This window comes from Equus przewalskii, chromosome 28, assembly GCF_037783145.1.
Source record: "Equus przewalskii isolate Varuska chromosome 28, EquPr2, whole genome shotgun sequence".
Taxonomy (NCBI): domain Eukaryota; kingdom Metazoa; phylum Chordata; class Mammalia; order Perissodactyla; family Equidae; genus Equus; species Equus przewalskii.
In genome coordinates this window covers 4,729,385-4,801,473 of record NC_091858.1, presented here as the reverse complement: position 1 = coordinate 4,801,473, position 72,089 = coordinate 4,729,385, and the positions used below count along the sequence as shown (strand labels likewise).

The 72,089-nt window shown below is 36.2% G+C and overlaps 1 protein-coding gene and 1 pseudogene across 1 annotated transcript; both read left to right on the top strand.

Annotated features, from left to right (window-relative positions):
• Nucleotides 1-52,556: 52,556 nt before the first annotated feature.
• On the top strand, nucleotides 52,557-66,743 carry IDO1 (indoleamine 2,3-dioxygenase 1). The gene is given in 11 exon segments (XM_070598089.1): nucleotides 52,557-52,784; nucleotides 56,264-56,359; nucleotides 56,473-56,592; nucleotides 59,906-60,024; nucleotides 60,954-60,968; nucleotides 62,510-62,609; nucleotides 63,167-63,284; nucleotides 64,300-64,351; nucleotides 64,797-64,820; nucleotides 64,822-64,943; nucleotides 65,999-66,743. Coding segments are annotated over 11 exon segments (1,221 nt in total). The 5' UTR covers nucleotides 52,557-52,685; the 3' UTR covers nucleotides 66,355-66,743.
• Nucleotides 66,744-69,756: 3,013 nt separating this feature from the next.
• On the top strand, nucleotides 69,757-71,442 carry LOC103554302 (serine/threonine-protein kinase PLK4-like; annotated as a pseudogene).
• The last annotated feature ends 647 nt before the right edge of the window (nucleotides 71,443-72,089 follow it).

Here is a 72,089-nt window from a genome sequence, read left to right as displayed (position 1 = left end):
AAAAACCATTTTAGGTCATCCTTGACTCTGTAGCAAACTGGCCCCCCACTTAGTATGTGTGGATATGATAAAGTAGAAGGAGCATACATGTATTCCCCAAACAAAACTGCTTTGCTGAATCTTCTTCTAAATGGTGAAAACCCAGGGCCTTGTGAGCATCAGATCCAGCCAGATAGCAGATACAGTGGGATTTTTTTATGCTCTAAGGAAGAAAATGTGGTTACAAAGGAACATGTTAATCTCAGTATCCACCATGCGATGCGTGGGTCGAAAGAACAAATCTTAATGTTCTTTAAACCAGACCTCTAATAAGTTTTTTCCTATTGGCATCATGAATTTTTTAACAATTCACAATTGACAAGCTTTCCTCTCTGCATGAAATTAAAAAAAAAATCTAGAAATTCTGCACCCTCTATCTTGAGACCTAACTACCAGCATATACAAGTGTTATTTAAATCCTCTGCAAATAAAAGGAAGCTGTATAAAATCATACAGATAAATCCCCAACAAACTCATGAGAGATGTTTAGATTTATTAAATCAAAATTCATGATAATACTCCTTATGATGAAGGTTTTGGAAATACTTACTCTCACTCTTACTAATAAATCTTCCTGTCATCATATTTATCCCCATCCCTGTTATCAGCTAGTTCCAAACCCCGATGAACATTCCCTTCACCATTCCCAGAGTTCTCACCCAAAGAATAGATTTCAAGTAGCTCTATCATTGAAGATACATGCTTCTGAGTGTGAAAGACTACCTCACTGTATCTTAGGAAGACTGGGGTGATGCGGATGGTTCGTGATATATCCATATGAAGGATGGAAGAGCAGGCATGAGATTCTTTACAGGGTCTCAAGGGTCATAGGTGGTGGTAGGGCAGCACTAGATCCTCTGAACGGTTGGAGATGATGGATATGTCAGCCACTTCAGGAGGCTCAACATAATCAGAGGTTCACTTGGCAACATAATGTTGAATGTTATCTTCTTCATCATGAATGGTACCAGAGTAACTTCTCATTTTGAGCCTATAAACAGCTAAATATTTTTCCTTCAGCCTTAAATAGCTTGGCCATTTCAAACTGTGGTCTTTTATTAGCTTTTCGTGTATGGATATCACAACTGCAATCTAAAAGATATATTGTTACATCTATTTATAGATATGGCTAAAGATATAGACATAGATATAAGTATGTTATTAATTTCAAAATTAATAACATTGTTACAAAACCCAGAAAAACTTACACAGGCCAAAAAGATACAACAAATGGTGTCTAGGTCTGTCTAGAGCAGCGTTTTCATCACTGCTTTCTTCATGCCAGATAGTAATTTCCATTTTATAGAATGTGTATCGATGATAGATAGATAGATAGATAGATAGATAGATAGATAGATAAATAGATAGATAAAGTAGACAGGAAGATAGATGATAGATAAGTAGACAGGTAGATAGATGATAGATAGATATGTATATGTTCACACACATGTATGTATGTGTGTGCATGTGTCTTGTAATGGACAAACTTTTTCTCTAAAACAAGTCAAAAGTACTCATTTTTTACATAAAAATTTAATTATTTTCAACATAATATATACCTGTCCATTGAGGAAAGAAGTTAAAATGAAAATAAAACAAAATTTTAAAATATTAAAGACTGTGGGGTAATTTTATGCAGAGGGGCTCTGCAGGACACACCAAGCAAACCTCGTATACTTTCCCATCATATAAGATGCAAAATGGTTAAAAATAAAATCTGTCCATCATCCTACCGAAAATTGCCACTTTAGTATGACTAGAAGATGGGATTCAAACATTATTTGCGGGATCTTAATAGAAATACTAAATCTGACCATATGCATAGTATTGAAATCAGGTGCTTAGAATATTAGAACACCAAAAATAAAAATGTAAATAATACACACCTCTCTCTTTTTCTCTGTTAAACCATATAGTTACAATAAGACCTCAATGTTTTATCACACGTTTTGGAAAAATTAGGAAATATCTCCTCTTTATTGTCTGGTATATAGTTTAAAAACTTTTCAGTGTCCCTATAAACTAAAAATATACCCCATAATATACACACATATACAGACTAAACAAATTTATTAAAATATTTAAAAGCCTCACAATTATTAGAGACCTTTCATAGTCTGATTCTGGCATTTAAGTATAGAACCTATTAAATGAAATGCGTAATAGACATTATACTTAAACGGTAAATCAGAGTACTCTCACCACCACCACCACCAGCGCCAGCTCAGGTAGGCGCTCTCCTAGTAGGATATCGATATGTTTATGAACTCAATTTCAATTTTAGTATATTGACTTTCTTGCAAATTTGATTTACTCTTCCTTGATCTTGGTGAGCTTTTATTGTTAGCAAAAGAAGAAAATAAAATGAAACCCCGATGAATACAATGCTAAGTCAGGATCCCCCAGGAATAGTCACCTTACCTTTACCCCGTTAAAAGACTGGTTAAATTCATATGATCAACCTCAAATTTAAAAGCATGTAATTTCTCTCTGACCAGGACTTGTTCAGACAAGTGGGGCAAGATAACTTTATTGTCCGCAGCAGTGTTCCTGTGAGTGCTGCAGTTCTGTAAGGTGTTATGAAATTTGGTTGCAGACTCAGATTTCAGCACGTCCAGATCTCTGTCTGTGACCCACTGCATGCAACATGCACTCTCAGATTCACACAGAGGATTTAGGAGTGTTATTGAGCCCTTGGAAAATTGCTTTTTGAAGACTAAAGATTTGAGGGGTAAATTTTGTTTTGTCTGTGGCTTCCACCAGGGCCTAAATTGTTGAAGCTCACGCACAATGCCTTCGGTTGCTGAAATTCAATCGTTTCAGGAGCAAACAATTTTCCTGCCCAGTCCTGGGTGGAGTGGCTCCACCATCCTCTGAACTGATGACTGGTAGGAGGATTCTGAGATTCTGGTGAGGTTGCTGAGTATTCCAGGACTAGGTAGGAAAGTCATCAGGACACAAAATATTGTCAAAAATAAAGAACGATTTATTTTCAAACCCACTCCCCTAAATTAATAGGAGCAGGAGAAATGCATATTATATTAGGTAATAGAGAGCAAAACCCTTTTGTTAAATTATCCTACAATTTCCATGCCATGGCAATTAAAAAAATTGTACAGTCTAGCTCTAGAAGAGAAGGGAGCCTGATTCTGGAACATATTAGAATATTTGGTGAGCAGACTCAGAAAGCCAGTGGAGTTTATGCAACAGGCCACAAACTTCTCACTCTCACCTAAACCTCAGGTCTTGGTTCCCTCCAATAAAAATGATTAGAATACTTAATCAAAGGCATAAAATTTTCCACTAAGTGGAAGAAACTTCTTTGAAACATCTTTCTGAAGAGCACGCATTTCCTGGACAAGGGGAAGGTGTAAAGACATCTATGTTAATTGGGCCTGGCCTAGTAGCATAGTGGTTATGTTTGCACGCTCTCCCTTTGTGGCCCAGGATTCGTGGGCCTGGATCCTGGGTGCGGACCTACACACTGCTCATAAGGCCATGCTGTGGCAGTGTCCCACATACAAAACGGAGGATTGGCACGGATTGTTAGCTCAGGGTTGGTCTTCCTCAAGCAAAAAGAGGAGGATTGGCAACAAATGTTAGCTCAGGGCCAATCCTCCTCACCAAAAAAAAGACTTCTATGTTAAAAGTAAACTATTACAAAGTCTATTTCAGAAAGATTTTGATCATCAAGATGGCTGAAGTGACAGTACATTCCAAAATATTAAACTAATATGCACTTACAATTAAATTGTGGTTTAAATATTGTATTTTTAACTCCAGCAATGATTGTTTTTTTTTTACAAGGAAAGTCATGTCTTCTTAGGCTGAAGGTAACAGTAAACAAAATGTAAAATAGGACAGACTCAAATAGCATAATCTCCATATGTTATTAGTCTGAAGAAAGGGAGTGAAGATAAAGAGGAGAAGTAATAATGAGCTACTTTAAAAATTCTGTCTTCATGTGATAGCTACTTTGATCTATTCCTTTAGGAAGAGAAAGGCCATAAATTTGGGGATTTTCAATATAGCTTTGTAAATTTGGAAACTTCTAAAGTAACAATATTCAATTTAAATCATAACGTAAAATGTTTACTATCTTAAAATGGTACAAATTTCTAAGATTCTGGATTTTTTTACCTTACATGCTATTTGAAGTGGAAAAGAAGAAAAGTATTGGAAAAATTAATAGTTTGTGGGCTTAATTTTTTGGAGGTGATAATGTTTCATCCATGCTTACTGAGTAGTTACTATAGGATGCAAAATGTCGGTGTGGAGATGAGTGGAGTACAGGGCACTTAGGGCCTTTTTTAATCTTTTCCAAAATTTGGATATTTGCAATAAAGATCAAGTCGCTAAATTTCTAAGCTCTATAACTTTCTAACTTACAATCAAATATATATGAGGGAGAAGCCTCCACAATTATGTGGATTGGCATGTGTAAACAGGACTGGCTTTATGGACATGCAACCTGTCGCACAGGATGCTGCATTCAGAAAAGCCCACACTGGTTTACTTCTGTGTCATCACTGTCTTGAAATTCTTGATCATTTCTAAGAGTTCTTGCATTTTTATTTTGCACTGGGCCCTGTAAATTATATAATCAGTCTTGTATGTGGGTAGCAAGTAGAGGAATTTTTTGACGTAATTTTAATTTTAATATTCCATAATCAGAAAATAGTTATACCTCTCATGACTTAAGAAAATCCAAACAATATTATAAAGATTAGATTAATTCATGAAAAGTTATCAAGATGAACATTTTAATAACTCTTTTTTACTCTTTTCCAAATTATAAATAATTTCAAGTTAGAAATAAGAATAGTATAGATAGAATATCATAAATAGAATGTTATATTTTCTTTAGATGTATTTTTAAGAAATGAAACATTACAAATGTTTTACAGGACATTGCAGACCTATATTTTAAGAAATAATCATTAGAGATACAGCTGAAACCCCATGTATACACCACTTGATCCCTTCCCCCTCGCTCCATAGAAGAAAGCCTTATTGTGACTTCAGTGTGTCTCTGCCCATGCGTAATACACAAGTATGGATCCATAAAAAACACGTAATATTGTCTTTCAGATTTCATCATTTTTAGATGTGTTTTTCATTGAGCATTGTATTCCAAAATGCATTTATCTTCCTATGCCCATCTATGACAGCATCCCTGTGGAAGTGTTTTCCAAACTGTGAATTGTGAGAGTTGAAACACATTAATAAATCATAAAATCCATACAGTGTGTTGGGACCAACTTTTTTTAAAGAATGAATAGAATAAAATAGAACACAAAATTTCAAGGTATACATACATATAAGATTAACTATAGTTTAATAAAACTTTTGCTTTGTGTGTGTGTGTATGTGGGCTGGGTCTCATTTAAAATATTTTTATTTACTATGGCTGTGGTCAAAAAGCATGAAAAAACACCTCAGTAGCTTACTTACATAAAAGGGGAAATCCTGGCTTTAGATATGAATATATTCAGCTTTACCAGACAATTCTGAATCACTTTCTATATTCATTATGTATATTCACTCTCCTGCCATCATTTTGAGAACATTTCCATTTCTCCACATTAACATTTTTATATTTTCAAACATTTCAAAATCATTTTTCTTAGAGTAGAATATACATACAGAAAAGTACACCTATTGTAATGTACAACTCAGTGTTTTTATTGAAATATATTTAATATACAACATTGTGCAAAATTTAAGGTGTATAATGTGTTAATTTCACACATCTATAGTGATATGATTGCCACAGTGGCAATAATTAGCACCTTTATCACGTTAGATAATTATCCTTTCTTTGTAGTGACTGCAGTCATTAGGTTCTAGTCTCTTGACAAGTTTGATGATTATAATACAATGCTTTTGTCTGTATTCACTGTACTATGCATTTGATCTCTAAGGTTTATTTACTACTCTTTGCAAGTTTAACACTTAAACAACGTCTGTCCTGTTCTCCCAGCCCCAACCACGGTGACCACCAGTTTGCTCTGTTTTTTACGTTCGACGTTTTTAGATTTCACCTATAAGTGTTGTCACACAGTACTTGTCTTTCTCTGACATCTCACTTAGCATAAAGATGCTCAAGTTCCATCCATGTTGTCACCAATGGCAAGATGTCCTTCTTTCTCATAGCTAAATAATATTCCATTGTATTTATATACCACATCTTTATCCATTGATTATTTGATGGGCACTTAAGTTGTTTCCATGTCTTGGCTATTGTGAACAAGGCTGCAATAAACACGGGAGTGCAGACATCTCTTCAAGATCCTGTTTTCATGTCCTTTAGGTATATACCCAGAGTGGAATTACTGGGTCATATGGTAGTTCTATTTTTAATTTTTTGAGGAACCTCCATACTGTCTTCCATAGTGGCTGCACCAATTTACATTCCCACCAACTGTGCACAAGGGTTCCCTTTCTCCATTTTCTTGCCAACACTTGTTATTTCTTCTCCTTTTGATAATAGCTGTTCTTACAGGTGTGAGGTGCTGTCTCATTATAGTTTTGATTTGCATCTTCCTGATGATTAGTGATGCTGAGCACCTTTACATCTACCTGTTGGGCATCTTCATGCCTTTTTGGGAAAAATGTCTATTTAGTTCCTCTGCCCATTTTTTAATTGAATTGTTGGAGGTTTTTGCTATTGAGTTGTATGAGTTCTTTATATATTTTGGACTTTAACCCCTTATCTGATATACAGTTTGGGAAAATTTTCTCTCATTCTGTAGGTTGACTTCATTTTGTTGTTTCTTTTGCTGTGTATAAGCTTTCAAGTTTGATGCAGTTCCATTTGTTGAGTTTTGCTTTTGTTGTTTGTGCGTTTGTTGTCAGATCCAGAAAATAATTGCCAAGACGAATGTTGAGGAGCTTCTTCCCTATGTTTTCTTCTAGGAGTTTTATGATATTTGTTTTTGTGTTTAAGTCTTTGATCCATTTTGAGTTGATTTTTGTGAATGGTGTGAGACGGGAATCCAATTTCATTGTTCTTCATGTGTTTATCCAGTTTCCCACAACCATTTGTTGAAGAGACTATCCTTTGCCTGTTGGCTGTTCTTGACTCCTTTGTCAAATATTAGTTGATTGTATATTGGGGCTCTCTACTGTGCTTCATTGGCCAATGTATCTATTTTTATGCCAGTACCATACTGTTTTTTATTACTATAGCTTTGTAGTATAGTTTGAAAACACGATGTGTGATACTTCTGGCTTTGTTCTTTTTCCTCAGGATTGGTTTGGCTATTTGCAGTCTTTTGTGGTTCCATACAAATTTCAGGATTGTGTTTTCTATTTCTGTGAAGAATACTATTGTATTTTGATGATGATTGAATGTAATTTAGAGATGGCTTTGGTACTGTGGACATTAAAACAATATTAATTCTTCTGACCTATGAACATGGAATGTCTTTCTATTTTTTTGTGTCTTCAAATTCTTTCAGGAAAGTCTTGTGCTTTTTGTTTTACAGATCTTTCACTTCCTTGGTTAAATTTGTTCTAAGGTATTTTATTGTTTTTTGGGTTTTTTTTTAAAGATTGGCACCTGAGCTAACATATGTTGCTAACCTTTTCTTCTTTTTCTCCCCAAAACCCCCTAGTGCATAGTTATATATTCTAATCGTAGGTCCTTCTGGTTGTGCTATGTGGGATGCCGCCTCAGCATGGCTTGATGAGCAGTGCCATGTCTGTGCCCAGGATCCTAACCAGTGAAACCCTGGGCCACAGAAGTGGAGCACACAAACTTGACCACGGGGCCAGCCCCTATTTTATTGCTTTTAATGCTAAATGTGAATGGGGTAGTTTTCTCTATTTCTTTTTCATATGTTTCATTATTTGAAATGCAACAGATTTCTTTATGTTGATTTTATATCCTGTAACTTTACTGAAATAACTGATTAATTCCAACAGTTTTTCGGTTGAATCTTTGGGATTTTCTATATGCAAATTCATATCATCAGCAAATAGTAAGGATTTTGCTGCTTCTTTTCTGATTTGAATGCCTTTTATGTCTTTGTCTTGCCTAATTGCTCAAGCTAAGACTTCCAGTACTATGTTGAATAAGAGTGAGGAGAGTAGGCGTCTTTGTCTTCTTCCTGATCTTAGAAGAAAAACTTTCAATTTCTCTCCATTGAGTGCAAAGTTAGCTGTGGGTTTGTCATATACGGACTTTATGATGTTCAGATATTCTCTTTCTATACCCAATCTGTCAAGTTTTTTATAATGAAAGGATGCTGTATTTTTTCAAATGCTTTTTCTATATCTATTGAGATGATCACACGATTTTTATCTTTCATTCTGTTAATGTGGTGTATTGCATTTATTGATTTGTGCATCGAGGATGTTGAATCATTCTTGCATTCCAGGAATAAATCTTACTTGGTTATGGTGTATAATCCTTTTAAAGTATTCTTGAATTCAGTTAGCAAATATTTTGTTGACAGTTTTGGCAGTTATATTTATCAAGGATATTAGTTTATAGTTTTCTTTTCTTGTAGTGTCCTTATTTGGCTTTGGTATCAGGGTAATGCTGGCCTGGTAGAGTGAGTTTGTAAGTGTTCCTGCCTCTGCAAATCTTTGGAAGATTTTGAAAAGGATTTGCATTAATCCAATGTTTGGTAGAATTCATCAAGGAAGCTGTCTGATCCTGGAGTTTTCTGTGTTGTGAGGCTTTTGTTTACTGATTTAATCTCTTTACTTAATATCAGTCTGTTCAGATTTTCTATTTCTTCCTGATTCAGTCTTGGAGGCTGAGTGTTTTTAGAAATGTACCCATTTCCTCTAGGTTATCTAATTTGTTGTTATATAATTGTTCATAGCAGTCTCCTATTAGCCAATGTATTTCTGTAGTATCAGTTGTAATGTCTACTCGCATTTCTAATTTTATTTATTTGTGTCTTCTCTCTTTTTCCTTAGTCTAGCTAAAGGTTTGTCAATTTTTCTTATCCTTTTGAAAAATCAGCTCCTAGTTTTGTTGATCCTTTCTATTATATTTCTGGTCTTTATTTCATTTATTTACACTCTGATCTCTATTATTTCCTTCTTTCTGCTAGCTTGGGGCTTAATTTGTTCTTATTTTTCTATTTCTTGCAGTATAAATTTAGATTTTTTTGTGATCTTTCTACTTTCTTAATATAGTGTTTATGCTATACACTTTCCTCTCAAAACTGCTTTTGCTGCATTTCATAAGTTTTGATATGTTATATATCCATATTCATTTCAAGATGATTTTTTATTTCCTTTTTGAATTTTTTGACCCATTGGTTGTTCATAAATGTGTTGTTTGATTTCCACATATTTGTAAATAATTTAGCTCTCCTCTTGTTGATTTCTAGTTTCATACCATTGTGGTTAGGAAAGATAGTTGGTATGATTTTAGTCTTCTTAAATTTAATATTTGTTTTGTGTCCTATCATATGATGTATCCTGGAGAATTTTCCATGTGCACATGAGAAGAATGTGTATTCTGCTGCTCTTGGATGGAATGTTCTATATATGTGTGTTAAGTCCACTTGGTGTAAATATGGTTCAATTCCAACATTTCCATGTTGATTTTCTGTCTGGATGATCTATCCATTCATGGCAGTGGGACACTGAAATCCCCTACTATTATTGTATTGTTGTCTATTTCTCCCTTCAGATCTGTTAGCATTTGCCTAATATATTTAGGTTCTTGCACCTTGAGTGTGTACATAGTTATGATTGTTAAATCTTCTTGATGTATTAACCCCTTTATTATTATATAATGATGTTCTTTGTCTCATTAAAATTTCGAAGTCAATTGTGTCTGATATAAGTGTGGCTACTCCCACTTTCTTTTGGGTTCCACTTGCATGGAATATCTTCACTCCCTTCACTTTAAGTCTATGTGCATCTTTAGAGCTGAAATGAGACTCCTGTAAGCAGCATATACCTGGGTCTTACTATTTTTTATCCATCCAGCCACTCTATGGCTTTTGATTAGTGAAGTCAACCCATTTACATTTAGAATGATTATTTACCCATAAGGACTTAACTACTGCCAGCTTATTTTTACCTTCTACTTGTTTTGTATCTCCATTGTTATTTTTCCTTCTGTTTCTGCCTACCTCTGTAGGTTGGTGGTTTCCCATGGTGATGTGCTGTTTCCTACTTTTTTGCTTTGTGTTTACCATGACACTTACATAAAACATCTCATAGATAAGATAGTCCATTTTATGCTGATAGCAATTTATCTTTATTCACCTACGAAGGCTCCACCCTTTTACTTCTCCCCTTTTAGATTTTTGATGTCACAATTTACCTCTTTTGATGATGTGAATTCTTTAACAAATTGTACTAGCTATCTTTATCTTTAATTCTCTTTTTCTTTAACCCTTACACTGCAGTTAAGTGGTTAACACACCATTCGAATATAGAGTTACAGTTTTCTAATTATGCTGCTTGTTGTTTACCTTTACCAGAGTGTTGTGTACTTTCAAATCTTTTTATGTCATTGATTAGCATCTTTTTATTTCAGCTTGAAGAGCTCCTTTCAGCATTTCTTGCATGGCAGGTCTGGAGGTGGTGAACTCCTTCAGCTTTAGTTTGTCTGGGAAAGCTTTTATTTCTTTTTCATATCTGAAAGATAACTTTTCCAGATAAAGTATTCTTGGCTGGCAATTTTTATTTTTCAACCCTTTTAGTATGTCATTCTACTCTCTCCTTGTCTGTAGAGTTTCTGCTGAGAAATCCACAGATAGCCTAATGGGGCTTCCTTTTTTCATTCCCTGGATGCCTTTAAGATTCTTTATTATTGATTTTTAACAGTTTCACTATAGTGTGTCTTGGAGAAAGTCTTTTGCATTGAGATAATAGTGTGTTCTATTGGCTTGTGGACTTGTATGTCCAATTCCTATCCCACATTTGGGAAGTTCCTAGCTATCGTTTCTTTAAATAGACTCTGCCCCCTGCTTCCTCTCTGCTCCTTCTGGTGCACCGGTTATTCCTGTATTTGCCTTTCTCATTGAATCCAGTAGTTCTCACAGAGCTTCTTCACTTTTTAAAATCTCAGTTCACTATCCTCTTCTAACTGAATTATTCTCCAAGTCCCTTATCCTGTCTTCCATCTGGTCTGCTGTGTTACCTATTCTGTCTATTGCATTCTTCTTCCTGTTCATTGAATTCTTCAGCTCCAGAATATCTGTTTGGTCCTTTTTATAATTTCAGTCTCTTTGGTAAATAGCTCCTTTTGATCATTACTTTTGCTCTGAGCTTATTGAATTCCTTTCCTGAATTTTTTTATATTCATTAAATTTCTTCATAAGAGCTATTTTGAATCTTTATCATTTAGATTGCAATATTCTATGCTTTTGAGTTTGGTTGCTGGACAATTATTATTTTGTTATTGTGATACCATATTTCCTTGATTTTTCATAATGTTTGGTGACATGTGCTTCTGCTTTTGCATTTGAAGTAGAAGACACCTTCCTTAGTTAAGAATTTTTGTTTACTTTGGTTCTTTCAATTCAATACACTGGCAATTAGAAATCTTTCTTTTGTATTCCAGGAGGTGGTGCTATAATTCAAGTTTGTGTTTGCTCCTGCTGAAGCTAGCTCTTGGGGATGCACTCAGGAGCCTGCACACAGAGGTGGCATCAGAATGGGAGGAAGTTTGGGCTTAGAACCTGAGGCTTTGAAGATGCCCATGGGCCTGGTTGGAGGATCCCTGATTGGGGCATTCTCAGAGGTCCATGGGTGGACTCCTGCTGAAATCTCAAAGAATACAGCAGAGCATCTGTTCCTTCAATGCACATTGATATTGTTGTCTGCCTCTTTCCCTTTCCTCTCCTTCTCCCCAGTCATGGAGGTTCCTCCTCAAAAATCTGGGTGCTGCTGGAGAGAAATAATCTCTCCAGCTGCAATTCCCACCACCAGGTAGCTGGGGGCTATCTCACTACTTTTGCCTTCCATCTCCTCTGCCAGAAGAAGTTGCCTCTGATTCCATCAAAAGCCCAGTGCCTTGCACTATCACGCTGAGGAGGAGTCCAACTTGGTGAATTCATCCATCTCTTCTGCCTTAAAATTCGTCTTTATCCCACTTTAATGGCATGCCACCTTCCCATTAGGCAGGCTCGACCTCCACACATTCTCTATTGGCTGTGAATATTTGCCCAGTTTTGCACTCTGTGGGTTCCTTTTCTCCTGATTTTGGTGAGTGGGATTGGGGCAGGCTCACCAAGTGCCTTGGATCCACAGCACCAACTGAGGTCCTCTCTGCCCACTTTTGTAAACACAGGTAGGTAGAAACCTCCTGGATGTCTTGGTGTGATGTGCAGAGGCCCTTAGGTTTGGTTATGGGTGTCCAATTAAATCAAAGGGGAGAGAAAAAAGGAATGGCTCACTCTGCCATGATGCTGACATCGCTATCAGTTAGATGGTTTTGTTTTTCATTTGAGGGAGATTATCCCTGAGCTAACATCTGTGCTCATCTTCTAATTTATATGGGGGACACCTGCCACAGCATGGCTTGATAAGCAGTGGGTAGGTCCGTGCCCCAGATCTGAACTGGCAAACCCCAGGCCGCCTCAGCAGAGAACATGAACTTAATCAGTACACCACCAGGCTGGCCCCATCAGTTAGTTTTTAAAAGCATAATTTCATTGTAAAAATAGAACACAGAGGAAGAAATGGAAAATCACCATCCTCCCTAGAATCCCACTGTGATGCTCATTTCTCTTCATTACCCAAAGAAGTAACCATTAGTTGACTTCTATCGCTATATTTTCATTTGCCTAATGTTGTTACATTCATAATGTGATGATAATGTATCTATCCTTTTGTATCTGACATCTTTTGCTCAACATTTATTTATCAATTTACCTATTTATGGACATTTGGGTAGTTTCCTATGGAGAGCTTCCAATGGAGAGCTAACACAAATAGTGACACTATGAACATTCTAATTCATGTCTTCTGGTGAATATTTACACATGCATTTCTGTTGAGAATATACAAAGGTATTAAGTTGATGAGTGAAAGGGTATGTATCAGCTAGTACAACAACAATAATGCAAAACAGACACAAACTCAGAAACACTCAACAATGTTTTATTTCTAGTTTCTGTGACTGTGGGTTGGTTGGGATGGATCTAATTCAGGCTGTAGACCTGTGGCTCAGCCAGGGCAGCTTTGTGCCTGATGCCTTGTGTCATTAGGGTTTTAAAACTGGAGACTTAGTGCCCAAGTTAGATTCATCTCATGGAGATAGAAAAAGTGTAAGAGGCTCAACTATGAAAGCACAGTTTAAAACTTTGACAATGCCACAACAGTAACATCCCAATAGTCAAAGCAAGTTTCATGTCAGAACCCAAATTCAAAGAGCAAGAAAATAGACTCGAACCACTCTGAGACCATAGAAAAGGGCAGGGTAGATTTTGGGATAATAATTTTATCTAAAACAATATGTATTTCATAGAGTGATATCAGTGAGATGGCAGAATAGAAGTTTTCTACCATCATCCTCACAGAACATCAATTTTGACAATCATCCAGTTAAGTGGACCTTTGTGGGAGTCCAAGAGTTCAGCAGAAAATCTTAGATGCACTGTTGGTACAATAAAATCTGAGACTAGATGCATAGAAGAGACTAAGAAAAACAGTTTCATTTCATGCATATGACCCCTTCCCCAAGGTGGCACACTCAGTGACGAGAGAGAACCCCTGGGCCTATGATTTCTCCCATGAAAGACAGTGAGAGTGTGTGAGAATCTGGATTCCCCAGCCACACAGAATACTGCCTAAGAGGCCCACTACTTTTTTGCCCCTCCCAGAGTACTGAGGTGATCTGCATGGCTGAGAGGTTGGGAGAAGCTGAGAGAAGTCACACAAACTTTAGCATTTCAGGGCACTAGCCTGGGGAAAACAAACAAGAGGCTCTCAGCACGCTGCCTTACTTTACAGTATTGACAGAAAGCATACAATCTTAAGAATTCCTCCTCCAGAGGGAAAAAAAAGTGTGGAACAGGAACATCTATAGAAAAGAAAGGCACGTCAGACTGACCAGTGAAGGTATTTCTCCCCTGAAGCCAGTCAGTAAAGACTGAAGGAGGTGACTTCTTCTTCAAATGCAAAAACAGCAATGCAAGACTTCGAGAAACATGAAAAATCAAGGAAATTTGTAGGAACTCAATAATTTTCCAGTAACTGTTCCAAAAGAAATGGAATCTACAAATTGCCTGACAAAGGATTCAAAATTGTTTTAAGGAAGCTCAGTGAACTCAATGAAATCTAGAAAACAGTATGTGAATAAGTGAGCAGTTCAACAGAGAGATAGAAATCATAAAAAAACACCAAACTTAAATTCTGGAGCTGAAGGATACAATGAATGAAATGAAAAAAGAACATAGAGAGTATCAACAGCAGACTTTATCACACAGAGAAACTAATCTGTGACATTATCCAGTCAGAGGAGAAAAAAAAAAAAGAATGTAAAATGACGCCTACATGAATTATAGGATATCAGCAATCAAAAAATATATGCATTATAGGAGTTGCAGAATGAGAAGAGAGAAAGAGGCAGTAAGCTGCTTTAGAATATAATGGCTGAAAATGTTCCAAATCTAGGGACAGCTAAGGACATCCAGGTACAGGAATCTTGTAGAACTCCAAACAGATTCAACTCAAAGAGGACTTCACTGAGAGACATTGTAATAAAACTGTCAAAAAATCAGACAAAGAATTTGAAAGCAAGAGAAAAGAAACTCATCACATAAAAGGAACCCCCCCATAAGGCTATCAGCAGATCTTTTAGCAGAAACCTTGCAAGACAGGTGAGAGTGGGATGATGTATTCAAAGGGCTGAAAGAAAAAAACTGCCAACCGAGAATACTTTACTTGACAAAGCTGTCCTTTATAAATAAAAGAGTCATAGACATTTTCACAGAAAAACAAAAGCTGAGGGAGTTTATTACCACTAGACCTAACTTACAAACTGATATGAAAAGAAAATTAGTAAAATTAAAACATATGAAAGTATAAAACTCACTTGTAAAGGTAAGTGTGTAGTCAAATTCAGAATACTCAGATACTGTAATGGTGGTGTGTATATCACTTAACACTAGAATAAAGGGTAAAAGACAAAGTATTAAAAGTAACTTGTTTTTTTAAAAAAATTTTATTTTTCCTTTTTCTCCCCAAAGCCCCCCGGTACATAGTTGTATATTTTTAGTTGTAGGACCTTCCAGTTGTGGCACGTGGGACACCACCTCGGCATGACTTGATGAGCGGTGTGATGTCTGCACCCAGGATCTGAACCGGCAAAACTGTGGGCCACCAAAGCAGAGCGCATGAACCTAACCACTCAGCCACAGGGCTGGCCCCAAAAGTAACTTTTTAATACTTAATAATTTAATGGACATACAATATACAGAGATGTAAAGTGTGACATCAAAAATATAAACTGAGGGTAGATGTGTTGTATGCAATTGAAGTTAAGTTGTAATCAGGTTAAAATAGTCTGTTATTACTGTAAGATATTTTATGCAAGCTTCATGGTAACCACAAAGCAAAGAACTATATTATGCACAAAAGATAAAGAAAAAGGAATCAAAGCATACACTGCAAAAAATCATCATATGACAAAGTAAGACCATAAGGGAAGAAGAAAAGAACAAGGAACTACAAAAGAGCCAGAAAACAATTAATAAGATCACATTAGAAAGTCCTCACCTATCAACAATTACTTTAAATGTAAATGGATTAAATTCTCCATTCAAAACAGTGGCTGAAGGGATAAAAGAAGAAAACAAGACACAAGTATATGCAGCCTAAAAGAGACTCACTTTAGCTTTAAGGACACACATACTAAAAGTGAAGAGATGGAAAAAGATATTCAATGCATATGGAAACCAAAAGAGAGCAGAGGTTAATGTGATGTGTCACATTGATTTACAGACGTTGAATCATCCTGTATCCCACAGATAAATCCTGCTTGATCATGTTCTGTGATAACACTTTATGTTCTCTTTGATTTAGTTTGCTTGCATATTGTTGAGGATTTTTACACCTATGTTCATCAAGGATATTGGCCTGTAATTTTCTTTTCTTGTGGTGTCCTTGCCTGGCTTTGGTATCAGGGTAATGCTGGCCTTGTAGAATGAGTTTGGAAGTATTCCACTTTGTTTAATTTTTTTGGAAGAATTTAAGAAGGATTAGTATTAATTCTTCTTTAAATGTTTGGTAGAATTCACCAGTGAAGCCATCAGGTCCTGAGCTTTTTTGGGGGGGTGGTTTTTCATTACTAATTCAATCTCCTTACTAGTGATTGGTCTCTTCAGATTTTGTATTTCTTCCTGCTTCAGCCTTGGTAGGTTGCATGTTTCTAGGTTGTCAAATTCGTTGGCATATTATTGCTCATAGTAGTCTCAGGATCCTTTGCATTTCTGTGGTATCATTTGTAGTATCTCCTCTTTATTTTCTGATTTTATGTATTTGAGTCCCTCTCTTTTTTTCTTGGTGAGTCTAGCTAAAAGTTTGTCCTTTTTGTTTATCTTTTCAAAGAACTAGCTCTTCTTTCATTATTCTTTTCTATTGTCTTTTTAGTCTCTATTTCATTTATTTCTGCTCTAATCTTTGTTACTTTCTTCATTCTACTAACTTTGGGCTTTATTTGTTCTTCTTTGTCTAGTTCCTTGAAATGTAAAGTTAGGTTGTTTATTTGAGATTTTTCTTGTTTCATGATGTAGGCATTTATCTCAATGACCTTTCTTTTTAGAACTGCTTTTGCTGCATCTCATAAATTTCGGTATGTTACATTTCCATTTTCATTTATCTCAAGGCTTTCTTGATTTCTCTTTTGATATTCTCTTTGATCCATTTTTTGCTCAGTATCATGTATTTGTTTTATACCGTACATTGTAATTTTGCATTTGGTTCATATTTTTAGTTTCTCTGCTGGGAATGTTTATCTTTTCATTTATTTTAAGAATGTTCACATATACATAATGGATGATGATTATAATGTGCATCCTATCAGGATTGGCATCAGCTGATTGTCTTTTCTGTTAAACTTTGGTCAGATTTTCCTGGCCCTTTGAATGTTGTGAAATTTTAGATTATATCTTTAACATTTTTAATATTATGATGTGAGGCTCTACATCCTGTTAAAATCCTCTGGAGACTACTGATTTTTTGATCATTTGTTTGTTTTAGCAGGCAATCACAACCACAAGTTCTCTCTTATATTCTCTGTAGAGTAGTTTCAAAGTCAGATGAAAGTGTTTTCTATGCTATTTGGGTCTGCTTAATAGATATACCACTCAAGTTTTACTCTAGAATTTTGACAGTCATTTATAGCATAGCTCAGTTCTTGAAATGTTTGCTATACTTTGGATCTATACTGTGTGTGCATAGCACAGGGTAGAGTCCAGAACTTACATCATTTCATACCAGAATTAGGGGATGCCATTTTTTATCTGTCTTCTCTTTGTGATTTCTTCCACACTCTGGGATGCTGGGTCATTTTTTCCAATTTCGTTATTCAGAGAGATGGTATTAAATCAGAGTTTTAGCCCTCTGTACTGTAGTTGTTCAATTCAGCATAACTGTAGTTGTGTTTAGAGTGAAGTGGTGAGAGAAAAGAGAGACAAAAATAGTGGATATTCTTCCCAAACTCTTCAGACACTTGAGGCCTATGTTCCTAGTGCCTCTGACCATAAGTCCTTCTTTCAAGGTTTAGGCACCTGTGCTACTACCTTGTGCCAGTGCTATTCCACAACTAAGCCTAGCTTCAAAATAGGCAGAGAAAGAAAATAAAGAAAAAAGAAAAATAGAGATTCCCCTTGACACACAAAATTTCCAACAAGCAAGAATACCTTTGGCACTCCTTTTACTAGAAAGATGGCCTTTTTACTTGGCTCTTGATGCATTGTTCTGGAATTCAGACCAGTTTGGGGTCAACACCAGGAGAAAGGGAAGAAGAAGTAAAATTGAAAACTTCTCCCTCCTACACATTACTATTTAGATTTTGACTTTTGTCTTCAATCCACCTGATATTGTTTATTTTAAGAATTTTCAGTTGTTCACTTTTGTATTCTGTTCAGAGTGTTTAATTGTGATCAATAGAAAAATAGAATATAGGCAGTTTACTCCATCTCAGCTTCATCGTGCAAATATTAAATGAAAAGTAAATAAATAGCAAAAAAATTAATTCCAGTATATCCCTCCATCTCATGGAGACTCTCTTTTAAAAGTCATATGAACTACTATGTTTTATAACAGCACACTTTACTAAGGTTGTCAAGGACAGTTTCACCAAAGATGTAATTATTAAAATGTCGGGTGTCTGTTTCTTGTGTATAAACCCAATTGATCATTTAGAATGCAATATGAGGTCATATCTTTTTGACCTTGGTTAGCATTACCAGAAATAAAAATAAAAAATTACTGAAAATCCTTAAAACATTAAAAAGCTAAAAGAAGGAATAATTAAGCAATCCTTGAGTCAAAAATAAATCACAAGGGAAATTAGAAATCACATTGAAACAAATAAGAACAAAAACACAATATACCCAAAGTTATGAAATACAGGGAAAGCACAGCTGAGAGGGAAATTTATACCTGTAAATGCTTAGATCAACAAAAAAAAGATCTCAAATCAACAATTTAACTTTATATAATAAGGAGCTAGAAAAAGAAGAAGAAAGTCCAAAGATAGCAGGAGGAAGAAAGTAATAAAGATTAGAGTGGAAATAGGTAAAATTCAGAATAGAAAAATGGATAGATTAATAAAACCAAAAGTTGGTTCTTTGAAAACATCAAAAAAATTAACAAACCTTTAGTGAGACTGACTAAAGAAAAACAAGTCAAATTATTAAAATCAAAAATGAAAGTGGGAACATTACTGCTAATATTATAGGAGTAAAAACGATAGAGTTATTCTATGCTAACAAATTGAATAACCTAAATGACATGAACAAATTCCTACAAAAAACACACAATCTACTAATTTATGAAGAACTAGAAAATCTGAATAGACCTATAAGAAGTAAAGAGATTGAATCAGTAATCAAAAACTTCCCCAAAGAGAAGAGCCCTGGACCAGAAGCCTTCACTGGTGAATAATACCAAACATTTAAAGAAGAATTAACACCAAATTTTATTAAACTCTTCCAAAAAGTTGAAGACAAGGGAACACTTCCAAATGTGTTCTGTGAGGCCAGCATTACCCTAATACCAAAACCAAAGATACTACAAAGACAGAAGACTATAAACCAAAATCCATAATGACTATTGATACAAAAGTCCTCAACAAAATACTAGCAAACTAAATCCAACAGCATACTAAAAGGATTATACACCATGACCAACTGGAATTTATTCCTGATATGCAAACATGTTTCAAAATACAAAAGTCAACCGATGTAGCACATCATATTAAAAGACTGAAGGGGAAAAAAACATGGTCCTCTAAATTGATGCAGAAAAAGTATATGACAAAATTCAAGAGACGTTCAATATAAAAACACTGAACAAGCTAGGAGCAGAGGAACACTATGTCCATGCTACACAGGGCCTAGTGGAAAAACTCACATACCCAATAATGAAAGATTGAAAGCCTTTCCTCTTAAGATTAGGAACAAGACAAGGATGCCTGCTTTCACGAGTTCTATTCAACATAGTACCAGAAGTCTGAGCCAGAGAAAATAGGCAAGGAAAAGAAATAGAAAGTGTCTAAATCAGGAAAGAAGAAGTAAGACTATTTCTGTTCATGGATGACATGATCTTATATGTAAAAAACCTTAAAGGTTACACACACACCAAAAAAAACTATTAGAACTAACAAACAAATTCATTAAAGTTGCAGGATACAAAATCAACAGGCAAACATAAGTTTCATGTCAAGCAGAAGAAATGGAGCAGAGAAAGAAGTCAGAGAGATTTTAAGTGTGAGAAAGATAAGACCTGTCTTTCTTGGTTCTGAGGTGTGGAGTTTTCAAGGACTGGAAAAAGGCTTCTAGGAATTGAGTGGCCCCACAATTGACACCCAGTAAGAAAATGGTAACCACTATCCTAGAACCAACTGGATTTGGCCAACAACCCGAATGAGCTTAGAAGCAATTCATCCCTGTACCTCCAGAAAGGAACACGAGTCTGTCGCACCTTGAGCTCAGCCTTCTGAAACTTTAAGGATAAGACTCAGGTTTAAGTCTTAGATTAAAAATTTTCAGGGAGTTTGGAAGATGGCAGCATAGGAGGATCCTGAACTTTCTTATTCCCATGGACACAACAAAATTACAACTACTTGTGGAACAATTTCCTCTGAGAGAGATCTTGAAACTGGTTAAAAAGAACCTCACAATAAGGAACAGCACAGGCACAGGTAGAAGAAGCAGAAAGCAGCCCTGCTGAGAAAAATAACACACCCTAGCCACGCTGCCTCACAGCTGGGAGTGATCAAAAAGGTACAGAGCTTCTCTTGGGAGAGTGGGGGTTTTGAGCTCCATATTAGTCACCTCATCCCTTACATCCAGCACAAGAGAGATGAAACCCCACGATACCTGGCTTTGTTGACTTTGAAAGCCAGCAGGGGAATATACCCAGGAAAACTACAGAATTCCAGAGAAAGAAAAACTTGCTCTTAAAGGGCCCACCCACAGACTCGCTTGACCAGAAACCAACACAAAAACACCAAACAGAAAATGCAAAGTCCATTGGCAAAAGAGACTCATTTACTAAGATTAGAATGCATCCTGGGCAGGCAAGAGGTGACTGGGCTTACCCCTGAGGGACTGAGACACTAGAGTTAGTCATGATTGTGATCTGGTTCGGTTGTGCTGACACAGAAGCTGCTCAATCCGTCTAGTCCCTCTAGCCTGATTGTTCAGGGGTCTACCCTGCCCACTAGAAAATCTAAGGCAATCAACAAATCCAGGCAGCAGAGAACTTGCTGCAGAGAACAGCATCACCTACCAGCAGGCCCTCAGCAGCCATGTGTACCCACAGTAGCCTTGTGGGCTCACGGCCAACTTGTGCTGCTGGCCATTGCAAACAGCCACATAGGGGGATCTGTCCCACTTTTCAATGTTTAAAATGGTTGTGCACTGCAATGCCTGGTCTTGCCAGCGGCCTGCTCCACCCAAAAGCTAGCTGAAAATAGCCACAGGTGCTGCACAGCAAGCCTCACCTGAAGCCTGGCCCACCCTCTACCCACCAAAATAGAGATAGCAGAGGACTGCAGGGAGCCACACTAGGGGCTGCAGCATTTGTGTGCCCTAGGGCCGAGCAACTAGCCACACTGGTGTCCTCACTCACTTACCAGCAAAATTACAGCAGTTGTGTGCTACTGAACTCACAGCAAGCCATGCCAAGGGCTTGCCACACCCAATAAAGTCCCTGTAGCAGCCACATCTGGTTGAGCCACACAACCAGCCAGCCCCGGGGGCCAGCCTAGCCTACACATATGTCTGCATCAATAGCAATTCTGCCACAAGAGAAGGGCACACATAGCTCACACAAGGGACACCCCTGGAGCATTTGGAACAGGTGGTGACAGGGTAAGAAACTGCTGGGCCCCATAAGGCAATTCTTATATAAGGCCACATTTCCAAGTTTGGGAGATGTAGCTTATACATAGAAATAAACACAGACAAGTAGGCACAATGAGATAAAAGAAGATGTTCCAAATAATAGAATAGGACAAATCCTCAGAAAAAGAGCTAAACAAAACAGAGATAAACAATCTGCTGGATAAAGAGGACAAATTAATAGTCATAGGATGCTCACTGATCTGGGGAGAAGAACAATTAAATAGAGTGAAAACTTCAACAAAGAATTAGAAAAATCAAAAGAACCAATCAGAGGTGAAGAATACAATAATCGAAATGTAAAATTCAGTAGAAGGAATCAACAGCAGAGTAGATGACACAGAAAAACAGATCAGTGAGCTGGATAAAAGAGTGGAGGAAATCAACAGGCTGAACAGAAGAAAGAATAAACAATTAAAAAGAATGAATACAGTCAAAGGGACCTTTAGGACAACATCATGCATACTAACATCCACATTATAGGTGTCCCAGAAGGTAAAGAGAGATATAAAGGGACAGAGAACTTGTTTGAAGAAATAATAGCTGGAAACTTCCCTAACCTAGGGAAGGCAACAGACATCCAGGTACAGGAAGCACAGAGAGAACAAGATGACCCAAAGAGGTCTAGACCAAGAGAGATTATAATTAAAATGTCAAGAATTAAAGATAGAGAATCCTAAAAGCTGCAGGGGAAAAGCAACAAGTTACATACAAAAGAAACTTCATAAGGCTATGAGCTGACTTTTTAGGAGAAACTTCACAGGCTAGAAGGCAGTGGCACAATACACACAAAAAGATTAAAGGAAAAAACCTACAACAAGAATACTCTACCTGGAAATATTTTCATTAAGAATGGGAGGAAGGATAAAGAGCTTTCCAAACAAGCAGAAACTAAAGGACTTCATCACTACTAAACCAGACTTACAAGAAATTTTAAAGGGACTTATTTAAGTGGAAAAGAAAAGACCACAAATAGGAATGAGAAAATTATCAAAGAAAAAATATCACTGGTAAAGGCAAATATACAAGTAAGGTAGAGGATCAACCACCTATAAAGCTAGTAAGATGGCCAAAAGACAAAAGTACTAAAATCATCTATGTCTATGATAAGAGGTAAAGGGATATACAAAAGTAAAATGGGTAAAATATAATATCTAAAACATAAAAGTTAGGGAGGGAGAATAAATTTGTAGGGCTTTTAGTAAGAGGTCAAACTTAAGAGCTCATCGACTTAATATAGACTGTTATTTACACAGATTGTTTTATATGAACCCCAGTGGTAACCACAAACCAAAAACCTATACTGAATACACAAAAAATAAAGAGGAAGGAACCCAAACATAACAGTAAAGATAGCTATCAAACTGCAAGGGAAGAGAGCAAAAGAAGAAGAAAGGAATAGAGAACTACAAAAACATCCAGAAAAAAGTAACAAAATGACAATAAGTACATAGTTATCAATAGTCACTTTAAATGTAAATACACTAAATACTCTAATAGAAAGACATCAGGTGGCTGAATGGATAAAAAAAAAAAAAGCCTACCTATGTATATGCTGCATACAACAGGCACAATTCAGACCTAAAGACACTCCTGAATTGAACATGAAGGAATGGAAAAAGATACTCCATGCAAATGGAAATCAGAAAAGAAGCTAGAGTAGGAATACTTCTATCAGACAAAATAGACTTTAAAATAAACACTGTAACCAGAGACAAAGGGCATTATATAGTGATAATGGGAACACTCTAACAAGGTGATATAACATTTTTAAATATCTATGCACCCAACATAGGAACACCTAAATGTATACAGCAAATATTAACAGACATAAAAGGAGAAATTGATGGTAACGTGATGATAGTAGGGGACTTTAACACTCCATTTACATCAATGGATAGATCATCTAGGCAGAATATCAACAAGGAAATATTGGCCATAAATGACAAATTAGACCAGATATACTTAATAGACATATACAGAACATTCCATTGAAAAAGTGCAGAATACACATTCTTTTCAAATGCACGTGGAACATTCTCTAGGATAGATCACATATTAGACCACAAAACAAGTCTCAGTAACTTCAAGAAGATTAAAATAATACCAAGCATCTTTTCTGAGCATAACAATATGAAACTGGAAATCAACTACAAGAATAAAACTGGAAAAGTCACAAATATGTGGAGATTAAGCAAAATGCTACCAAACAACTATTGGGTAAATGAAGAAATCAAAGGAGAAGTCAAATAATACCAGGAGACAAATGAAAATGAAAATACAGCATACCAAAATTTATAGGAAACACCAAAAGTGGTACCAAGAGGGAAGTTTGTAGTAATACAGGCCTGCTGAAGAAACAAGAAAAATCTCAAATGAGAATCTAACAATACACCTATAGGAACCAGAAAAAGAAGAACAAAGACCAAAATTAGTAGAAAGAAAGAAATAATAAAAATCAGAGCAGAAATAAATGAAATAGAGACTAAAAAGATAATTGAAAGGATCGATGAAACTAACAGCTTGTTCTTTGAAAAGATAAACAAAATTGACGAACATTTAACTAAGCTCACCAAGAAAAAAGAGAGAAGTCTCAAAGAAATAAAATCAGAAATGAAAGAGGAGAAATTACAACAGACACCATGGAAATACAAATTATAAAAGAATAATATGAAAAATAATACACCAACAAATTGTATAATCAAGAAGAAACGGATACATTCTTAGAATCATACCACCTTCCAAAACTGAATCAACAAGAACTAAATAATTTGAATAGTCTGATCACTAGTAAGGATATTGAAACAGTAATCAAAAACCTCCCAAAAAACAAAAGTCCAGAACTGGACAGCTTCCCCAGTGAATTCTACCAAACATTCAAATAAGTTTTAATACCTATCTTTCTCAAACTCTTCCAAAAAACTGAAGAGGTGGGGATGCTTCCAAATTCATTCTATGAGGACAACGTTACCCTGAAAAACTGAAAGCTATCACTCTAAGATCAGGAACAAATGAAGGATGCCCAGTTTCGTGACTTTTATTTAACACAGTATTGAAAGTCCTAGCCAGAGCAATCAGGCAAGAAAAAGAAATAAGAGGGATCCAAATTGGAAAGGAAGAAATAAAACTGTCACTATTTGCAGATGACACGATTTTATATATAGAAAACCCTAAAGAAAACACAAAAAACTATCAGAAATAATAAACAAGTGCAATAAAGTTGCAGGGTACAAAACTGACATACAAAAATCAGTTGAGTTTTTATACACTAACAATGAAATAGAAGAAAGAGAAATTAAGAATACAATCCCATTTACAATCACAACATAAGGAATAAAATACCTAGGCATAAATTTAACCAAAGAAGTGAAAGACTTGTATGCTGAAAACTATAAAACATTGTTGAAAGAAATTGAAGAAGACAAAGAAATGGAAAGATAATCTGTGCTCATTGATTAAAAAGAATTAACATAAAAAGTCCACACTTCCTAAACAATCTACAGATTCAATGCAATCCTTATCAAAGTCCCAACAACATTCTTCATGTTAACAGAACAAAAAATCCTAAAATTTATATGGAATAATAAAAGACCCTGAATAGCCAAAAGAATCCTGAGAAGAAAGAGCAAAGCTTGATGTATCATACTACCTGATTTCAAAATACACTATGAAGCTATAGTAATCAAAACAGCGCAGTACTAGCACAAAAACAGACACAGATCAGTGGAACAGAATTGAGAGCCCAGAAATAAACCCACATATCTATGGACAGTTAATTTTCAACAAAGAAGCCAAGAACATACAATGGAGAAAGGAAAATCTCTTCAAAAAATGGTGCTGGGAAAACTGGACGGCTACATACAAAAGAAGGAAAGTAGACCATTATCTTACACCATATAAAAAAATTGTCATAATGGATTAAATACTTGAATGTAAGATCTGAAAGCATGAAACTCCTAGAAGAAAACATAGGCATCTTTGACATCAGCCTTAGCAGTATATTTTTGAATATCATGTCTCCTCAGACAAGGGAAATAAATGAAAAAATTTTAAAATGGGACTACATCAAACTAAAAAGCTTCTGCATAGCAAAGGAAACCATCAACCAAATGAAAAGACAACCTAACAATTGGAGAAGATATTTGAAAATTATATATCCAATAAGGGATTAATATCCAAAATATATAAAGAACCCATATATCTCAACAACAAAAAATGAATAACTCAATTAAAAAATGGGCAGAGGATCTGAACATTTTTCCAAAAAAAATATGCAGATGGCCAACAGGCACAGGCAAAGATGTTCAACATCACTAATTATTAGGGATATGCAAATCAAAACCACAGTGAGATATCACCTCATGCCTGTCAGAATAGCTATTATTAAAAATACAAGAAATAACAAGTGTTGGAGAGCATGTGGAGAAAAGGCAAGCCTCATACACTGGATGGTGGGAATGCAAATTGGTGCAGCCACTATGGAAAACATTATGGAGATTTCTCAAAAAATTAAGAATAGAACACAATACGATCCAGCTATACCATTTTGGGGTATTTATCCAAAGAACATGAAAACACTAATTCAAAAATTTACAAGCACTCCTATGTTCATTGCAGCATTATTCACAAGAACCAAGACTTGGAAACAACCTAAATGCCCATCAATGGATGAATGGGTAAAGAAGATGAAGTGTATATATATATATGTGCAGTGGAATACTATTTGGCCATTAAAAGATGAAATCGTACCATTTGCAACAATATAGGTGGACCTTGAGGGCATTATGCTAAGCAAAGTAAGTTAGATGGAGAAATTCAAATACCATATGATTTCACTCATATGTGGAAGATAAAACACAACAACAAACAAACACATAGATGAGACAATAGATTGGTTGTTACCAGAGGAGAAGGGAGAGAGGGCAAAAGGAGTAAAAAGGCACATATGTATGGTGAGGAATGGCAATTAGACTTTGAGTGGTGAACATGATGTAGTCTTCACAGAAATTGAAATATAATAATGTACACCTAAAATTTAAATAATGTTATAAACCGATGTTAGTTGAATAAAATAATTCAGTTGCATGTGTACACACTAACAGTGAATAATTCGAAAAGGAAATAAACAAAACAATTCCATCAACAATAATAAAATAATTAGCAATAAAATTAACCAAGGAAGTGAAAAACTTGTACACTGAAAACCACAAAACATTGCTGAAGAAATTTTAAAAGACTAAACAAATGGAAAGACATCAGTGTTCATGGATTTGAAGTTTAAATATTAATTAAGATGTCAATTCAATGCAATCCCTATCAAAATCCAAATAGTATTTTTTGCAGAAATAGAAAACACATCCTAAAATACATATGGAATCTCAAGGGATCCTGGATAGAGAAAACAATCTAGAGAAAGAACAAATTTGGAGGATTCACAAATCTTGATTTCAAAATTTTCTACAAAGCTATAGTAATCAAAATAGTATGGTCCTGGCATAAAGATAGACATACTGACCAATGCAATAGAATAGACAGCACAGAAATAAACCCTTGCATATATGCTCAAATGATTTTTGACAAGGGTGTCAAGAACATTCAATGGGGAAAGGACAGTCTTTTCAACAAATGGTGCTGGGAAAATTGGATATTCACATGCAAAAGAATGTATTGGGCTCTTACACCATAGACAAAAGTTAACTCAAAATGGAAAAAAGACCTAAATGTAAGACCTGAAACTATAATATTTTTAGAAGAAAACATATAGAAAAGAGCTTCATAACATTGGATTTGGCAATGATTTCTTGGAAATGACACCAAACACACAAGCAACAAAACAAAAATAGCTAAGTGGGAATACATCAAACTAAAATGTTTCTGCACAGCAAAGGTAAAAATCAACAGATTGAAAGGCAACCTATGAAATGGGAGAATATATTTGCCTATTGTATATCTGATAAGGAGTTAATATCCAAAACGTATAAAGAACTCCTACAACTCAATAGAAAAGAAACAAATAACCTGATTTAAAAATGAGCAAATGACTTGAATAGACATTTCTCCAAAGAAGTCAAACAAATGGACAACACGTATATGAAAACATGTTAATCATCACTATTCATCAGGGTAATGCAAATCAAAGCCACAATGAGATATCACCTCACAGCTGTTAGGATAGCTATTATCAACATGAATAGATGGCTAGATAGATAAATAGATGATACATAGATAGACAGATAGATAGATAGATAATGATAGATAACAAGATATAACAAGCATTGGCAAAGATGACAAGAAATTGGAAAGCTTGTAAACTGTTGGTAGGAATGTAAAATGGTGCAGTTGCTATGGAAAACAGTATGGAGGTTACTCAAAAAAATAAGAGTTACCAGCAATCCCAATTCCACCTGCTTTTACAAAAGAATTGAAATCAGTCTTTTTTTTTTTCTTTTGAGGAAGATTAGGCGAAGGTTTTGAAGAAAAACCTACAAAACTAATAACAAAGATAACGCTCAAAATAAACACAATATATGTCATCATTATTCCTACTTGGAATCTAACCATGACCAATGACATGAAAAATCATCGTTGTATCTCAACTATAGGAACACTAATGACCAACATCCGAAAATTCCACCCACTAATTAAAATTATCAACCACTCTTTTATCGGTCTACCAGCCCCATCAAACATCTCATCATGATGAAACTTTGGCTCCCTCCTAGGAATCTGCCTAATCCTACAAATCTTAACAGGCCTATTCCTAGCCATACACTACACATCAGACACAACAACCGCTTTCTCATCCATCACCCATATCTGCCGAGATGTCAACTACGGATGAATTATCCGCTATCTCCATGCCAACGGAGCATCCATACTCTTTATCTGTCTCTTCATCCACGTAGGATGCGGCCTTTACTACGGCTCCTACAAATTCCTAGAAACATGAAACATTGGAATTATTCTACTCTTTACAGTGATAGCCACAGCATTCATGGGCTACGTCCTGCCATGAGGCCAAATGTCCTTCTGAGGAGCAACGGTCATTACTAACCTCATATCAGCAATCCCTCACATTGGCACTACCCTCGTCGAATGAATCTGAGGCGGGTTCTCAGTAGACAAAGCCACCCTGACCCGATTCTTTGCCTTCCATTTCATCCTACCCTTCATCATTACAGCCCTGGTAGTTGTACATTTACTATTCCTTCACAAAACAGGATCCAACAACCCGTCAGGAATTTCATCTGACATGGACAAAATCCCATTCCACCCATACTACACAATCAAAGACATTCTAGGATTCCTTCTCCTGATTTTACTCTTACTAACCCTAGTATTATTTTCTCCCAACCTCCTAGGAGACTCAGACAACTACACCCCAGCCAACCCCCTCAGCACTCCCCCACATATTAAACCAGAATGATATTTCCTATTTGCCTACGCCATCCTACGCTTCATTCCCAATACACTAGGTGGCGTATTAGCTCTAATCCTCTCCATCATAATCCTAGCAATCATCCCTATTCTCCACACATCAAAACAACGAAGCATAATATTCCGACCCCTCAGTCAATGCATATTCTGACTTTTAGTAGCAGACTTACTAACACTAACATGAATTGGCGGACAACCAGTGGAACACCCATACGTAATTATCGGCCAACTAGCCTCAATCCTCTACTTCTCCCTAATCCTCATTCTCATACCACTCGCAAGTATCATCAAAAACAACCTTCTAAAATGAAGAGTCCCTGTAGTATATCACACATTACCCTGGCCTTGTAAACCAGAAAAGGGGGAGACATTCCCCCCAAGGACTTTCAAGGAAGAAGCTCTAGCTCCACCGTCAACACCCAAAGCTGAAATTCTACTTAAACTATTCCTTGATTTCCTCCCCTAAACGACAACAACCCACCCTCATGTGCCATGTAAGTATTAAATGGTGTCCCACCTAGCACCACATTATCCAGACACACAATGTCCTATGAATGCCCTATGTACATCGTGCATTAAATTGTTTGCCCCATGAATAATAAGCATGTACATACTATTATTTATTTTACATAAGTACATTTATATTATTGGTCGTGCATACCCCATCCAAGTCAAATCATTTCCAGTCAACACGCATATCACAACCCATGTTCCACGAGCTTAATCGCCAAGCCGCGGGAAATCAGCAACCCTTCCAATACGTACCCTCGTTCTCGCTCCAGGCCCATCAACTGGGGGGGGTTTCTACAGTGAAACTATACCTGGCATTTGGTTCTTTCTTCAGGGCCATCTCACCTAAATTCGCCCACTCTTTCCCCTTAAATAAGACATCTCAATGGATTAATGACTAATCAGACCATGCTCACACGTAACTGTGGTTTCATGCATTTGGTATCTTTTTATATTTGGGGATGCTATGACTCAGCTATGGCCGCCAGAGGCCCCGACGCAGTCAATTAAATTGAAGCTGGACTTAAATTGAACGTTATTTACCCGCATCACCAACCATAAGGTGTTATTCAGTCCATGGTAGCAGGACATAGGGAAAAATCCACATACATACACACACGTACACACACGTACACGTACGTACACGTATGCACACACGCACCAAGCAGGTAAATAATTTTCTTAATGAAACCCCCCCACCCCCCATTAAACTTCACACATGCACATTCAACACAATCTTGCCAAACCCCGAAAACAAGACTAAAATGTACAACACTTCATGAAGCTTAACTCTCGCACATCAACCACACCAATTTAACACACCTAATAAGCCCAACAAGCCCTGCCATTAATACCAACATGCTACTTTAATCAATAAAATTTCCATAGACAGACATCCCCCTAGATCTGATTTTCTAAATTTACCAAAACAACCCCTTTACTCGCCCGAATTTAAATCTGTTACTATAGCTTAATAACACAAAGCAAGGCACTGAAAATGCCTAGATGAGTATTACTACTCCATTAACACATAGGTTTGGTCCTAGCCTTTTTATTAGTTGTTAATAAAATTACACATGCAAGTATCCGCACCCCAGTGAAAATGCCCTCTAAATCGCGCCCTGACGATCAAAAGGACCAGGTATCAAGCGCACTAAGAAGTAGCTCATAACACCTTGCTCAGCCACACCCCCACGGGACACAGCAGTGATACAAATTAAGCTATGAACGAAAGTTTGATTAAGTTATATTAAATAGGGTTGGTAAATTTCGTGCCAGCCACCACGGTCATACGATTAACCCAAATTAATAAAGCCCCGGCGTAAAGCGTGTCAAAGACTAACACCAGAAATAAGGTTAAAACCCAGTTAAACTGTAAAAAGCTACAACCAAAGTAAAATAGACTACAAAAGTGACTTTACTACCTCTGACCACACGATAGCTAAGACCCAAACTGGGATTAGATATCCCACTATGCTTAGCCCTAAACCAAAATAGCCCATCACAACAAACCTATTCACCAGAGTACTACTAGCAACAGCCTAAAACTCAAAGGACTTGCCGGTGCTTTACGTCCCTCTAGAGGAGCCTGTTCTGTAATCGATAAACCCCGATAAACCCTACCAACCCTTGCTAATACAGCCCATATACCGCCATCTTCAGCAAACCCTAAAAAGGCACCGAAGTAAGCACAAGTATGCAACATAAAAACGTTAGGTCAAGGTGTAGCCCATGGGATGGAGAGAAATGGGCTACATTTTCTACCTTAAGAACTCAACCCAAACGAAAGTCTCTATGAAACTAGAGACCAAAGGAGGATTTAGCAGTAAATTAAGAATAGAGAGCTTAATTGAATCAGGCCATGAAGCATGCACACACCGCCCATCACCCTCCTTAAATATCACAAATCACAACATAACATAAAACCGTGATTCAAACATATGAAAGGAGACAAGTCGTAACAAGGTAAGTATACCAGAAGGTGTACTTGGATAACCAAAGTGTAGCTTAAACAAAGCATCCAGCTTACACCTAGAAGATTTCATACAGAATGAACACTTTGAACTAAAGCTAGCCCAAACAATATTCAACTTAACCACTTTTAGTCACTCAACTAAAACATTCACCAAACCATTAAAGAATAGGAGATAGAAATTTTAACTTGGCGCTATAGAGAGAGTACCGTAAGGGAACGATGAAAGACACATTAAAAGTACCAAACAGCAAAGCTTACCCCTTTTACCTTTTGCATAATGATTTAACTAGAACAAATTTAGCAAAGAGAACTTAAGCTAAATACCCCGAAACCAGACGAGCTACCTATGAACAGTTGCAAAGAACCAACTCATCTATGTCGCAAAATAGTGAGAAGATTTATAGGTAGAGGTGAAAAGCCTAACGAGCCTGGTGATAGATGGTTGTCCAGAAACAGAATTTCAGTTCAAATTTAAATTTACCTAAAAGCCACTGAATTCTAATGTAAATTTAAATTATAATCTAAAAAGGTACAGCTCTTTAGATACAGGATACAACCTTCATTAGAGAGTAAGAATAAGATATACCCATAGTTGGCTTAAAAGCAGCCATCAATTAAGAAAGCGTTCAAGCTCGACGACATATTTATCTTAATTCCAGCAATAAACCCAAACTAACTCCTAATCTTATACTGGACTATTCTATCGATATATAGAAGCAATAATGTTAATATGAGTAACAAGAATTATTTCTCCTTGCATAAGCTTATATCAGAACGAATACTCACTGATAGTTAACAACAAGATAGACACAACCCAAAAACCAACGACCTATCAAAACTATTGTTAACCCGACACAGGTATGCACCCATAAGGAAAGATTAAAAGAAGTAAAAGGAACTCGGCAAACACAAACCCCGCCTGTTTACCAAAAACATCACCTCTAGCATTCCTAGTATTAGAGGCACTGCCTGCCCAGTGACGTCTGTTTAAACGGCCGCGGTATCCTAACTGTGCAAAGGTAGCATAATCACTTGTTCCCTAAACAGGGACTTGTATGAACGGCCACACAAGGTTTCACTGTCTCTTACTTCCAATCAGTGAAATTGACCTTCCCGTGAAGAGGCGGGAGTAACTAAATAAGACAAGAAGACCCTATGGAACTTTAATTAACTGATTCACAAAAAATAACATACAAACCTAACCTTCAGGGACAAGAGAACCTTTGACTGAATCAGCAATTTCGGTTGAGGTGACCTCGGAGAACAAAATAACCTCTGAGTGATTAAAATCCAGACTAACTAGTCGAAATATACAATCACTTATTGATCCAAACTATTGATCAACGGAACAAGTTACCCTAGGGATAACAGTGCAATCCTATTCCAGAGTCCATATCGACAATTAGGGTTTACGACCTCGATGTTGGATCAAGACATCCTAATGGTGCAACCGCTACTAAGGGTTCGTTTGTTCAACGATTAAAGTCTTACGTGATCTGAGTTCAGACCGGAGTAATCCAGGTCGGTTTCTATCTATTTTACACTTTTCCCAGTACGAAAGGACAAGAAAACTAGGGCCCACTTTGCAAGAAGCGCCCTCAAACTAATAGATGATATAATCTAAATCTAACTAATTTGTACCCCCCATTGCCCTGGAACAGGGCTCGTTAGGGTGGCAGAGCCTGGCAACTGCGTAAAACTTAAACCTTTATAACCAGAGGTTCAACTCTTCTCCCTAACAGCATGTTCATAATTAACGTCCTCCTCCTAATTGTCCCAATCCTACTCGCCGTAGCATTCCTCACACTAGTCGAATGAAAAGTCTTAGGCTACATACAACTCCGCAAGGGACCCAACATTGTAGGCCCCTACGGTCTACTGCAACCCATCACCGATGCCCTCAAACTATTCCTTAAAGAACCACTACAACCACTAACATCATCAACATCCATATTTATCATCGCACCAATCCTAGCCCTCACCCTAGCCCTAACCATATGAATCCCACTACCCATACCATATCCACAAATCAACATAAATTTAGGAGTACTATTCATACTAGCTATATCAAGCCTAGCCGTCTACTAAATCCTCTGATCGGGATGAGCTTCAAACTCAAAACACGCCCTAATTGGGGCCCTACGGGCAGTAGCACAAACCATTTCATATGAACTAACACTAGCAATTATTCTACTCTCAGTCCTCCTAATAAGTGGATCATTCACATTATCTACACTTATCACCACCCAAGAGTACCTATGACTAATCTTCCCATCATGACCCCTAGCCATAATATGATTTATCTCAACATTAGCCAAAACCAACCAAGCCCTATTTGACCTGACAGAAGGAGAGTCAGAACTTGTCTCTCGTTTTAACGTTGAATACGCAGCCGGTCCGTTCGCCCTATTCTTCCTGGCAGAATATGCAAACATCATCATGATAAACATGTTCACAACAACACTATTTCTAGGAGCATTTCATAACCCCTGCTTACCAGAACTCTACTCAATTAATTTCACCATCAAAGCCCTCCTCCTAACATGCTCCTTCCTATGAATCCGAGCATCCTACCCACGATTCCGATACGACCAACTCATACATCTCCTATGAAAAAACTTCCTACTGCTTACGCTAGCCCTCTGCATATGACACGTCTCACTACCAATCATACTATCCAGATCCCACCACAAACATAAGAAATATGTCTGACAAAAGAGTTACTTTGATAGAGTAAATCATAGAGGTTCAAACCCTCTTATTTCTAGGACCACAGGAGTTGAACCCGCTCCTGAGAATTCAAAATTCTCCGTGCTACCGAATTACACCCTACCCTACAAGTAAGGTCAGCTAAATAAGCTATCGAGCCCCTTCCCATACTAATAAACCCTCTTATCTTTACAATTATCCTAACGACAGTTCTTCTAGGAACTATAATTGTTATAACAAGCTCGCACTGATTAATAATCTGAATTGGATTCGAAATAAACCTGCTAGCCATTATCCCCGTTCTAATAAAAAAATACAACCCCCGAGCCATAGAGGCATCCACTAAGTACTTCCTGACCCAAGCCACCGCATCCATACTCCTCATAATAGCAATTATCATCAACCTCATACACTCAGGCCAATGAACAATCACAAAAATCTTCAACCCCACAGCATCCATCATTATAACCTCGGCCCTTGCTATAAAACTTGGACTTACACCCTTCCATTTCTGAGTACCCGAAGTCACACAGGGCATTTCACTGACATCAGGCCTCATCTTACTCACATGACAAAAACTAGCCCCAATATCAGTCCTGTACCAAATCTCACCCTCAATCGACCTAAACATCCTACTGACCATAGCCGTACTATCAATCCTAGTAGGGGGCTGAGGCGGCCTTAACCAAACTCAACTACGAAAAATCATAGCATACTCGTCAATCGCACGTATAGGATGAATAACAGCTGTCCTAGCATACAATCCAACAATAACAGTACTACGTATACTAATTTACATTATAATGACACTCACAATATTCATACTGTTTATCCACAGCTCCTCCACCACAACACTATCACTTTCACATACATGAAATAAAACACCCCTAACTACCGCACTGATCCTAATTACCTTACTATCCATAGGAGGCCTTCCTCCACTATCAGGATTCATACCCAAATGAATAATCATCCAAGAACTTACTAAAAACAACAGTATCATCCTCCCCACACTAATGGCCGTCATAGCACTACTCAACTCTACTTCTTTTTTTTTTTAAAGGTTTTATTTTTCCTTTTTCTCCCCAAAGCCCCCCGGTACATAGCTGTGTATTCTTCGTTGTGGGTTCTTCTAGTTGTGGCATGTGGGATGCTGCCTCAGCGTGGTCTGATGAGCAGTGCCATGTCCGCGCCCAGGATTCGAACCAATGAAACACTGGGCCGCCTGCAGCGGAGCGCGCGAACTTAACCACTCGGCCACGGGGCCAGCCCCTCAACCTCTACTTCTACATATGACTAACCTACTCCACATCACTAACCGTATTCCCATCCACAAACAACATAAAAATGAAATGACAATTTGAAACCAAACAAATAACCCTCCTACCCCCATTAATCGTAATATCCTCTAACTCCCATATTATCAATTTTGGATTAGGAATTTAGGTTAACATCAGACCAAGAGCCTTCCAAGCTCTAAGCAAGTGTATTCACTTAATTCCTGCATACTAAGGACTGCAATACTCTATCTCACATCAATTGAACACAAATCAAACACTTTCATTAAGCTAAGCCCTTACTAGATTGGTGGGCTACCATCCCACAAAATTTTAGTTAACAGCTAAATACCCTAGTCAACTGGCTTCAATCTACTTCTCCCGTCGCCTAGAAAAAAAGGCGGGAGTAGCCCAGGCAGAATTGAAGCTGCTCCTTTGAATTTGCAATTCAATGTGAAATTCACCACGGGACTTGATAAGAAGAGGATTCCAACCTTTGTCTTTAGATTTACAATCTAATGCTTACTCAGCCATCTTACCTATGTTCATTACTCGCTGCTTATTCTCAACCAACCACAAAGACATCGGCACTTTATATCTCCTATTCGGCGTTTGAGCTGGAATAGTAGGAACCGCCCTAAGCCTCTTAATTTGTGCTGAATTAGGTCAACCTGGAACCCTGCTAGGAGATGATCAAATCTACAATGTTATTGTAACCGCCCATGCATTCGTAATAATTTTCTTCATAGTTATACCTATCATGATTGGAGGATTTGGAAACTGATTAGTCCCCCTAATAATTGGAACACCCGATATAGCTTTCCCTTGAATAAACAATATAAGCTTCTGACTACTCCTCCCATCATTCCTGCTCCTTCTTGCTTCCTCAATAATTGAAGCAGGCGCTGGGACGGGTTGAACCGTATATCCTCCCCTGGCTGGAAATCTGGCGCATTCAGGAGCCTCCATTGACTTAACTATTTTCTCTCTCCACCTGACTGGTCTATCTTCAATTTTAGGTGCCATCAACTTTATCACTACAATCATCAATATAAAACCACCAGCCCTGTCCCAGTATCAAACTCCCCTATTCGTCTGATCCGTCCTTATCACAGCAGTACTCCTTCTACTAGCTCTCCCAGTCTTAGCAGCAGGCATTACTATACTTCTCACAGACCGTAATCTAAATACTACTTTCTTCGACCCCGCGGGGGTAGGAGATCCAATCCTTTACCAACACCTATTCTGATTCTTCGGACACCCCGAAGTCTACATTCTCATCCTACCGGGCTTCGGGATGATCTCACACATCGTCACATACTAGTCAGGTAAAAAAGAACCATTTGGCTACATGGGCATGGTATGAGCTATAATGTCCATCGGCTTCTTAGGCTTCATCGTATGAGCTCACCACATGTTCACAGTAGGAATGGACATTGACACACGAGCATACTTCACATCAGCTACCGTGATAATCGCCATCCCCACTGGTGTAAAAGTATTTAGCTGGCTGGCCACCCTTCATGGAGGAAATATTAAATGATCTCCAGCCATACTCTGAGCCCTAGGCTTCATCTTCTTATTTACAGTAAGGGGTTTAACAGGGATGGTCTTAGCCAACTCCTCTCTAGATATTGTCCTCCACGATACTTATTATGTAGTAGCACATTTCCACTACATCTTATCTATAGGAGCAGTCTTTGCTATTATAGGAGGGTTTGTTCACTGATTCCCCCTATTCTCAGGATATACACTCAATCAAACCTGAGCAAAAGTCCACTTTACAATCATATTCGTAGGAGTCAACATAACCTTCTTCCCACAACATTTTCTTGGCCTCTCAGGAATGCCACGACGCTATTCCCATTACCCAGACGCATATACAACATGAAATACAATCTCATCCATAGGATCTTTCATCTCACTTACAGCAGTAATACTAATAATTTTCATGATCTGAGAAGCATTCGCATCCAAACAAGAAGTATCTACAGTAGAACTAACTTCAACCAATCTCGAATGACTACACGGATGCCCTCCGCCATATCATACATTTGAAGAACATGCCTATGTGAACCCAAAATAAGAAAGGAAGGAATTGAACCCCCTCTAACTGGTTTCAAGCCAATATCATAACCACTATGTCTTTCTCCATTAAATGAGGTATTAGTAAAAATTACATAACTTTGTCGAAGTTAACTTATAGGTTAAATCCTTATATACCTCCATGGCCTATCCCTTCCAACTAGGATTCCAAGGCGCAACATCTCCCATTATAGAAGAGCTCCTCCACTTCCACGATCACACACTAATAATTGTATTCCTAATTAGCTCCTTAGTATTATATATCATCTCATCAATACTAACAACCAAATTAACTCACACTAGCACTATAGACGCTCAAGAAGTAGAAACAATTTGAACAATTCTACCAGCCATTATTCTGATTCTAATCGCCCTCGCATCCTTACGAATTCTATACATAATAGACGAAATCAACAACCTGTCCCTCATGGTCAAAACAATGGGCCACCAATGATACTGAAGCTACAAGTATACCGATTACGAAGATCTGACCTTCGACTCTTACATGATCCCCACATCAGACCTAAAGCCAGGAGAACTACGTCTTCTAGACGTAGGTTTACGTTGCTAGGACTTTATCCATTTCTTCTAGGTTATCTAATTTGTTGGCAGATAATTGCCCATGTTAGTCTTTTATTATCCTTTGTATTTCTGCAATATCAGTTGTAATGCCACGTCTCATTATGTTTTTATTTTTTAGTCTAGCTAAAGATTGGTCAATCTTTTCAAAAAACCAAAAAACTTTTGAAAAACTTTTCATAAAACTCTTAGTTTCTCGATGATTTTCTATTCTCCATATTGTTTATTTCTGCCTTAATCATTATTGTTTCCTTTCTTCTGCTAATTTGGGCTTAATCTGCTCTTTTTCTAATTTCTTGAGTTATAAAGTTTTGTTGTTTAGTTGAGATATTTCTTCTTTTTTAATGTAAGTGTTTAGCACTATAAAATTGCCTTTTAGTATTGCTTTTTGCTGCATACCATAAGTTTTGGTATGCTTTGTTTCTATTTTACTTCATGTAAAGATATTGTCTGATTTCTCTTTTAATTATTTCTTTGATGCATTGGTTGTCAAAAGTGTGTTGATTAATTTCCATATATTTGTTAGTTTTCCAGTTTTCCTTCTGTTATTGATTTTTTAAGTTTCATTCCATTGTGGTAGGAAAATGTACTTAAAATGATTTCAGTCTTTTTAATTTTGTTAAGACTGTTTTGCAACCCGATATGTGATCTATTCTGGAGAATGGTCTATGTGTGCATGAGATGAATGTGTATTCTGTTGCCACTGGATGGAATGTTCCATTTCTGTTTGTTAGGTCCATTTCGTCTACAGTGTTAGTCAGGTTTCCTTATTAACCTACTGTCTGGATGTCCTAGTCAATATTAAAAGTGGAGTACTGAAATTTCCTACTATTATTTTGTTGTTATTTCTCTCTTCAGTTTTGTCAATATTTGCTTCATATATTTAGCTGTTTTGATGTTGACTGCATAGATATTTATAATTGTTGTATCTTGGTGAATTGACCATTTTATCATTATGTAATATCTTTCTTTGTCTCTTGTGTAGTTTTTGACTTAAAGTGTAAATTAGTCTGATATAAGTATGATCACCCTGCATTTACTATCTTTTTCCATCCTTTCACTTTTAGCCTAGATATGTCCTTTATCTAAGGTGAATTTTTTGTAGACAGCATTGAGTTGTATCTTGTCCATTTGTTTAATCCATTCATCCACTCTAGATGTTTAGATTAGGAATTTTAATCCATTTATATTTAAAGTAATTATTGATAGATACTTCCTATTGCCATTTTCTTCATTGTTTTCTGCCTGTTTTATAGCCTGTTTGTCCCTCCTTTCTTCAACTGATGTCTCCCTTTGTGTTTTGTTGATTTTTTTAGTAGTGATGTGCTGTGATTACTGTCTTATTTTCTTCTATGTATCTTTATAGGTATTACCTTTGTGGTTACCATGAGGTTTAAATAAAATATCGTATAGGTATAATGATCTATTTTAAGCTAACATCTTAACTTCAAACACATATAAAGACCCTACAATTTTACTTCTCTCCACATGCACTTTATGATATTGATGTCACTTATTACATCTTTTTGTATTGTATATTCATTAACATATTCCAAGTCATAGTTATTTTTTAAACTTCTGTTTTTAACTTCTATACCAGAATTGAAAGTGATGTGTGCATCACTGTTACCATAGTACAATATTTTGTGTTTGTCCATGTATTTATCTTTACCGGAGATCTGTATACTTTCATATGCTTTAGTTTTGTTTTTAATGTTCTTTATTTCAACTTGAAGGACTCTTTTTAACATTTCTTGTAAGGCAAGCCAAGTGGTGATGAACCCTCTCAGCTTTTGTTATCTGGGAAAGTTCATATCTCTCTTTCACTTTTGAAGGACGTTTTTTCTCCAGTATAATATTCTTGGTTGGCAGGAGTTTTTTTCTGTCAGAGCTTTGAATATATTATACCACTCCCTTCTCAACTGAGGATTTTACTGATAAATCTGCTAATTGTCTTATGCAGGCTTCCTTTACGTGATAAATCACTTTTCTATTGTTGTTTTCAAGATTATCTCTTTGTTTTTAACTTTTGATAATTTGATTATAATGTGTATTGGTGGTGAATACTTAGAATATATTCTATTTTACGATATTTGGTCTCCTTGAAACAGATGACCAGTCTCCAGATTTGGGAGCTTTTGGTCATTCTGTCTTTGTTTTCTAAAATTTTTTCCAGCTTCACTGAGGTATATTTGACAAATAAAAAATGTATATATTTAAATTGTACAGCATGATGTTGTCATATACATGTACATTGTGAAATGATTACCACAATCTAGCTAATTAACATATCCATCACTTCACATAATTTCAGTTTTTGTGTGTGTGGTAAGAACACTTAAGATCCACTCTCTTTCAAAATTCAAGTATACAATAAAGTATTATCAACTATAGTCACCATCTTGTAGGTTAATTTTCCAGAACTTATTCATCCTGTGTAACTGAACCTTTGTACCCTTTAATTAACATCTACCCATTTCCCACTCCTCCAAGACCCTGGAACCACCACTCTGTGCTCTGCTTTTATGAGTCTGACTTTTTTAGATTCCACATATAAACGAGATCATGCAGTATTTGTCTTTCTGTGCCTGGCTTATTATGTTACTTACCATAATAGCCTCAAGGTTCATCCATGTCACTGAAAATGGCAAGACTTTCTTTTTTTATGGCTGAATTTTATGTATATATATCACATCTTCTTTATCTATCCATTCATCAGTGAACCCATAGGTTGTTTCCGTATCTTGGCTATTGTGAATAATGCTGCAGTGAACATAGGAGTGTCATATCTCTTCACAATATTGATTTCAAATCATTTAGATATATACCCAGAATGGGGAATGCTATATCATTAGTTAGTTCTATTTTTAATTTTTTGAGGAACTTCCATACTGTTTTTCATAATGGCTGTACCAATTTCTATTCCCACCAACAGTAAATAATGGTTTCCTTTTCTCCATTCTCACCAACATTTGTTATCTTCTGCCTTTAAGATAATTACCATTTTAACAGGTGTGAGGTGATAATTCACTGTGGTTTTTATTTGATTCCCCAATGATTAGTGATGTTGTCCATCTTTTCATATACCCATTGTCCATTTGTGTGTCTTCTTTGGAGAAATGTCTATTTATGTTCTTATCCCATTTATTGTGTTATTTGTTTTTTTAGCTATTAAATTGTTTGAGTTCCATATATAGATTTGATGTCAACCCCTTATCTGATACATGGCTTGAAAACATATTCTCCTTTTCCACAGGTTGCCTCTTCACTCTGTTGGTTGTTTTCTTTGCTATGCAGCAGCTTTTTAGTTTGATGTAATCCCACTGATCTATTTTTGCTTCTGTTGCATATGCTTTTAGTGTCATATTGAAAAAATAGTTGCCAAGACCAATGTCAAGAAGTTTTCACTTAAGTTTTCTTCTACCTGTTTTACAGTTTCAAGTCTTATGGTTAAGTATTTAATTGATTTTGAGTTTATTTTTGCATATAATGAGAAATAACAGTCCAATTTTGTTCTTCTGTGTGTGGATATTCAGTTTCCCTAACACCATCTATTGAATAGATTATCCCTATTGTGTGTTCTTGGCACCCTTGTTGAAAGTCAGCTGACCACAGATTCATGCATCTATTTCTGGGCTCTCTATTCTATTCCATTGGGCTATTCCAGTACTGTACTGTTTTGATTACCACAGCTTTGTAATATAGTTTGAAATCAGGAAATATGATGCCTCCAGCTTTGTTCTTCTTTCTCAACATAACTTGAATGATTTGGGTCTTTTGTGGTTCCATGTAAATCATAGGACTATCTTTTCTATTTTTGTTGAGAATGTCATTGGGTTTTGATAGGGATTGCATTGATTCTGTAGATTGCTTTATATAGTATGGACATTTTAACAACATTAATTCTTCCAATCCATGGACATGGGATGTGTTTCTATTTTTCCATGTCTTCTTTAATTTCCTTCATTGATGTTTTATAATTTTCAGTATATAAGTCTTTTACCTCTTTGATAATTTATTCCCAGCTTTAAAATTGTTTTTCGGTCAGTATCATAGATGATATTGTTTTCTTATTTTTCCTTTCAGATAGTTCATTATCTGTAGAAATGCAACTGATTTTTGCATGCTGCAAATTCACGGAATTTGTTTATTAGTTCTAACAGTTTTTTCTTGAGTCTTTAGAGTTTTCTACATATATGATCATCTCATAAGCAAACAGTTAATTTTACTCATCCTATCCAATTTGGTTGTCTTTTACTTCTTTTTCTTGTCAAATTGCTGTCACTAGGTCTTCTTGTACTATGTCAAATAGAAGTATTGATTGTGAGTATCCTTGCCTTTTACTAGATCTTAGAGGGAAAGCTTATAGGTCCCCCGCCCCTGATTATGATATTAGCTGTGTAACTTTCAAATATGGCCTTAATTGTGTTGAGGTAAACTCCTTTCTACCTATTTTGGTGAAAGTTTTAATCATAAATGGATGTTGAATTTTGTCAAATGCTGAACTGAAACAAGAAGAAATAGAAAATCTGAATAGACCAATAACAAGAAAGGAGATTGAATCAATAATCCAAAGCCCGACAATGATGAAAAGCCCAGTAACAGATGGCTTCATGGGTGAATTCTACCAAACATTTAAAAAAGAATTAATACAAATCCTTCTTAAACTATTACAAAAAATAGAAAACAGAACAATGCCAAACTCATTTTATGAGGCTAGTGTCACTCTGATACCAAAGCCAAAGAAAGATAACACAAGAAGAAACATAGAAGAAGAAGAAGAAAATATCCCTGATGAGTATAGATGCAAAAATCCTCAATAAAATAGTATCAAGTTGAATTCATCAGCATATTAAAAGGATTATACACCATGTCCAAGTGGTATTTATCCCTTGCATGCAAGAATGGTTCAACATATGTAAATCAATCAATGTGATACAACACTTTAACAAAATGAAAGAAAAAAAAACCACCATCATCTAAATAGACACAGAAAAAGCATTGGCCATTATTTTTCTCAATAAGCTTTCTCTGTCTCTTTTTCTTCTGGGACTTCTGTAATGCAGATATTGATCTACTTGATGGAATCTGATAAGTCCCTTAAGTTTTATTCACTATTTTTTTTTTTTTTAAAGATTTTATTTTTTTCCTTTTTCTCCCCAAAGCCCCCCCGGTACATAGTTGTGTATTCTTCATTGTGGGTTCTTCTAGTTGTGGCATGTGGGACGCTGCCTCAGCGTGGTCTGGTGAGCAGTGCCATGTCCGCGCCCAGGATTCGAACTAACGAAACACTGGGCCGCCTGCAGCGGAGCGCGCGAACTTAACCACTCGGCCACGGGGCCAGCCCCTTTATTCACTCTTTTTCATTCTTCTTTGCTTTTGCTTTTGTGATTGGATAATTCCAAATGTCTTGTCTTTGAGTTCACTGACTTCCAGCGATAAAGTCTGACGTTACACCCATCTAGTTAATCATTCAGTTCAGTTATTGCATTTTTCACCTGCAAAATTTATGGGGTTTTTTCCTATCTCTATTTGGAAAATATAATTTTCTTCATGCATTGTTTTTCCTGAACTCATTGAGCATCCTTATAATTAGAATTTTGAATTCTTTTTTAGGTAATGAATACCTCCTTTTCTTTGGTGTTGGTTTCTAGAGATTTATTTTGTTTCTTCACTTGAGCCATGTTTTCCTGTTTCAAGTTTTTCACACTTGGTATTGGTATCTGCACATTTGAAAAAATAGCCTCTTTTCTGTTTTTGTGGACTGGCTTCATACATGGGAAAACCGTCACCAATAAGCCTGGCTGGAGATTCTGGTGGACCTCTGAAGCCTTTTGTTGTGGATGTATCTTCTTCTCTGGACTTATCCATGTAAATTCCTAATTAGTGGGATTTTCTGGTTTCTTTTTTCAGGAGTTCATAATATCTTGCTCCCTCTGGTCTGTTTGCTGTACTGCAGGTCTTCTGGAGAAGAAGCCTGCTACCCAGCTCTTTTTTTGTTCCCACAGACCTGAAGAACATGAAGAGTGAGCCCTAATCAGTTGTAATACAGGCACCACGCCAATACAAGATGTAAATAACAGGAACTGTGTGAAATAGGAGTCAGATTGGGGACGAGAGGTATGTGAAAACTCTCTGCATTTTCTGATCAATTGTGCTATAAACCTAAATCTGCACTGAAAAATAAAGCATAATTTTAAAAAAGCCACACACACACAATGAAATACTATTTTACATTAACAAGATAGGCAAAAATTAAAATTGCAAACACTAACAAATATTGAGGTTAAAGAATGTCTCAACAAAAGCATGAGGAGATATTCTTATATGCTTATATAATGTTGGTTGGAAAATGTTCTGGCAGCAGTATCTTGTAAAAAGTGACACATTCGCATCTTAAAGCTGAATAGTTCTCTTCTACTACATATGTATCTTCAATCAGAGTTCTCAATCATGGGTGACTTTTTCCCCCAAGGGGACATTTGGCAATGTTGAGAGACAGTTTTGGCTGTTAGAACTGTGTCTCTCCACTCAGTTCTCGGTATCAAGTGGGTAGAGGCCAACCTCACAGGATATTTGGTTCTGTCCAAAATGTCCATCGGACATTTGGTCCACACCAAAAGGTCCTTGATATTTGGTCCAGTCCAAAACATCTGTAAGACATTTGGTTCATCAGACACTTGGTCCAGGCCAAAAGGTCTTCGATATTTGGTCCTGTCCAAAACATCCACAAACATATTCGGTCCGTGCCAAATGGTTTTGAGTGGGACCAAATATCAAGGACCTTTTGGCATGTACCCAATGTCTTCATGGATGATTTGGACAGGACCAAATATTACCAGATATCAAGGATCTTTTGGCGTGGACCAAATGTCTTATGAACCTTTTGGACAGGACCTAATGTTTGCTAATCAAGGCCACGGATGCTGCTAAACATCCTACAATGCATAGAAGAGCCCCTCCCCAAACCAAAAGACTCAACTCAAAATGTCAACAAGACAAAGTTTGAGAAACTGTGCCTTGGATAAACTCTTTTGTAAGTCCAACAGAAAATTTTTATTAACACTATTTCTAATGGCAAACCAGCCAAACAAATAAGTAAAAGAAAATAAAACCCCTACATATATCTCTTCCATCCAGGAACATGAAAATGAGTCAAGTGTGGTATATTTATACAACTGAATACAATAAAGCAGTAAAATTTGATGACAACTAAACATATCAACATGGACGAATGTTACAAAGATAATGTTCATTTAAAAAAGGAAATTGTGAAACATGCAATAGAGTATCATTTTCAAAATTTTCAGAAACTAGCAATAGTAAACAACATATGGTCCAAGGTTACATGTGTACATTGTAAAGCTACAAAGTGAAGGTAATGATAAAGAAACAGGTATTCAGGATAACGTTTCTCTGAACTAAGGATTGGGATCTAGGGAAATGTGATTGAGAAACAGCACCCAGAGTTTTGATACTGGGTAATGTTCTGTTTCTGTAGGTTTATTATTACGCTTCATAACTTAAATATAGTCTTCATATCTTCACTTGTCTTTACCAACATTTCATGATAAAATAAAAACATTTAAAATGTAGAAAAGAACGCACCCAAATATTAAGTGAAAAATACAGTGACAAATAAGAAGAGATTTCCTCAAGTACACATTCTTGAACCCAGTCTTTGTATATGTACTGTTATTGTTGCCTCTCACAGTGCTTGGTTCCCTGTATATTCTTTGCCCCTATACAAAGTATTACAGGGTCTATTTGGCAAAATATTTAGGAGATTCAATTGGTGACCTGGCATTCCCCTTAGAGTCAAGTAACAAACTCAGAGAGATACTGTCATATATTTTTTATGAATTGATTTAAAAGGACATTAAATGATGATTTCCTCTTATCTCAGAATTTTGGGTGAAGTTCAAAGCAGAGGACAATGATGAACTGAATTCATAATCATTCTAATTTGCCAACTTTTTATTCAGTTGTATCCGTTCTGCTATTTAGTGTGGACTTTACTACATTTTCTATACTCATCATCTGTGCTTGATTCGTTTTTTGCTCTTCCTCTTTTGTTCTTATTGCATATTGCTTTTCACCTTTTCTTTTTTATGTAATATGCTGACATTTCTAAGTACAGTTAAGTTGGGATCTGTGACTGAAATGTATTCGCTGCATTTAAAAGTGCTCTCTAGAGTATGGACTCTGAGCTATAAACAAATAAAGATGTACTAGCATAAAATTTATAGAATTGTCACATGTAACTAGTTTGTAGAAATCCTCTCCTGGCACCTCATATACCTTGTTAAACCCAAAAGTGAAAGAAAAAAACAGAAAAGGTAATGCTTTGTAATCTCTTCTCTTAGGAGAAGCTACGTAGCATAATGGTTTTAAGATCATGGTCTCTGGAGCCAGAATGCTTAGGCTCAAATCTTATCTTTCCACTCACTAACTGTGTGAGCTTGGACAACTACTTAAATTCTTCATGTGTTATATTTCTCATCAGGAAAATGAGGATAATACTATACATACCTTTTAGGATGGTTGCAAGGATGGAATGGGTTAACATTTGTAAATTATTTAAAGAAATGCTATTTCAGTGATAACTAAAATAGTGGTGAGTATTTTGTTTACATGGCATTTTTTCAAAGACAAATTAAGGAAATGTAGTTCTTAAGGAAAACATATTTACTTCACATAAGTTTGCACTTCTTTTTAGTTAAAAAGTGCAACAACAAAAAAGTGGCTTAGACTCTCACTTGAATATTAACATACTTGTAGTGGCTGTAGGCTTGCAGTTATGTTCCCTTTTTCACTCTTAACATTAGGTATTTGCTCCTTTATTTTTTCTTTATTAGTCTTCTCAGAGGATTAAAATTTTTTTCAAATATATGTATATTTTTTCTATTTCTCATTAATGTCTTCACTTACTTCTTTCTACATTATTTTCTTCCTTTTACATTCTTTGAGATTAATGTGTTGTTTATTTTTCCAAAATCATCAGATGGGTGCAAAGCCTTTCCTTTTAAATAATTTATACATTGTAGCCTATGTATTTCCCTCTAAGTATGCTTTAACTGCATCCCAGAAAGCTTGTCTTTTTAATTTTTTTACCATTATTCAAGTCAAAATAGTTTCTAGTTTCCATTTTGATGTGGTATTTTGACCTGTGAATTATATAAAAATATATTTCTTCATTTTCAAATATACAGAGGTTTTCCAGTTAACTTTTTATTATTTATTTCTATCAATTTCTCTTGGTTAAAATATCTATTCTGTATGATTTAATCTTATGACATTTTTGAGACTTGTTTATGGATCTGAGTATATATATATGGTTAATTTTTATAAATGTTCTAGTATACTTGAAAATAATATGTCTTTAAATTGTTGAGTTTGATATTCTATTTATCTTAATTAAATCAACTTCATTAATCCTGTTTTTAAAATTGCCTATATATTTAGCTTGTTCTATTACTGAGATTTTAAATAAAAACAAAAAATTTGCAGTCTAACTGTGGGTTTGTCTCTCTGTCTTTTGTGTTGCCCCTCCATCAAGTTTTGCTTTACATATCTTGAGGTCATCTTACTGAATGTATAGAAATTTAGAATTGTCATATCTTCCTGGTAAATTAAATGCCTTACATTATAAAGTACTCCCTTTTTATGTTTGTGGTGATTAGCCATATGTCAATTAAGCTAGGCTATCATACCCATTTATTTAATTAAATACTAATCTTGGTTGCTGTGAAGGTACTTTGGAGATGTAGTTCCCATCTAGAATTAGTTGACTTTAAGCAAGGGAGATTAAATGTGGCAATTTCTGTGGGCCTCATCCAATCAGTTGAAAGGCCTTAAGAGCAAAAACTTAGGTTTCCCTGAAAAATAAGAAATTCTTCCTGTGAACTGCAACATTACGTTCTGTCAGAGCTTCCATTTTGCTGGCTTGCCTTCCAGGATTTCAGATTTCCCAGCTCTCACAATCATGTATGTCAATTTCTTGATATCTATCTGTCTATCTGTTTGTCTGTCTGTGTATCTATCTATCTATCTTTACGTAATATATCATTCTTACTTGTTCTGTTTCTCTGGAGAAACCTGAGTGATACAATCTCTAATAAAACTATTTGCCTCAAAATCTACACTACTTAATATTTATATAGCTATGCGAGTTATTTTTATTAATGTTTGTGTGACATATATTTTTTATCATTTTATTTTTTTAACTTTTCTGCATCCTTATGTTTTAGATTCTTATATTTTAAACAGCATATCAATATGATGCCTTTAAAAGTCTAGTCTGGTAATCTTTGTAGTTTTAAATTGGAATGCTTAGTCCATTTATATATAATGTAATTAAGATATATATGATTTTATTTATTTATTTATTTATTTTTTAGATTGGTACCTGAGCTAACATCTGTTGCCAATCCTTTTTTTCCCTTCTCCTTCTCCCCAAACCCCTCCAGTACATAGTTGCATATTCTAGGTGTAGGTCCTTCTAGTTGTGCTATGTGAGAAGCCGCCTCAGCATTGCCTGACAAGCAGTGCCATGTCCGTGCCCAAGATCCAAATCAGCAAAACCCTGGGCCACCAAAGTGGAGCCCATGAACTTAACCACTCAGCCATGGGGCCAGCCCCAAGATATATATGATTTTAAATCTACCATTAAACTGTTTTCTTTCTTTCTGATAGCCCTGTTTAGCTATCTTTTTATGTCTTCTCTTGTATTGATTAAGATTTATTTATTAATCAGTTTTTCTATCTACTGGTTTGTTGCTTATCATGGTTACACCATTTATCTATTGGTAACCCTAGAGATTAAAATAAATATATGCAACTTTTCAAAACCCTTATAAGTTAGTTATTATTTATCTTTGCAGAAAATGAAAGAATTTTAATACCATTTATATCACTTGTCATATTAATGCTATTGTTGTGATATATTTTAATTCAATTTATCTAACTCCACAATGACTTATTATTGAATTATATTATTTTATAGACATTCATTTAGGTTCAGTCAGATAGTTATCCTTTTCATTGCTCTTCATATGTTGCTACTTCTAAAATTATTTTCCCTCTGCAAAAACACACGCACAAACATAAAACTTTAATATTTCCTTGACTGTGGGCTTGCTGGTGATAAATTCCTATCTTTTGTTTGCCTAACTGAAAAAAAAATTATTTACATTCCTGAGTATTATTTTCTGTGAATATATAATTCTGTTTCGATATTTTTTTCTCAGCATTTCATCACTCCATTGCCTTCAGGTCTCAATCATTTCTTTGAAATTCAGCTGTTAGCATTTTTACCTACTTTGAAGGTAACTTATTTTTTCTAGATCATTTTAAAATTTAAAAATTTTTGGTTTTGAGCTGTTACTATTATATAAGTAAGTATGGTTTTCATTTCATGTAACCCTTTTGAATGTTTTGTCTGTCTATTTGTGACTTAGTGTCTTTTTTGATGTTTAAAAGTTTCTCAATCTTATTGTTTCAAATATTGCTTCTCTGCATGTTCTCCCTTCTCTTCCTCTGAGATACAGATTGTGTCTGTGGTAGATTTCCTCACCACACTGCCTCTCTGTGTGTTTTATTCTCCTTCTAACCTTTCTCTTTCTTCTTCTCTCTCTCACTCTCTTCTCTTTTCCATCTTTTTTTTTCTCTCTAGGCTTTAATCTGCATTTTCTTCTGATATATCTGCAAGTTCATTAATTCTGTCCTCAATTATGCTAATTCTAGAATACTCACTTGGTTTTCATGTTTTGTACAAAATTTCCCAATCTTGTCTTTTTTTAATGAATATGTTAAACAAATGACTTTTTTTAAGTCTTTGTTTGCTTTTACTTTTATCAAATCCCCTTTGGGTCATTTCTATAGTCTGTTTTCCATTGTATTGGATAGTGTGCCTGATATTTATTTAGTAATTGTCAGATGTCTATAAAAGTGGTGGACAAAGTTGTATAAAATATTTTGGGGTCCAAGTGATGTTTAATTTCTTAAGGGAATGTTTAATTTTGTTTTGCTCAGGAAACTAGAGGCACAGAAAATCCCAAATTACCCTCATTCCCTTTTAGGGATGTCATGAAGATTTCCTCATAAGACAATAATAAAAGTTAAATTATTTATTATAAACAAAGTTTTAAGAAAATTCCTGACACTAGTAAGTGCTCAGGAAAATTTGATATTATTAATTTGCACAAAAAATAATGGAAAACATTATCACCAAAATATTAATGGTGAATGTCAGTGGATGTTAAAATTTTAATGACTTTTTTCATTCTTCTTGTTTGCTCTCAATCACTTGACTTTTTAACTGAGAATTCTTTTATTCTTAAAACAAAACTACTCCTTATGAATTAACATAACATATTGGCAGAGAGGAAGTTGGATTTGTTATAGAGGATGACATGTTATAAGGGAATAAAGTTGTATTTATAATGGTCCTGGATAAAAGTCTCTTTGTGGGTCTACTGATAATTTTCCTGGTCTCAATGAACTACTCAATGAAACAGGGTAACAGGATTTTCAGATGGAGATGTTCACCAGGTGGTTGGAAATGTAGTTGATAGCTATGGAGATAAGTCAGGCAGTAAAATCATCATAGAGAAGAGATTATCCAAGTCATCAAACAGGTGATATACACAAGGCAGACAGATCCATAGAAAATCTCAAAGCTAAGAGTCTACAGAGCAAAAGGCTGAGCTCTGACTTTCAGGAGTTTTCTATCATAATGGTGTGGCCACAGGTAAAAAGCTAAAGAAAAAGATAAAAGAACCTATACAAGATAGTAAGATTAAGATGTTCTTCTGACCCCATGTGAAAAGGGATTTTCAAGGAGATGTGATCATTGTTGAATAGAAATAAAGATCAATGAAGACTGAGGATCAAGTGCGAATGTAGTTTCAGAAATATGAAAGGTGTTGAAGTCTGAAGCAGTTAAAAAGGTAGAGATAAAAGTAAAACAGTAAAGTATTATTGTTTCTGCAGTTAAAGGCAGGATAGATTTAGTGAAGTAGCTGGATAAGCAGAGTCAATAAAAAGTTTTATCAAGCCATGCTTCTTAAAAAAATCAATCCTCAGAGATTTTTCCAAGACAGAGCATCTAAAATTTCATGCCTCTGTTTTGACTCATCCATAAAAAAATTCAAGTACAAGGGGGAAAATTCATAGGAGTAACCACACATTTTCTACTTCTCAATATTTTCTTGGTATTTTTGGCTTCCATATCGATATGACAGGACAATGTGACATTTTTTCTTGATTTTTTCCATTGGCCTGGTTTCAAACGTATCAGCCTCATGAACATTTCATTTTACAAGAGTTTAGCAACCATGGTCTCTTTGCTATATAATTTTGGTTTCAGTTTCCCTTATCTTTACTATAAACAGAACATGTTCTTGTAACACTACATCATTAGAAATTTCATAATGTAATAGGAAAGAATAATGTGAGGACCATTCTAGAATGTAGTTAAAGCCATGTACTATTGACATTTATTTCAAGTACTGATAAACTGGATGACAAATCTGCATTGTCTTTTAATGTACTGAGCACTAACTGCTTCTATTTTCTCCTTTTGATCATCAACTGGAATGATATGGCTGTTGCTTCAGCTTTATTACTAAGATTGAACAATGCCTGGGAGTGATCAAAGACCTGCATACACCCTGAAAACCTTTACCAAATGCAGTCTTAGTTTGAATTTTAAAAGGAACATATTCAAGATACTGTATCTTTTCTTTCAACTATTAACATATTACAAAGTCTCCAAAGGTGAAGGACTGTTACCTCACCAGTCTTAGCAGGCGGATATAGTAGAGATGCAGGATCATCTTACTAAAAATGACTTACGAGGAATATGAAGTAGAAAGAACTATATCATTGTGAACACAGATAAAAGACTGGGTAAGAAAAACGGGGAGGTGGAGAAGTGCTATCTTTCTAATTTGTTTATGTGCTCTCATTTTTTTCTACTTCAGAGTCAGTGTACCACAGGTTATATTCCAAGACTACTGAAACAGGACACTAATATGTCCATAGAATCCTGGAAGCTTAAAAGAAAGCTGATGACAGTGATAATTAAATAATAGTGTAGGACCTTAGCCTTGATCAAATTTATTATTTTAATTCACATATTTGAAAGTTCCCATGACATAAAAATGTTCCTTTCCAATCACCTATTTTTGTGGTTTTTATTTCAATCAAGTCCTTTCTCACTTTCTCTAGGGCACTGAACAAATAATGCTCCCAGTGATAAAGATTTGATATGGAATATAAGTTTTCAGTTTCATCATATGATGAACAGTGTGAAGTGATGCTTTTATAATTTTACTATTTACCAAATTACAAACAGAGAAAGAAAGAAACTGAAAGTATTCCAAAAGTGGAAGTCATTTCTTATCTGACTACGTGATATTTTGTGGTTACTGGCTATGGCAGCCTCTGAAATAAATAGGTGTTTTGAAACTGCTCAGACACTGAAGAGGACCAGAGGAGTGGGCTGCAAGAATGGCACATGATAAGGCATCTCCAGTGGAAAGTTCTTGGAAAATTGATGAAGAATACCACATAGATGAAGATGTGGGCTTTGCTCTGCCAAATCCACTGGTAAGAAAGAGCACTGAAATATGGGCAAAAATATTTTCTTATCATTACTTACCTGCACAAGTTAACTTCTATTGAGCAAATGTTGTGAGGTAATTTCTACTGAACAAAGGGTAAAGCAGTGCCTAAATTAGAGGCAGAGTTTTAATAAATGGGTCTCGCTTAACTTTCTTAAAATTTTCTGCCTAGAAATTTAGTCTTAGATGCAGTTCTTACTTATCTTACACAGATACAGAGAGTGATGAGATAAGGAAACTTTAGAAGTATTTTGGTTTAATACAATTGCATTTTCAGAGGGCATTTGGAAAAAAACAAAGTAATAAATGATCCATGAGTTAAAGGAACTCCATTTCTCAGCTGATTTACCTTAAATTGTACAAAGGATGTGTTCCTACTTTGATTTGGTTTTTTTGAGATGGCACATCAAGCAACTTAGTGTTGTCTTAACATTGTTTGTTGTTTACTAAGTATAAGATTCAAGAGAGAGTCTGAAGTACCTTTTCTTTTTTACAAGTTTTGCCTACAAAGTGTAAGGCATGTAGAGTAAATGTTTACCTTAAAACCTATATTCTCCTAAGTTGTCTTCCAAAGAATGCCATGAAAACCATCTTATCATTAATATTTTAATTATCAAACATTCATATAGCATTTTTTTAAGATTAGCCCTGAACTAACATCTGTTGCCAATCTTTTTTTTTTCTTTTTTCTCCCCAAAGCCCCCCAGTACACAGTTGTATATTATAGTTGTAGGCCCTTCTAGTTATGCTATGTGGGACACCACCTCAGCGTGGCTCGATGAGCAGTGCTGTGTCTGCGCCCAGGATCCGAACCAGCAAAACCCAGGACTGCCAAAGCAGAGTGCACAAGCTTAACCACTCTGCGATGGGGCCAGCCCCTATATAGCATTTTTAAAGCAATTTACACATACTAACTTATTCCATGTTCACAACTCCTCTAAAAGTTATGTATATTATTAACCTCATTTTCCTGATGAGAAAAGTAAGCTTTGCAGAATTTAAGTAATTATCCAAACTCACACAGCTATCAGTGGTAGAGATAGGATGTGAGCCTTACCAGTCTGGCTCCAGAGTCCATGATCTTAAAACCATTATGCTATGCTCCCCTTCTTAAGAGAAGAAGAGACCATAAGGCATTGATTTTTTTTTTCCACCCTTGGATTTAACAAGTTACATGAGATTAAAGGAGAGGATTTCTAGGAGCCAACTCATGTTGTGACAGTTCTGTACACCAGCGTATCTCTATTTGTGGCTCAAACAATTAGCGTCCACACTCTAGAGAGCACCTTTAAATGCAATAAATATACTTTTAGTCAGAGATTTCAATCACACTGTACTTAGAAATAACATCCTGTAAATACCTTGTGTAATACAGGTAAGTCTAAAGCAAATTCCTCCCAATCTAATTTTCCTCTTCAAATTATTAAGCTAATTTAAAAACATGAAGAATGTGTCTTAATTTTATTGCTAAAAGCATCTAGTTTACTTTATATTTGAAAATCAATAATATTCAGACTCGTTCCCCCTCCATACAAACACACAAAATTGCCAAGATTAAAGGGTTTCAAGCACGTACTTATCAATGATACAATAAAAAAATAATCTTTTTCAGAAACTACAAAACTTCATATCAAATTTATTCTTTTTTTTTCCTCCAAATAGTCTGTTCTCTTAAAAAATAAAACAATCGTGGTAATTATGGAGACTTCTAGAATAGATTCCATGGGTTAAAGCAAAACAAACTCTTCTTCAGCTACTTAAAAAATATCACTGCTATTTAAGATGCTTAGGAAGTTAGATTCAGCCTCCTGATACACACACACACACACACATACACACACAAATAGGAGTTACTTTTATTTCTCCACTGAAGATTCTGGAGATTATGAGCTCAAAAATGTCCATTTCATCTCTTTTAATCTATCAGCTTCCTATTCCAAAGGAAAATATTATGTCTTCTAATTCCATATAGATACAAAATGCATTGTCTAATCTAGCAGAAGTTGAATGGCCCACCGTGTTGTTCATTAATTTATACCATTTAGCCATCCTCTGAACCAGAAGTATATTATTGATTGAATTTTACATTTGTTGAAAGTTCTGTCAAATAGGACACAAGTCATCACATATAACAAAAAAACTTTGTTGTTTGGTGAAAATTGCAGCAACCAAATATTTGAGTGTGCTGCACAGTGAAACACACACCAAAAAATATATATGTATTACTGAAAACATTAGAGCACAGCATTTGTGTGGTTAGGGAGAAAAATTCAGAGCAAACGAGAAAGGTGACTATCTCGTGAACATACAGCCTATATCTTTCATAGCTATCAAGCTGCCCTAACAGATTAAGACTGGCCAATCATCTGCAGCCCATCAAAATCTTGGAATTTTATGTTACATTTGTCCTCTTGTTTTATAGCTTACTTATAATGTTAACTTTGTTTTGATGCTTAAAATACACATGTTGGTTTGAGTTAATCTCTCGATTTGACTCCATCCCCATAGTTCAGTATTGATGAGCCTAAGGGCATGTCTGGCAGCAGCCTAATGAAGGAGGCATGGGGACAGGGCATAGGGGGAGTTGTTCAGTGATCGGAATCTTACTTCTGGGTATTGCCTAGGTCTTTTGTTCATATGTTTTCCTTCAAGATGAGATTGTAAATATGATGAGATTCAGGGAGACAGTTTTATTTGGATTTCATGTGCATTTACTGGGCAAAAAATAAGCCTATGGTACAAAGCAGGTAATCACTGTGCATATATACAGCATCTCCTACATAACCAGTACTGTGCCAGGTTCTGTAAGAAATAAAGAATTAAAGGCAGGATAAAATCCTTACCATTGGGTAGTGAGAGGTAAAAAGCAGCATGGATTTTTGAGAGTCGGAAACATTTGTGTTTGAATCATAATAAACTATATATAAAAAGTCACATGAATTGTCTGAGTCTTGGTTTCCTTATTTATGACATGGAGATAACAATCAATTTTTTTGGTCATTATAATAATTAAATGAGAAATTATTGACTCAAGTGCCTAGTCTGCTACTGACATTTAATGTCTCATTTTTATTCTATTAAAAAAAAACGTAAAATTTACCCAAGAAGAAAAAGAAATAGCCGATAATAAGTCACTTAACAACGTGAAAAGGTATAATCCATGGAAGTCATAATTGGGCATATGGGTAGTAGTCAGGAAGATTTTAGTGGAACCTTTGAGGTGACGTTTGAGCAAGAGGCAGATGAGAGCGCTTGGGGAGAGAGGAAGAGGAGGTGCACAGAGAAGGTCTTGAGGCCTGAATGCGCAGATGACAGGGCATGGGCTGGTGTTACTTGGCAGGTAAGTGTGTGTCAGGGCAGCGTTGCACAGAACTGATTTAGAAGCAAAATCAACTACCAGTGGGAGGCAAAACTATTTTACAATAACTTGCACTGTAAATAAAAGTCCTACTTACTTTTTTCAAGGAGGAACTACCTCACCCTTATGATGACTGGATTTCCATTGCTAAAAATCTGCCAGCACTGATTGAGAAGGACCAGTTACGTGCAGAAGTTGAGAAGGTTGGAAAAAGAAGACATTTGTTTTCTATTATAGCTTCTTAACATTTTTAACTGGATTTTGAAGCTCTAATGTCACCCATAGAGATTGAATCAGTCTTTCCATTTATTCTCAGTTAAAGATGCTCAGCATTGATGACCTCCAAGGGCACAAGTCGCAGCGCCTGGCACATCTGGCCCTGGGGTATATCACCATGGCATATGTATGGAATAAAGGTGATGGAGATATCTGTAAGGTATGGAGATTTTCTAACATTTCTTGTGCTCCACGATAAGTTACATTCAACTTACATTAAATGTAAAAAAATTGAAAAGTATTATAACTGCATTTTGTGAAGCTTGGATAACAGGGGAAAAAAAGGAAAAGAAAACAATCATTCACTGACTTAGCATGTCAACTGGTACCATTATTGGATTTTTAGTCTTTTACTTATATAACAGAGTTGCTCCATCCTATGCATATACATAGACATCCTGCTTCTTTCACTTAAATTATATTGTAAACATTTGTTAGTTACTACACAATCATTCTAGTCATCATTGGAAATCACTTTCTAATTTTTCATTGAGTTCCCTAACTTTATTTATTCAATCCTCTATTGATAAATACCTTACTTATTTTTAATATTTTAACATTATAAATGACACTACAATCAATATATTTGAATGTGAACCACTTTTTTCTATGAATTTTGGGAGATATGAACATTTTATGGCTCTTCTTAGTTAATGCTAAAGTGCTATCTTACATCTGCCAACATAGAAAGATATATTAGTTTCACTCTACTCTTATCAACAGTAGGTAACTTTAGATTTAAAATAATATCATCTTGAATTTATCAGGCACCCCTAATCACATGAAACCAATACAGACTGTAATACTCAACCTTTAAACTACAAACAAAGAGATTCCAGAAGCACTTTCTGCCACTTAGTGAAAGTTTTTTTTTTTTTGACAAAAGTAATTATTTTATCTTGTTTTTGTTTGCATGCCCTGTTTAAAGATAAGACAACACATAAGGTCCACCTATGTGATGAGTCATCCCCTAATATAAAGAAGAGGAAGAAGTTGCTTTGCATAATCATGAGAGCAACTTATACTTCCTTATAATTGTCAAACTGTCATGTCTAGATTCTGTGATGATACAAAAAAGTTTAAGATTAGTTCTAGTCTTACAACCTACCTTAAAATTTAGCTAAGCACACAGTCTGTCTACACTTGCTAGAATCTGAGTTTAGCTAAATGCATGGGCATTGCATACAAAAAGAGCACCCATAATGAAGGGCAGCATATGATAGGTGCAGAAGAATGAGAGTCCAGAGGAACTAATTAGTAGTTGACATGATCATGAAATGCTTCAAGGAAGAAGTACAACTTTCATTACTTCTTGAGAGACTGGGAGAGCTTATCCAAGCAGAAGAGGAGAAGAAAAGAAAGAAAGAGAGGACTAACAAAAAATGTGGAGACCAGAATGTACATGACATAATCAAAAGATACTGAATTTACCAGACTGGAAATAAGAAGTAAAAAAGAAAACATGAAAATGTGTTTTTTAAATTGTATCCAGTTTTTGTATACCACGTCTTTCTGAAAAGGACCTTAGAAGATGGCAGTAGGGTGGTGAACATGATGTAATATACACAGAAATTGAAATATAAGGCTGTGCACCCAAAATTTATATACTTTTATCAACCAATGTTACCACAATAAAAAAAAAAGAAGATAGTAATAAAAAAAAAACTATGTAGGGCCAGTCCCAGTGGCCTAGTGGTTAAGTTCGCTGTGCTCTGCTTCGGCAGCCCAGGTTCGGTACCCAGGCATGGACCTACACCACTTGTCAGTGCCCATGCTGTGGTGGTGGCTCACATACAAAATAGAGGAAGATTGGCAACAGATGTTAGCTCAGGGCAAATCTTCCTCAGCAAAAAAAAATAGATATATAAAAAGATAAAAATATTTAAGTGAGGAAATTGTTGAAAAGAGAAAATAAATGGGTAAAAAATAAGATACATCAATATAAGGCACATTTTGTTTGAGAATGGACAAGAAATTAGCATCTGAGTTTCTTAGCATCTTCATGAAGGTCATTAATACATTAAGATGTGTTTGAACATTTCCTTTCTTTTTCCCGAGTCATTTCAAGTTAATTATTCAATTCAACTTCTTCCCTTTTTGCTTCCCTTTGATCTCTTCTCTAAATCAGAGAGGGGCAAGAGTTGTTTCCTTTTGAAACATGTGCAAATCATTTGCCAATCAAAATGCCTGAATTCCCAGAAGCACAAGCTCTGCAACGGGAAGCACACATCCAGGTGTTTAATACTTAGAGTCAATGATTCTATTGTAACACTGTGTTCTCTTGCCTAAACCATATCTACAAGTATTAAGCTAATCTGAAGCCACTTGGGTTGTGGACCCCCTGACTTTCAAAGAACTGTGGAGTGGGCCACATAGTCACACAGAAGTCCCACCACCCACCATGCCAGGTGGGCCACGCATCCCTGTCCTTTGCCTGGTTAGACAGACAAATTCGAACCATAGGTCGCTGATGACAAGGATATCCTTAATTATTACACGAGACCATCCAAATATAAAAACCAAATTATAGTCAGATGAAGTCAGGCAGATATAGAATAAAATGTCAGCTTTATGACTAGTAGAGCATTTGGAGAACATGGCTTGAGTATGTGGCAAAAATGGGCCTGCTGAGTGTGCCTACCCATCAGGATTGACCCTTGGAAGTAGGAGCCTTTTGCTATATGGCCAAACACAGAGCAAAATTCTATGAATAACAGGCTCAGGAAAAGAAGAGTTGAGGAGAAAAGAGGGCTGAGCTGTAGTTTCACTCCTAAACGCAACAATTAGGTGAGACTTTAATCCTCCTTCAGGAAGTGTGAGTGAAACAGCTGAGATAAACCAAAAGTTTCAGTCCAATTTATATATTCTGCATGGAACTATAAAGCAAGGGTAAAGGAGATTCCTCGTTCCGACACAGGTAAGCCTTCAAAGCCAAGCACCAATGTCACTCTTCCGTGAGGTTTTATAAAAAATCATCCAGGAGAGTTTCTGTCAGCTCTGTGCTCCAAGAGCAGCAATCTGTTTACACTGCTAGTATGTATCACATCCAAAAGTTATAATTACAAATTACTTTGAGCTTCTATGAGACAATTGCTTTTATCTTTGCATTGCTGGTGGATAATGAGTACCTTGCATAGAGGAGTTGCCTAACAAATATTCATGGGACGGATGGATGAATGAATGACTGGGAATAACTCACAGGCCATTAGACAATCAAGGATACAGCCTTTCTTCCTCCTGTCCTCTACCTCTTTTTGCTCTCTATAATCAGATTATGTCCACATCAACACAAATCCAAAATGTAAACATTTAACAATTACCGGAATTAAGTTATGAAACGGAGGAAGAGAAAATTATGTTTGTTTGGTTTCAGGATGCCATTCTATATAGAACAGCTAATGTTTGGCACTCAGGATGCAGTAGAAAAGGTAAAACACTTTAAGGGCTAATACTAAATACTGTGTTTTAATTAGGTCCTGCCAAGCAATATTGCTATTCCTTACTGCAGACTCTCTGAGAAGCTGGGACTGCCTCCTATTCTGGTTTATGCAGACTGCGTCTTGGCCAACTGGAAGAAAAAGGATCCCAGCGGGTAGGTACACTGATTATCATAGGAATGAAGGAGTGCATGCTGTGAGACTCATCAGGGTGTTAGCCACTGGGTTAATTTTTGGCAGCACATCTTCCTTCCCTGTTTTGGGGGTGTGTTTTCCTTGACTGGTGTATCTGTAACTACGAATGTATTCTACATATATGAAAGAGAAGTGTATAATTAACATATGATGAAATGCACCAATCTTAAGTGTTCAGTTTGATGAATTTGACTGTTATATACACATGTGTAATCCTAAACAAGATACGGAATATTTCTGTCGCCTCAGAAAATTCCTTTGTGGCTCTTTTCATTCCATTTCCTACCCCCAGATAAATAATTCTGATTTGCCATATCAAAAAATAGTTTTTTCTGTTATTGGATTTCATCTCATTGAAACCATAGAGTATGCACTCTTTTGTGTCTGTCTGCCCTTGATTAACATGTTTTTGAGATTCTACAAATTTAATTTGTAACTATCCAGTTGCATTTAAGAGTCAACACATCTTCAGCAGCACTAACCACTTAGTGATAAGATCTGCTACAATAAGGGGACAAGAGAACTGTGTGCCCCAGGGCTCTGGGCATTTATCTGCAGAGGAGTATCCTAGACACGAGGATACCACAAAAGGAAAGGATTTGATCTATAAAAGTTTCTTTTTAGTTACAACTAGTTTCAACTATTCATGTGTTTGGTCCTTGCGTATTTAATTTTTTATTTCACTTATAAAGTCCTAAGTTAAGGGTTTGTAATGCTTACTTAAGAAATATAAAAAACATACGCTTTTCTTTTTTTATCTGATTATGTCTTACCTTTGTTAGGTCAGTAGTAGTAAATCTAATAACAATAACTCAAAACCATTTGATTTTTAAATTGATTTTCTTTCTCTCTTCCAACTGGTCCATTGCTTCATGTCTGCTTTCATAAGGCCCATGACTTATGAGTAAGTATTTGATTCTCATTTTAGTCTAAGAATTGCTTGTTATCCAAAGTAAATGTAGGTTTATCATATTCTCCAAATGCATTTTTTAAAATACCAATTAAACTCAGGGAAAAAGTAATTAAAATAACTGTTTAAAGAGCAAATAATACCAGCACTTAATTGTATCTACGACTGTGATATGACTGTGTCTGCTTGATATTATAGCTATAGATACATGCAAAAATAGGACTTGCACATATACAAATGTAATTAATACATATAAATACAAAAGCACACACACTTGTGTATTTATGACAATGGCCTCAGCGGCCAGAAACATAAACCTGTTCTTTTTGACCCAATCCTTCCTATTTTTGATCTATGTGCCAAGCAGAAGCTAAGAGTTAAGGACACAAAGGTAAATATCATAGGTATAAGCCTGCCCTGGTGAAGCTGGACTAATGTGGAGGAAAGGAGACATATGGAAATTATGTAAATTGCTATATGATTAAGAGAAACTGGTAAGAAGATAAAGTACTGGGAGCTCTAATCAAACAAAGAGATGAAGGAGGAACCCCTGCAGCACGTTGTTTAAGCTGAGCCCTGAAGAGTGAGTAGGAGTTAACTAGAAGGAGGGGAAGATGGGAGTGTTCATAATGGAGGAAACAGCAAGAGTGAGTGCCTTGAAGTGACAAAAATCTTGGAGTATTATCAGAAGTGAAGGAAGGCTAGTGTTGCTACTGCACGAAGAATGATGAAAGTACATGGGAAAGGGATAAAGAAATAAATTTTGAAAGAAGATTATGTAGGACTTCTGGCTATGACATGGGATTTAAACAGTGTCTTTAAAAAAATGGAAAGCTACGGAAGGTTTTTAAATGGGAGGATGATATCATCAGTCCCATTTTACAGATGAGAACACTGAAGCAAAAACAGATGACATATCTTGCTCAAGGTCACACAGCAAGCAAGCTGCAGAAATGGTCTGCCTTCAGAAACCATAAATTTAACCAGCACAAAACTCATAGCTACACAGATACTGAAGCCATGTTTGCACCAATGCAAAACTTCAATAAGAAAGAAAATAGGATCTAATCAGTTATTTGAATTCCCCAGTCAATCCCTTTGCATGGCAGAGAAACTGAATCAGGTTCCCAGATAAAAATGCGGACATGAATATATTTACTTAAGCAAAAAGACCACTTCTGAAAATTATACCTTAAAGCAAATATCTCTATCAACATTGAGCATATATATGTGTATATATATATATATATATATATATATATACACACATATATATGTATATAGGTTCTAGAATGGAATTTCAAGTCCCAGCTTAATCTACTATTAAAATCTACTATGAATCATATGATCTTAGACAAAGGACCTGACATTGATATCCCCAGCTGTGAAATGGAGATAGTAAAACCTGCCATAATGATCTCACAAGATTATTTTGAAAATAAAATAGAATAAATGAAAAATACTTGAAAACTATAAAGTCGTCAATAAATATACCAAGATTTTTGCTAAATTCTTGACTTCTTTGATTTCTTTAGGAACATGGACATTCTGTTCTCATTTCCTGGTGGGGACTGCGGTAAAGGATTCTTCCTGATTTCTTTACTGGTGGAACTAGCAGCTGCTTCTGCAATCAAAGTATGTCCATCTCCACTGGAAACTTTGTATCTTGATTCACACAAGCAGAGCAATCACTTAGTAACTGAGCTCTATGACTCGAGAAGTAACTTTATCCTAACTAAATACAGCATTTGACTATTTAATTGGAGGTAAAGGATCATCTGATAGACATAAATATTTTATTTATTTTTGTGTATCACCTAAAATATAAAATGTAGGAGCCAGAATATTAAATAAATAAATCAATCAAACTAGAAACCCCAATAAGAGAGAAATATTTTGAATGCAATTTGGCATTGTAACTATATCACATAGTGACATAAATTCAGTGGTTTTGACTATTAGAAATAGAAATATATAAAACTATATAAACATTTCTAAATGATAAATGAATAAAGACAAATCCAGGCCTAATTGAAAATAAGGAAATTAGTCAAACAATTGGAGGGTACTCAGCCCAAGAAAGAAACGGAAATCTCAAATTTAATTTAGGGATTAAGATTTAGGAGAATTTTATTTTATGTCAATGTTTAGTGCTAGGAAATCTTAAGTGTTCGCCTTCTCTTTTTTTAAAGGAAATTCCGATTATATTCAAAGCAGTACAACATCAGGACCAGGACACTTTGCAAAAGGCACTGATTGATATAACTTCTTGTCTACGCAACGCCCTTGAAGTGTTTCACCAAATTCATGGCAAGTATTGTATGCCATACAACATTCTGGGCCAGCAGTCAAAAGTTTCTGATTATCTGAGATGTAAGAGTTGTTGAAAAAAAATGGAAGCAAAAACAACCCTCACTTAGTAGTGTGTTTTCACTTTGTCTACTTTATCTCACTAAATCATTATACCTTCCATGTGGTAGGTTTTATTATGTCCATTTTATAGATAAGGGAATCTAAATTCAGAGAGATAAGATAAATGGCCTAAGTACATAGGTAGTAACTAATGAAGCCAGAATTCCAAGGTAGGTCTATTTAACTCTAAGGAACATCCGTGCCTCCCATTAAACACGATAGAGAAACTTGCCAAAGGTACAGGCTGTTTTAAGTTCTGAAAAACTTAGCTTCTGTTTGATAGGAGCTCTCTATGAATTATGCTTTTTAGAAGTTAACTAAGATACAACAGAGAAAAGCCATTGAGCTCAAAGGTTGTTGCAAAACTAATAGCTAAAATACAAGAATAACCAAAAAAGTACATAAACAGGATTTGCAAAAGGAAATATGCCCTAGCGGGCTGTACATCACTGGGCTTTGAGTTGCTTGGCAAGAAGATTGACCTTCAAATCAAAGACATTAGCAAACTTTGGAGAAGGAAACCCAGGGATGTGGTCCATGGGGCTCCTGGTGTTTTTATTCCTGTTTTTCTTTTGTTTAGGTTTGTTTCTTTATGTGAGTAGTTTATCTGTTATATCACTAAGCACATGAAGTAGCCTTAAAGAAATGTTGACAGTTTAATTGGTCTCGTGAGGATGCTTGGTTGGTGGGCCCATGCTGTTTGACACAAGCTGTGTGTTAGCCCTGTGGTAGATCCCATTCAGCCATTCACTGGACACAGGAGATGAGCAGGGCTCGCCTGGGAGAGAGCACAGACTGACCTCATGCCTTTGCTGCAGTCTATGCTGAAATCCACTATCAGTGGTTTACAATATCTTGATTTTCACCAATATCTCTGATGCTGCTTAATTAAACACATCCCATCTTTTTACAGACTACGTGGACCCAAAAGAATTTTTTGGTATTCTTCGCATATACTTGTCTGGGTATGTAGACTTAAGCTTGAATTTGTTTTCTCTTAAACAATTAACCCAAAGGACACATCAAATTCCCACTCATGGTCCCCACTCTCCATTGGGTTTAGGAAATAATTTACACCCTAAAATACATGTTGTAGAGAAAGAATAGACTCTGTTATTACTTGGCCAGGCGTGCTCTGGATTATGGAGAGAAAAGCTAGTCATTTAAAGAGAGTGGACTGAGCTTTGCTAGAGCAAAGGTAAATTCCTTTCACAGAATACATATGCCAAATTTGCTCAAAATCATTTTATTTATTATTCTCATGCATGAGCATGAGTGGAAGGGGAAGTCTGGAAGAAGAAAAATGAAATCTATCTCACATCACCTTCAATTCATCCTCCATTACAAGATTTAAATGTGAAAATTTGCCAATTAATTCAAATAAAAGTTATTCTTTCCTTCCTGGCCTAGCTGGAAAGGCAACCCCCAGCTGTCAAGGTCTGCTCTATGAAGGCGTCTGGGACACCCCAAAGAAGTTCGCTGGGGGCAGTGCAGCCCAAAGCAGCATCTTTCAGTGCTTCGATGTTCTGCTGGGGGTCAAGCAGAGTGCTGGTGAAAGTGAGTAGAAAATGGCAACTAATAATCATATCTTATGTTAACAAAATAGTATTTTAGTATCTAAAAATTACCTCCCCATCAGCATCTCATCTGAGCTTACCAATGCTTTTAGGAGAATCAATACAATAGAGACTTTATTGCCATCGTCTCATTTTACAGATGAAGAAGAAAAAACTTGCAGAGGATTAGTGACTGGCTCCCTGTTAACCTTCTAGAAAGCAGTGAAGCCAGAACTCAAACCCAAGTTCATCACCCTTTTGATCTTAACATTTGAACATGTATATGAGGTCTGATTGGCTGTGGTGAAGCTAATCTCACATGTTCTGAAAATGTATGATCAGATTCAGAAAGAGAATGTCACCTGCAAATGAGACTGACTATGAGTTGAAGCTGAGGAGGTGGAGACCTCAGCGACAAAGAGAGGCTTGGCACTGCCCTTGCTCCTCCATCCTGCTTCCCCAGCAGCCCAGGGGCAATGTCTGCACCAACATTTAAAGATGAGCCACATTCACTATATTCCTTCTAGGGGCTTAGATGGCACAGAGGAAGAAGCTCCAGGAAGAACTTCTTTCTGTCTTTCTCTGTTTTCCTAAACTTGTATTTAATAGTCAAAGGGAAAAGCATTGGGCTGGGTGGAAATAGGCTTTTTTCTTAGTTCATTGAATTATTTACAAATGATTCCTTAAACTCTCTTGGACTCAGTGTTGTAACCTGTCAAGTATAGATTATATATATATCCTGTCTATATCACTGGCTTTTTAGAAGGATCAAATACAGTAGGAAAGTGAGAAAGGAAGTACGAACAAAAATATTTATTATAAAAGAAAGAGTTTAGCTTGTGTGGTTATCAGAATTAAGGATATTTTACAGCAATTATCCATTACTAGTAGCAAGACTAATAGCCTTCTAATAGGATGGTGGTAAACTCCTTCCTGCTTCATGCTACAATGTTGGCCTGTGATCCCCCACCAGCTCTGACCTCACTCTGCCCTTCTCCCCTGGATTGGGGAATGCTTTGGCCTCCCTGCTAACTCATCCTTCTCTTGTACCTTCAGAATCTGCTGCTGAATTCCTCCAGGAAATGAGAACATATATGCCACCAGCTCACCAAAACTTTCTTCGCTCATTAGAGTCAGGCCCCTCAGTCCGTGAGTTTGTCCTTTCAGAAGGTAATGATAGCCTGCAGGCAGCTTATAATGACTGTGTGAAAGCTATGGTCTCCCTGAGAAGCTACCATTTGCAAATAGTTACTAAGTACATTGTGATTCCTGCACACCAGCAGTCCATGAAAAACCAAACACCTGAAGAGCTATCAGAAAAGGAAAATAAAGGAACTGGAGGCACTGATGTCATGCAATTCCTAAAGTCTGTAAGAAGAACAACTGAGATCGCCTTATTGAAGGAAGAATAATGAAACCTAGGTATGGGTACATTTTGTCAAGACAAAGATGTCTGTGTATATTAATGTGACTGCTCATTATATCAGGCCCATGAATTATTAATATGCAGCTTCTTAACAGTACATTATAAAAGATTTCAAAATAATTTTTTCTGATATATGTGCATTGCTTGTATGAAAACAATAAAAAGCAATTATATTAGAAGTGTTATAGTCTATATTCTATAGAATGTAATGATGAAAGTCAATAAAAATTGATATAATAAAATGTTTAAAAATTTCTTTATTCATAATTATTACATATTGCTCCAGATGAGACCCACTTCACACTGCTACCCTTCAAACCTGGCTAATAGATTCCTGTACTTTCCCTATAGTAAAATCACACTTTTTCACAATTATTTGTTTACTTGTCTGTATTTTTGTTACATAATAAGCTTCGTGATGCCAGGGACACTCTGTATTGTTTACCAGACCCATGCATCCCCAGTTCTTGATAGATACTTAGCAAGTATCTGTTGAATTATATAAAAGATTAGTGAACTTATGAATAAATTAATCTGGGCCAGCAAGAAGAGGTCACCTTTGAAATACAGGTTCTCCTGGGAAGTCAGTGTTATCAGGCACTCACACTCTGGCATGAATTTATTTGATAATGGAATCTAAGAAAGTTAGGGCTGGAGAAGAACTTAAAAGTCATATGAGCCAAACTCATTTTAAAGATGACAAAGTTGAGGCTCAGAAGAGTGAAGTAACTTACTTAAGGTCACACAGTTAGTTATAAATGAGAGGAGAACTTAAGTTTTTTGATAATTCTCATCTTCTTCTCTAGACTTGGGGTAGACTAGGTTAGAGAAGGGGGAAGGGAAGGAAATGAGATGATTTAGCAGGACCTCATGAGGTAATAGATGGTCAGCCAGAAATTGGGTAAGCTCTTAAAGATGAGAAGAGAAAAAGGGAACAGTGGTTGCATGGGTTCAAGATTAGCAAGCAGTTCCAATTTATGAAAAGCCCAGTTCTGAGGAGATGGGTTGAGTACACCCAAGTAGATTTGAGGAGGGAAATGGAGTCACATATTTCTAAAATTAAACGTCTGAAAACTATTTTAACATTGTTTCTCTAATATAACCCAATAAAATCAAGTAAAAACTTCCTTCTCACAACAAAATCTCACTTGATTCCCCAGAAAGTACACCAAAAGTCCCATGGACACATTTTCTTCTTTATTCTCCTGTCACTGTTTCTGCAGTGAGCATATATAAATTTACAGTGAAAAAAGTATGCATGCATATATATGTGTGTGTGTGCACAAGCTTGTAATTTTTAGAGATAACTGGAAAGATCATCATGTCTTTGAGTTTGACTCGGGTGAGAAACCATTAAACGGAGAGTCAGGAGACCAAGTCACGGATTCCATTTTGGCCATCTATCAGCTTTGTGACCTTAGGCAAGTCACTCTGAATTTCTGTAAAATGAGCGTAATAATACTTGCCCTACCTCATTGACCAGGTTCCTGTGAGGACTGAATAAAATACTATAGTGCTAAAGTGTTAGGAAACTATAAAGTACTACTAGGATGGAGGTAAATTGCTGAGGATCATTTATTCGCTCCAAGTTAAGGTTTTTTCTGCGCTATCTGCCACCCTGATCATTCTGGCTCCACAGCTGCACGTGACAGGGCTGCACTTCTGCACTTCAGGAGTTTCTCCCCCAGGGTTGGTTTTACCTAATTAGTATTGAATCACCTTGAGATGCAGAGCATCTTTGGTCCCCTCAGCAAGATCCTTCACCCACACTTTCCCCTTTAGAACAGCACATCCATCTGACCTGCAGGAGGAGAAGTAGGTAGAGGGAGGGAGAAGCAAGGGGCTTTGTCACTGACACTGGGCTGTTGCTGTGCAGGTGATAGACAGAAACCCAGCTTCAAGTTCTCCACAGAGAGTGTGGACACTTGCTCTTCAGAGTCTATTCTCTCATTTCTATCCAAATAATAGAGACCCAGATTCCTGATTTTCCTCTAAGTCACTCCTCTCCAGACTGGGAGAGGTACAACAGAATCCTGGATATGTTTCTAAAGAAGTCCTGCTACTCTGGCATTCCCTCATCACAGTGAGTGTTCCTCTGGGGGGAGCAGTCACCAGAGAGTGAAGGTGTTTTCCTACCATAAGAGAAGGTTTTACTTAGATGTAATGAATTCTTAGTAACATAGATCCTATTTGAATAGAATTAACGATAATTCCATCCCAGTCTATGTCCTAGTAAAATCAGGAGTTTGTAGTGGTATATTCCTCCACATGCTGTTTTCCGTAAGTAAGGAGAATTTAGCTTAAAATATGTATCTTTTTCATATTAAGGATTCAGAAAGTTAAATATTCTTATTCTTTATCCCCTTGCTTCTTTAATGAACTTTTGCCCAATAAATGATTGAGGTTCCTTATGTATAATTTATGTCTTATTTTTCTCACTCTAATATGTTAAATATAATGTTACATGGTACAGAGAAAATTTTGCTCAGTTCACACCACTCCGAACCCCTCATACCCTGTATAAGAGCTAGTGTCAAGAGTTATACATTTATTATCAGTTCGTCATCAGCCAAAGATAGATATTTTCTCATTTCCACAGAATTGTTTTATGTGACAATAAACAATTGAAGAGTCAAAAGTTCAGACAAGCTAAAAACTTGGCATATAAACATGCACTTGATGATATCTAAGTTTCTTGCCAACTCTGAGACACAATGGTCCACACAATGCAAGCCTTCCTCTCCAGAACTCTAGAATATAGTGCACACTTATTTAGAGTTTGTCCCCGATAGAGCAACTTTTAAATCTGTAAATTAGTACTGATAGTTACTATTTCCTTAATTCTTCCAAATACCTCTTACTATTCTAAAAGTGTCACATGTATCAATTCACTTAATCATTTCAACGAACCTATGAGATGAGTACTAGCTACTTTGAAGGAAATGGAGACCCAATGGAGTTCGGTTGCTTTCAAAAGCCACACAGTTAGAAGAATATGGCAAAATAAAAAGTTGAACTCAGGCAATCTGACTCCAGAATATGTCAAACCACTACACAGTACAACTTCCCAGTAAGGAACAACTTTTCTCACAAGAAAACTCTGCTCCTTTTGCCTTTTGCAATCAAAGTACTGCACACGAGATTGCATGGGCTCCCCCAAAAATTCCCAATTCATGCAGGACTTTTCACTGTGTTGTCATAACGAGAGTAGTGGAGGCAGGGTGGTAAGAAGACCTACTGTTGTTCCCATTACTGCTATGTGTGGCAACCAGCTGAAGCTTTTCAAAATGGGAACTTGGGGGCATGGCCCTGACCTGGAAGATGCCTTGGAGACCTTTTGGTGGCTGTGGTCTTCCCATAGCAGGTGCAGTCATGGGAATTGAGCTTAATGGGAGCAGAGTCAGTACCTGGAAATACGGTGACCTGTGTGGGAGAGAAGATGGGAAATTTGAAAGCTGGAAATCTGTTTTGTAAAGGATCATCTGCTGGTGTCTACAGAACTGAGTCCATTCACACTTATTTGGAAGTTGCAGTCAAAATAATGTATAAGAAAATTGGAATGGTACAGAGAATCCTACATGAGGTGAAAATACACTACCAATAGGAATATACTTCTACTTTAGAGCTTTTTACTATTTTGAAGATTTCAATTATGTGTACCTAGTATTAGAAATGTACCATAAAAGAAAAAGGACACGATATTAAAGAACAGAATGAAAGCCTTCTCAAAAAAAAAGCTTAAGACTTCATGCACCAGATCATCACAAAAATGTTGTCTCTTCATTTTCATGATATATTACACCAGGAACTCACTTCTTGCTTATGTATAACGTGAACATCAAGAATGCCAATTTGAGACTAGCAACTCAATTGAAAATGCCATATAAAAAGCAGTCTATGTTATGTGGAACTCGTAATCACATTTTCCCCAGAAATTACAACTCAAAGTGCACAAAGACTTAGATAATGCTTGGGCTGTATGCTTTATACATTACTTATTGGGAGACCACCTTTTGACACTGGCACAGCCAAAATCACAGTAAATAAAGCAACATTGGCAGATTACAAAATGCTAAATTTTCAGAAAAAAGTAAAACCTGAGGTGTGGAGCCACTATTGGATTATCAGAAATGTACATTGTGAACGATTACACCTCCTTTAACTGTTCACAGGTCAAAATCAATCAACTGAAAAACAAAAGGGTGGTGGTGAACGTATTTCATTCAGAGGAGGCACGTGCAAAGTTTCTAAATGAGTTGTTCATATAATCTAGTGATGGGAATGTGATTATTATTTATCATCCAAATGATGGAAAAGCTTTTCTCTTGTTGATAGAATGTGCTCACCCACTGGCAACATCAGTAGGTACAGACTTGACAATGTACAAAATAAGTATTGGAGGAAATAGGAATATGCTTCCAGATTTGTTCAGCTTTTAAACGCTAAGTCTCTAAAAATCTTTTATTTTACAAAGTACTGTAAATGCATTTTGATGAAAAATTACCCTGGTGTTTATTTTATTTTATTTTTTTTGAGGACGATTAGCCCTGAGCTAACATCTGCTGCCAATCCTCCTCTTCCTTGCTGAGGAAGACTGGCCCTGAGCTAACATCCATGCCCATCTTCCTCTACTTTACATGTGGGATGCCTTCCACAGCATGGCTTGCCAAGCGGTGCCATGTCCACACCCAGGATCCAAATCGGTGAATCCCGGGCCACTGAAGCGGAATGCACGCACCTAACCACTGTGCCACTGGGCCGGCCCCCTGGTGTCAATTTTGAGGTTCGGTTTTATGAGGGGGTAAAAATAATCAAAAGAGAAGATTTATGTCGGATAGTTGAAAAAACTAAAGAATCTTACATCTTGATAAGAGAAAGTAAAGTTAATAGCTTGAAAGAAAACATAAAAATATATATGGTCCATGATAACAAGAGTCATTGCATTTGTTCATCACTGGAATCCATAATTTAAGGAGAGGAAAATAAAACTTTTGTCCACACAAAAACCAGCACAGGGATGATTATTCATAATTGCCAAAACTTGGAAGCAACCAAGGCGCCCTTCAATACGTGAATGGATAAATAAACTCAGGTTCATCCTGACAATGGTATATTATTCAGTGCTAAAAAGAAATGAGTGTTCAAGCCGTGATAATACATGGAGGAACCATCAAAGCATATTACTGAGTGAAAGAAGTCAATCTGAAAAGGTTATATACTGTATGATTCCAACAATATGACATTCTGGCAAAGGCAAAACCATAGAGACAGTAAAAGGATGAGGGGCTGCCAGGGGTTGGGGGAGGGAGGGATGAATAGGGGAAACACAGAGGATTTTTACTTTAGTGAAACTGTTCCGTATGACACTTTAATGGTGGATACATATGGTTATATGCTGCCAAAACCCATAGAATGTACGGCACCAGGAGTACATTACAGACTTTGTATGATAATGATGTGTCCTTGTGGGTTCATAGTTTGTAACAAGTGTTCCACTCTGGTGTGGGAAGTTGTGCTTGTGTGGGGCAGGAGATATACGAGAACTCTCTGTACTTTCTGCTCAGTTTTTCTATGAACGTAAAACTGCTCCAAAAACCAAAGTCTATTAAAAAAAGAACCTGTTATGTGACTTCAGACAATTCACTTAACCTCTCTGGTTTGTTTTTGCACATGTAAAATGATCAGAGATTAATAGGTCATTCTTAAGGTGCTTTCCAACTC